The sequence below is a fragment of the Nelumbo lutea genome, chromosome 4 (genome assembly GCF_056320005.1).
Source record: "Nelumbo lutea isolate HS-2025 chromosome 4, American lotus-T2T, whole genome shotgun sequence".
NCBI lineage: Eukaryota > Viridiplantae > Streptophyta > Magnoliopsida > Proteales > Nelumbonaceae > Nelumbo > Nelumbo lutea.
The window spans coordinates 929,882-1,001,674 of record NC_142687.1 but is presented as its reverse complement, the minus strand read 5'-3'; the positions used below and the strand labels follow the sequence as shown (position 1 = coordinate 1,001,674).

Below are 71,793 nucleotides of genomic sequence, written 5' to 3'. Positions count from 1 at the left end.
GACCTCCGAGAACTCCATCTCTTCCTCATCCTTGTAGGTGGCGGGAGCTGAGAGACTTCCGAGAACTATATCTTTTCCTCCTCTTCGTAGGCGGCGGGAGCTGAAGGACCTACGAGAACTGAATCAGAGGTCCCGGGGGTATTTTCCTGGTGGGGGCTCTCCGATGCTTAAGTTAGCACTCTTATTGTAGAGAGTTTTGAAGATAATATGAGAGAGCTAGAGAGCAGGGTTACTTCCCTTTCCTTTTTCTTTTCTTCCCCTTTGGGGGTGAGGTCTTTATATACTGGAGTCCTCGGGGGTCAGGTGGGTGAAAAGCCTCCAAACGGTAAGACTCGTCGCATCTTGTCAGAACCGGGGTACGGTGGTGAACTCCTCGAGGTCGTCAAGTTGGCGCTTGTGTCAGGCGACCAGGTCGGCGCCTGGGCCGGGTTGTCAGAGGGGTGCCTGCGTCAGTCGGCGGGTCAGTGTCTAGGCCAGGTCGTCAGGTCGGCGCCTGTGTCAGTCAGCGGGTCAGTGTCTAGGCCAGGTCATCAGGTCGGCGCCTGTGTTAGTCGGCGAGTCAGTGTCTAGGCCAGGTCGTCAGGTCGGCGCCTGTGTTAGTCGGCGGGTCAGTGTCTAAATCAGGTCGTCAAGCTGGCGCCTGTGTCAGTTGGCGGGTCAGTGTCTAGGCCAAGTTTTTCGGTGTGCGCCTTGGCCGGATCATGCGCTAGGCTGGTCCAGGTCGGCCAGGTCGGCCAGGTCGCGCAGGCCGCGCACTAGGCCGCGCGCAGGTCGCACGCAGGTTGCGCAAGCGCGCGTCAGGCCGCGCGCAGGTCACGCCAGGCCGGCCAGACTGGCGTCCGGGTGGGTCACCAACTTCGTAAGTTTGTTGGCTGGGTGTTTTCCTAGTTGTCACGAGGTGCCATGTGTCACAATTTCACTGGAGGGCCGAATCTACCCTCATCAATAGCCCCCCACTCCCGAGCTGATAGTAACTCAGCGAAGGGAGTAGATTTCTTTTGGCCCGTAAGTCGATGAGCTAGTAAGTGTTGATCCAATTACTAGTGTGCACGTAGGCTTTGGGAGCGACTCATAGTCTACTCTTTTTTTACTTTGCCCGTGCCGGAGAGGCGACCGGGTCTTAAGCAGTAATGTGGCCCGTAGGCTTTTGGGAGCGACTCGTAGTCTACTCTTTTTTTACTTTTGCCCGAGCCGGAGAGGCGACCGGGTCTTAAGTAGTAATGTGGCCCGTAGACTTTTGGGAGTGACTCATAGTTTACTCTTTTTTTACTTTTGCCTGTGCCGGAGAGGCGACTGGGTCTTAAGTAGTAATGTGGCCCGTAGGCTTTTGGGAGTGACTCGTAGTCTACTCTTTTTTACTTTTGCCCATGCCGGAGAGGCGACCGGATCTTAAGTAGTAGTGTGGCCCGTAGGCTTTTGGGAGTGACTCGTAGTCTACTCTTTTTTGACTTTTGCCCGTGCCGGAGAGGCGACCGGGTCTTAAGTAGTGATGTGGCCCGTAGGCTTGGCCTGCATCAGCTTCGTAATGCCGGTCACCTACTCCTACAAGAAGCTACTAGTGGCTCGACCTTCGGGGGCAGCACTACTAACTTTAGGTTGCTAGCTCACACTCGCCTTGGAAGGCTCGACCAATAAGGGCGCCTATGTAGTCAGTTGGCCGCCAACTCCCGCAGAAGCCACGAAGAGCTCATCTTTGTAGGGGGGATCTTGCGGAGAGGACTGATGTGGCATTATTTGAATTGAAAGTATGGTTGGTAGAGCTACTTAGTCCGTTAGCTCCCAGCATAGTCTATGAGTTCATAAAAAATGTAAACTATAAAGCGATAGCTCCAATTTCTAAAAAGTGAGGACTTAGTTTTGGCAAGATGAGAACTTAGATTTGGTAGGATGAGAACTTAGCTTTTGTAGCGTGTTCCCACAAACGACGCCAGTTGATGTAACCGTTTTCGGCCACGTACCAATGTCTTGTGATGTAATTTTTTTTGGCAAAGTACCTCGTTATTCGACCCGGTGGTGGCGTGCCTTAGTGACGAGCTACTTGGTGGCGAACTCCCTGGGGGAGAACTGCTTGGTGACGAACTGCTTGGTGGCGAACTGCCTGGGGGCGAACTGCCTGGTGGCGAACTCCCTGGTGGCGAATTGCCTGGGGGCGAACTGCTTGGTGGTGAACTCCCTGGTGGCGAACAGCCTGGGGGCGAACTGCCTTGGTGGCGAATTGCCTGGGGATGAACTGCTTGGTGGTGAACTGCCTGGGGGCGAACTGCCTGGTGGCGAACTCCCTGGTGGCGAATTGCCTGGGGGCGAACTGCCTGGTGGCGAGCTCCTTGGTGGTGAACTGCCTGGGGGCGAACTGCCTGGTGGCGAACTCCCTAGTGGCGAACTGCCTGGCAAACTCCCAATTAGGCGGCCGATGCCTTAGAGAATGTTGGAGCTCCCTGGTGCGGCGCAATCCAACTGCCCTCAGCATGAGGTGGTCTTCTTTCCTTTGTAGGCTGCGAGAGATAAGGGACCTACGAGAACTTCATCTTTTCCTCCTCTTTGTAGGTGGCGGGAGCTGAGAGACCTGCGAGAACTCCATCTTTTCCTCCTCTTTGTAGGTGGTGGGAGCTAAGGGACCTCCGAGAACTCCATCTTTTCCTCCACCTTATAGGTGGCGGGAGCTGAGGGACCTCTGAGAACTCCATCTTTTCCTCCTCCTTGTAGGTGGCGGGAGCTCTTTTCCTCCTCCTTGTAGGTGGCGGGAGCTGAGGGACCTCCGAGAACTCCATCTCTTCCTCCTCCTTGTAGGTGGCGGGAGCTGAGGAACTTCCGAGAACTGCATCTTTTCCTCCTCTTCGTAGGCGGCGGGAGCTGAAGGACCTGCGAGAACTGAATCAGAGGTCCCGGGGGTATTTTCCCTGTGGGGGCTCTTTGATGCTTAAGTTAGCACTCTTATTGTAGAGAGATTTGAAGATAATATGAGAGAGCTAGAGAGCAGGGTTACTTCCCTTTCCTTTTTCTTTTCTTCCCCTTTGGGGGGTGAGGTCTTTATATACCGGAGTTCTCGCGGGTCAGGTGGGTGAAAAGCCTCCAAACGGTAAGACTCATCGCATCTTGTCAGAACCGGGGTACGGTGGTGAACTCCTCGAGGTCGTCAAGTTGGCGCTTGTGTCAGGCGGCCAGGTCAGTGCTTGGGCCGGGTTGTCAGAGGGGTGCCTGCATCAGTTGGCGGGTCAATGTCTAGGCTAGGTCGTCAGGTCGGCACCTGTGTCAGTCGGCAGGTCAGTGTCTAGATCAGGTCGTCAAGCTGGCGCCTGTGTCAGTCGGCGGGTCAGTGTCTAGGCCAGGTTCGTCGGTGGGCGCCTTGGTCGGATCATGCGCTAGGCTGGTCTAGGTCGGCCAGGTCGCGCAGGCCGTGCCCAGTTCGCGCAGGCCGCGCACTAGGCCATGCGCAGTTCTCGCAGGCCGCACACGCGTGCCGCGCAGGTCGCGCAGGCGCGCGTCAGACCGCGCTAGGCCGGCCAGACTGGCACCCGGATGGGTAACCAACTTCGTAAGTTTGTTGGCTGGGTGTTTTCCTAGTTGTCACGAGGTGCCACATGTCACAATTTCACTGGAGGGTCAAATCTACCCTCATCAGAAGAAGAAAAAGGAGTGGACTGAGCCACAACCGGAAATACTTGATAGTCTCGAATATAACAACCCCGCACCAAAATGATGAGAAGAAATAGCTCCATTGAAGTTAGCCTTAAGTCAACTAATGGGTGGTTTGGACCAAGTGGAAGACTATGATTCTTATAATTAAACAACAAGTACCGTTACTCTTGGAAGGTTGCATGGATAGCATTTATATAGAAGTTTCTATAAAAATGGATAAAAAAGACGATTCTCCATCACCAATTTAGTTAGTGATGATCTCGAATATATATGTCACTTCTTGCTGTTAGTGAGATATCATCACCATTAGCTTTGCGGTTATCCCAAGAGGTCCGGTATGAAAGCCAATTATATGAAAACTCGATTCAACATATATATATATATATATATATATATATATATATATATATATATATATATATATATATTGCACAACCGGGCATTGAAACAAATAGATCGATGCTCGTCAGCTTGCAAGCACTAGTTACCATATGGCGGGGATCGATTTCTCTCTTCATCATCAACTTTGTTTTAACTAACTAGTAGTATACATTGAGACAAATATTTTTAGAGAAATAAGTAGTGGGTCTTAGCTAGGGGGTATAATATTCGAATCAAAGCCTAAAAGGATTTTCAGGTTGACTAGATCTCCAACAAACAGCAATTTGTGATGTGGAAGATTGAGGCCTAAGCAACTCACAAGCTGGGGATATATTGCGTTTGGTTCGCAGGAATAGGGGTTTGGAATCGGAATGATTCGATTCCAAATGTTTGGTTTGGTGGAATCGAAATCCTGTTCCCATGAATGGCTATTCCCGACCCCTGCGCAGGAATGCGATTCCTATTCCGGATATGAATATCTTTTTTTATTCTTTTGACCAAAATGCCCTCCTCATTTTCAATCCAATCGAAGGACCGAGCAGGGAGAACTCCATTGCCGAACAGAGAGTCGAACCAACCTCTGGCGAGGTAAGACAACTATTAAACCATTATCCTCCTCTTCCTCCTTCTTCTTCTTCTTCGAAATCAACGGCGAGCTGAATCAAACTCCATCGCCATCTTCTTCTTCCTCTCCTCCTCTTCCTCATTCTTCCTTCTTTTTTTTCACTAACTGACTGGTTTTATCTTTTGTAGATCTGCTCCTACTCTTTTTTGGGATCTATCTACTTCTTCACTGTTACCATTAGCGGTTTTTCACAGCAGATCTAGGCAATCGGTGAGTATAGTTGGGATCTGCTTCTATTTTTTTTCTACGATTCATTCTTTGGAACCCTTGTTCAATATGCTAAAGCAGATTCTCATTCTTTGGAACCCTTGTTCCCTTCTCATCCCTTTCCTCCTTTTTTTTAATCATCAGTGAATCGCCTTAGCTACTCCATACATTTTATTTATTTCATGAAATGTTAATTTAATCGATCGTCCAGTTTAAGTAATACACTAATACTCATTATCAGTTTGATCCCACCAACGGGGAATATTACCTCTGAGTTCTAAAATTTATCCATAAACAACACTTCTATAACAACCAATTGTGGATCCTCATTGGCCATATAAGAGTGACCAGTACTCTTTTGTTGTTTTATCTTTGATCTTGTATTTCAATTGTTTTCTGTTGCCCAAGGATAAATTCAAGATCTAAAATAAATGGGTAAATGGTGAAAATAAAAGAAAAATATAAAATAAATCAACTCAGTATTATACCTAGAGATTTATGTGATTTGACTTATAGCATACATCCACCGGTGACAGAGGAGAAGAAATCCATAATAGATAAAAAGTAGTTTTCTGTGTATACAGCTTCCATCAAACCTTGGCTCCTAATACATCCAAACTTCTCCTCACAAAAAATAAAATAAAATAATAATAATACACCCAAACACCCTCTCTCGATCTGTTGTAATTATTTCTCTCCTCTGATTTGTTAGTACAATTGTTGGGATTATTTTGGCCAATTCATGGGGTTGAGTAATGATCAAACCAGCTACAACTACTAATTATGTTTTGGTTTCATGGGGATCATTTCTTGTATACAGCTACAACAAAGGGTGCAGACAAGAATTTGGTCCAATTGCAATCCTTTCTAGTATAAGGATCATTTCATTATTTGGATGGGCATACATATTGGTCTTACTTTCAGCATTCGGGTATTATTTCTGAACTAATATCCAATTGTTATTTTCCATATCTAATACAAGATTGCTATTTTCAATCCGGGATCCAAGCTACTTATATGATGTAAACAACGAAACTGTTGGAGCATTTGTACCAGCCCAAATACTTTATGACGCATTTCATGGGAGGTATCATAATGCCGCAGGAGCAATAGTTTTACTCTTTGTTATCTGGGGATCCTTCTTCTTTGGTGGCCTTTCAATTACTACTAGTGCAGCCACAGCCAGAGTGTTAAGTAAATTATCTCTTTACCTTACTAGGTTGTTTATACCTTTGCTTTTGGAACTATTCCTATAAAAAACCATAATAGTCCAAGCCTGAATATTAGATCCTGATATGAAAACCAATTTCTCCATAATTCCCTTCTTATTTTCATTGGCCTTGATGTTGACCTTAAACTTTTGCTGCAAAGTACTTTAGTTTAAGCGGAAAAAATGATGGTCATGGGCTTTTCAATTCAATCAATTGATTGTCTGACATTATTTTCTTTATATGTACTTCTACATCATTTTGAGTATTCTTATTTTAGAGAGATGTAAACTATTTGTCCTATTAGAAGACCATGATGCTTGTGTCATGTCTGAATGACTTTTAATCTAATACTACTTATTGAATGAACTTGTCATCTCACCAACATTTCACAACTGCATGTTTCAGGTATATGCTCTATCAAGAGATCAGGGAGTTCCATTTTCATCCATCCGGAGAAGAGTGCATCCGAAACACAAGGTTCCAGCGAATGCTGTGTGGCTGTGTGCAACCATCTGCATTCTTCTTGGACTACCTATATTGAAAGTTAATGTGGTCACTACAATAACTTCCATATGCACAATAGGATGGGTTGGTGGATATGCTGTTCCAATTTTTGCAAGGATGGTCATGACTGAGAAGAACTTCAAGCCAGGGCCATTTTATCTGGGCAAAGCAAGAAGGCCAATTTGCTTGATAGCCTTCCTGTGGATCTGTTATACCTGTTCAGTCTTCTTATTGCCAACTTTCTATCCCATCACCTGGAATACATTCAACTATGCACCTGTGGCATTGGGTGTAAGTTTGGGTTTAATAATGCTTTGGTGGTTTCTGGATGCAAGGAAATGGTTCAAGGGTCCTGTTAGAAACGTTGATATTCCTAATGGGAAGGTTTAATTTCTTCATAAATTTGCTTCTGTTTGTTAACGTTCCCATCAAATGAATGTTTTCTTGGTTAAGTTAATGAATCGATTACTGATTACTGATAAAAAAGTTCCCACCAAATGGAAAAAGTCATAGGGTCCAATTTTCTGTTATTATAGTTGACAGGTCCTTGTGATTCTTCCAAGGCATTAACAGGGGCAGAATTGGAAACTTTGGCTGATTCCGATTCCAATTTCAACAGCAGCCTGACTGAACCAAACAGATGCCAGGAATGGACCATTCCGATTCCAATTCCAAAAGATTTCAGTTCCGATTTCAGCTGCGAACCAAACGGACCGATAGTGAAATGTCCATGAAGATCAGTCAATTAATTTATCTAGTATATCTGGGTGAGAAGTGAGAAGGGAGAGATATAAGCAATCTCAGCCTCAGGTGGAATTAATGAGCACTTCCTCATCACAAGACACCCAATAATCAGAAACAAGTATGCCAGCACAGATGGAATTAATTTAGGGGAGCTAACGATACACACTACTGTTGTACAAATTAATTGAGGTGTTTGTGTTTACTGGTATTTGTGGCTGGATAAAATAAGAACGTGTTGTCTGTAATGTACAGACAGACTACAGAGAGGGAGGCCAACTTTTCAAAATTTTGGGTGGCATTTATCTATTATTAATTTCTCTGAATAACCACCAATAGCGAATATACAAGCCACTCACTCTACTGTTGGACTTGGGGTCTACATCCCATGTGCATGGAAAATTGATGTATTCGGTATTCACTCACTCGTGATTGGTTACTCCGCCTGCTTCACACACTCAGTAGTAACGCGCGCGTGAGGTAAAGTGCCTTGTAGTTGTATAATATTACTCTAACAAGAAATCCTAATTAATGCTGCTAATGGTAGACTTATTATTATTATTATTATTATTATTGGCTTAAAAATGATAAGGTTACTATTACTTATTAATAACTAATAAGAATTATATTAATCATAAGAACCACCCAATCTAATAATTAATCATCAACTCTTGTGTACATTGAATACTCAACGGTCTTCACATGCAATTCCAATTCGAGGGATTTCTAGTCTCCCTTGCTCAAGTAATGCCAATCTCTCTCTCTCTCTCTATTTCTATATTTTTCTAATGGGAGAAAATTTGGGTGCCTTAGATAATATATTTGATTTTATATACTTAGAACATAGCCGCCTCCTTGACACTGCGAATACTGATGGTGGGAGAATCATATATTTTGTTGGAACTTGAAACTTGAAGAGAGATAGAGAGAGACTCTGGATTGCAACTTGCAACGTTGTTGTTGTGTTCAATACCTCATTTAATTGTTCATAAATTGTTACTGTGATGTGGCATATAGTATAAATATATACCGCGGGGAAGAAGACATAATGCTTGGTTACAGCTTACAGGTTTTTTTCCGGTAATATAACTCACGGTCACGGTAGGTATGAGATTTGGCTTAGCGAAGCCACTACAACTTACAAAAATTGACAGTCCTGGACAAATAGACAATAATGTCCTCTCACTCCTCAGACCCGAGAAATTACTTGGATTCACGTGCTAGTGTTTAGTTTTCCAGGGGCGATGTTTTGATTTTGCATATGTTTTGTTCCGTCAGACGTGTTTTTTTAGATAAACGTTTATTTGAAAATACTATTTTAAATATCTTTTCTTTTTTTTTTATTTAGTTAAATGTTTTATTAGTATTTCAAGTAACATGTTATAAAGTTGTTTTTCAAGAAATGGAAGAAATATGAATTTGACATTTTTTCTAAATGTCGCATGCATATGAACATATAAATCAAAGCGTTTCAGTTTTTTAGTATTTATTTGATAAATGTTAAAATTAAATAGTAGTTTCATATACAATAAACAACAATACCTATAGAGGGTGTTTGGAATTGTGGGCGTTTATTCAATAAATGCCGCCACATAGGCGCCACTTCAGCAGGAGATTGAATGAGCCCCACAACATCTCACACCACATCCCCCACTGTGTATTGGGAACATCTCCCGATAATGACATTATCATTTATGGTATTATCATCTAGAGATGTTCTCAATACACGGCAAGGATGTGTTGTGGGACGTTGCGGGGGGCAGTCTTGTGGGTAGAGGTGTCAATTGGACGAATTTGGTCCAATTCGATCCAGTGCAATGTGAGTCCACTTATAAATGGACAGGACCCAATCCAATCCAAATCCAATATAAACCAAATCCAATCCAATCCATTAAAATGTAAAATGGAAAAGCACTTTTGTAAAAATACTTTGATAAAATTATTTTCATATTATAAAAGCAATTTTGTGAAAGCACTTTTGAGAAGTACTTCCATAGACTTTTACTTTTATAAAAGTACTTTCGTAGAAGTGTTTTTATAAAAGTACTTTCGTAAAAGTGTTTTTTATAAGAGTACTTTCGAAAAGTGCTTTTATAAAAGTACTTCTATAAAAGTGCTTTCATAAAAGTTTTTTGTAAAAGTGATTCATGTAAAATTGCTTTCATAAAAGTACTCTTGTAAAAGTGCTTTTATTAAAGTGATTTTGTAAATGTGCGTTTATAAAACTTCTGTAAAAGTGCTTTTGTAAAAGTACATTTGTAAAAATGCTTCTGTAAAAGTATTTTTACAAAAGTGCTTTCATAAAAATACTTTTCATAAAAGTACTTTTATAAAAATGCTTTTATAAAAATATTTTCGTAAAAGTACTTTCTGATTGTATGTTGTTTTCAGTTTTGATTGATTTCAAATTGGACAAGGGTTTGGCGTTATGATCGGATTATTAGAAATTTGGTTTAGGTTTAATCAAACCAATAAGAATATGGACCAATTTATTTTGGATTGGCCCAATCCAACCAATCCAATAATTATAATGGACCGTTCAAATCCGATTTGATAAAGTTTGGATCGGATTGGATCCAAACCAATACCAGTAGATTGACACCCCTACTTGTGGGGGGCTGATTTGAACTCCTTCAACAGTTTCCCTCTCATGCTCTTCGGTACACATCAAGAATAGCAAAAGGTGACTTCGATTTCTATGCACACCTACCGTTTGGGGAAGTTGTTTTTTAAAGCTTCCCCCAACAGTTAGGCATTTTTTTCACTGTTATATATGTTGATGTGGCACCTAATTGTCATAAATGATTGTAATTATTAACTTTCTCGGTTTTGCAAGCAAATAAAATAGAAATGTTGAATGAAAAAAGTTAAATGGAACCAAACACCTACTATATGGTGCTAATGTGACGGTGATTTTACAATAAAGTCCCATTTTCTTCCCTATTTTTTTTAGGGATAAGTGGACTATAATCCACCTCAGAAATCTGAATTGTAACCCCCTCCTAGTCTACTAATAGCCTCACTTATAAACCGCATCCTACTCATGAATTTGGCATCAATCCATGGGCACGATTCAGTCCAGCCCTAGAAATCCTAGCTCCACCCTAGGGGTGGACTGAACTATATAAACCCTTTTTTTCAAAATTAAATAGAGCAGGGAGATTTGGCCCGCCAAAAGGGTAGAAGAGCTTTTACCAATCATGTCCCCTCCTCTGAATCTACTCAATTGATTCAATATACATGCATCGACATCACACCGATACCGATCAGTACTAAAAGAAATCGCTGCCTCAACGATACATCCATCTATTTGGTAACATTAGACTATTAAGCATGTTTTTCGAACTGCCTTTGACCCAGATAATTGGACCGTTTGGCCCTAGAATCATCTAAGAACTGGTTTCATTTTACCTCAAACCCGTTATTTGGTAAAAAACAATTGAAAAAATCAACAATTTATTAATTCAAACAATCAAACTGTTGACCCATCCACATGTTCAATAGTTTTTGGCTGTTTTTATTTTTATAATTTTTTTTAGAATAAATCATCTATTCCAACCAAACGATTGAATCGTAGACCAAAAAAAACCAATGGCTAAAACAATTTCATTTCCGAATCGTTTTTTAAAACGTTGCTATTAACTATACCCCACAGCCACCATAGCTGCATATGGGGAAGCGAGGAGCATCTCCTCATAAATGGTATAATATGAATTATGACATACTAGCTAGCTAGTATGAAATATGTATGTTCCAAATATGCCAGTGTAAAGGGTTAAGTTACAGATCCTAATGCAGGCATCAAATTCCATGCCTGCATCTGCTGCTTGCCAAATTGGATGGCCAACATAGAGTGTGGATACGGGGACAGTAGCCCCTACGAATTGGAGGAGATATATAGGATTAGCTGAACCCTTTTAGCTTTTTCAGCACGCTATATAACTAATAAAAACACTCCACATCTGTCATGCCATATATAACTCAGTATGGGTCCCAATTCCCATGTATATTTATCACTTGGTGTGGAGTGTTATAATTAATTTCACAGTATTCACATTTATTGCGTTCAGATAATCCATCTCAAATTGGGAAGGGCAAGGGGTTTCAACTTTCAAGTTGGATGGGAGGATCACACACCATCCCCCAAAACCTATAAGCTATAGGGGGTGTCACTTGGGCGGGCCTATTCTGATTTTGAACCGATTTAGTCCAAATTTTTACATACGCTGGATTTGGATGTTTGGTCTTTGGGCTTAAGTAGTTGGTATTTTTTATTTTTTTAGGCTGGGTTTAGTCTTTAGGTAGCTCAAACCTGGTCAACTATACACATTTAAATTTGGGAAAAAGATAAAAATCGAATTAAACCCTTCCCACAAAAAAAAAAAAACTAAATGTAAAAATTGTAAATTCCTATTTAAACCCCTGACAAGCAATAAGGCTGTGTTTGGTTGCAGTGCAAATTTATTTGCACTAATACAAATGCATGGGAGTATAAATGTAAAAAATATAAATTCTTATTTAATTTTGTTTTAGATTTTATTTTATTCTGCTCTTAATTTACTTTATTTGTACTGCAATGAAATAAAATAAGCAAAAATTTAAAATAAAAATATATCAAAATTTACACTCAAATCATTTGCACTGTCATAGTTTTACACCAGTGCAAATTTATTTGCATTGCAACCAAACACAGCCAAATGTTCACTCCCTAATCCTTCCTAATTGTAGCTAATACCTGTTGGGTATTGCGTGATTTGCGTCTCCATCCCAGTCCCACTCAACTCAACTATTTACATCTCTCCTTCGTCATTCCTCCCTCCTCTTCAGTCCTCAGTCCTGAATTCCTGATCGGTGCCCAATCCTCAATCCTCACCCACCAGTAATATACTAAAAGAAAACAAAGAAAACCACCGTCGCCTCCTCTTTTCTCTTTGTTATCTCTATCATCATCCCTACAACAGCATCTATAAATTCCAACAGATTCTCTTCAAAGTCATGGGCATGGCACGTCCTCATATTCCAACTATCAACCATGTTCTTCTTCATCTTCCCATCCCTTTCTAAGTTTCCGTTCTGGTTCATACTCGTAGATATAGTCCGCCATAACTCGTAAGACTTCACATAAACGGATAATCCCCGGCCAACTGCTTACATATCCATTCCATACTTGAACTTTGAAAGACGACCATTCAATTCAAGTTTTTGCTACTACAGCCTACACAGTCCACAAAATCCAAGGTTAAGAATATCTTAAGTAAATGCACACCTGGTTAATATATATATCTATAACATCTGGAATTTCTGGTTTAACATGGCCCAGTCTCATCTACTTACTCACCTACGTCTCTTCTCTTACGCGCCGCCCGCCATTGCTTGCCAGTCTCCACTTCTCTCCTCCAACCTTCTATTCGTCAATCGCTCCTTTTCTTCTCCTGCCTCGGGGAGGAGCTTTTCGTTTTCGATGGCGACGCCGGACGGGGCCAAGAAGCTAAAGACGTCGAACTATCTCCGACATGTTGAATCCTTGGCGGTTCTGCCATCCGGCGCCGGGAAGATCTCGCATTTGAATGCTGTAATCCTCGGCGAAGCGCTTGCTTCGGAGGAGAACGATCTCGTGTTCCCTAGCGAGGAGTTCTCTCGCCAGGCTCTGGTTCCATCGCCAATGAAGGTGAGCGTCAATTGATCGACGCGAGTCGGAGTATTGGATCACTGGAGATCAGTATTTTGGCGCGTTACTTAAATATGGGTGTTCTCACTTTTCATTTCTTTTTTGCACAAAATAGGATTCACCTTATTTTAAAAATAGAAAAAAAAACAACATTTGAGGCGTTCATTGAATATGGATATTCTTAATTTTGAATGTGGGTGTTTTTTAATTTGCATAGAATTCACTTCAATTTTTATTAGAAAATCAAAGTTTTGATGCAATAATTAAATATCGGCGTTCTTAAGTTTCATATAAAATTCCACCTGTTCTTAATACTGGCTTACTCAAATATTGGTGTTCGTAGTACTGGTGTACTCAATAACTCAAATACTTTTTATCTTCTTCTGTTTATTACATGAATTCGATATTTTGACGCGTTGTATTAATTCTCCTAGTTCACCAGGAAATCAACTTTTTTTCCCTGATAACCATCAGAAGGAAATCAATTTATTGATGCATTATTTGGATGTGAGCATTCCTAATTCTTTTATCTTATATATTTTCAGAGAAATTGAAGTTAGAAAAAGCTGTTCTACGATTTAGACATGTTTGATCAGTATTTAAAGATGTATATACATGTATGGTCTCTCTTATTTCTTACATTTTATTCAGAGGCGTTAATATGTTAAGAAAGCTGAAGCAAAATTTCTTAGGATATCTAGAGATGCATTAGAAGTATGGGTCTTCATAATTCTTAATTCTTATATTTTGATTTGGACAAGTTGATTTTCTAAGAAAGTCAATAGTAAGTGTTTTACGATATGGAAATGTTTGATCAGTATTAAGAGATGTGTACAAGGTCAATTGAATATTCTGTTGGATTCTGTATATTTAAATCATGCATAGCATTTCACTATTTTGATGCATCTGTTATTTTATTTTATTTCTTGATCATTACAATGATCAAAGAAATTTTATGGATTACTTAAATATGCCCTTGCCCTACTCATATGAAGGAACCGGTGGGTCCAATAAGTGATTAAATGTGAGAAGTAAACTAAGATGGTTTGGCCACCTGCATAGAAGACCTTTGGCAGCTTCCATAAGAAGATGTGCTTTGTTGCAAGTTGAAGGGGGTAGAAGGGGTAGGGTAGACCAAAAAGGACATGGGTTGAAGCACTAAGATAAGTGCTAATAAGTTAACAATGGATGTGGAATTGAACAGAACAGAATGGAGAAACAGGATTCATGCAGCCAACCCCATATAATTGGGATAAGACTTGGATGATGATGACTGAATATGCCCTACCATTAGAGAACTAATATTAGGAATAGAAGTACAATAAAAAAAAAAGAAAATAACATATAAAAAATTTGACTGGGACCATGGTTGGATACAAAAATTAGGCCTATAGTTGAGTCCCCCACACCAAGCCCTGTCTCCCCACACCACTTCTGAACATGCTGTTCAGAATAAAATAACAGTCATATAGCCTTTGCCTTAGGCAAAATCTGAGGGCCCAGGGACCTACTTCCACACCATTCATCCAATCAATAACCACTTGGTAGTTACCCTTTTTTTGAAAGGATAATATGCTTAATAACCATTGCCTTCTAATTCCATAGACATTGCAAATATATATATATATATATATTTTGACGAAAGTTAACTTTTATTGAAAAGAGATTGAAAAAGGTACATGAAAGGATGTAGAGCAGCTCGAAGAGGCTGAGGCAGGATTACAAAGGCAAACAACTGTCAGTAAACAAACTTTAGTAAAAGTCCCTCCTTTGCTAGGCTCTCAGCAACAGTGTTTAGCTCCCTGGGAATCCAAACCAGCTTCACATTCATTGAGCCCAAGGTATCTCTGGCTTCAGCTAGCAAGTGTGCTAGCCTCCAAGGCCCTCCTTCCTTCTCCCTTAACCATGCTATAGTATTTGCAGAATCATCTTCAATGGTTAATGAGGATAAGCCTAGCCATTTGGCAAAACGAATTCCTGTAAGTGCATCCAAGACCTCAGCCTTTGTAGCGTCTGCCCTCCCAATCGGACCACTAAAAGCCCAGAAGATATTCTCCCCTTCCCCTCGGATTACACCCCCAATTCCTGCTTGACCTGTAGAACCTTGGGCACTACCATCAAACTTTAGTGTCATCACTCCATCCTCTCTAGAATAATGTTAATGATCATATCATTCCTTGGGGAGGAGTGTAGGACTTCTAATATGTTTCTTTGAGGATCATTTAAGGAAAAGCCTTTGAACACTCCAGAATTAACCACCCATAGATTACATAAAAGAACTAATGTAGGAAATTAGGTCTTCAGCATTTCTAGCTTTATTTTCAAATATTCTATTGTTTCTTTCTTCCCAAATGCCCCACAACACCGCATGAGTCACTATACTCCAGTACCCTTTATCATAAGTCCTTTTCAACCTGTGGAATGGGCCAGTTTAAGCCCTTGTAGAAAGGCAAACAGCTGATCTCTCAAGCACTTTCCCACTCCAACAAATCCTGAGAAACTCATAAGCTGGAGTAATCCAGTCCAGATTTTGTCTCTGTTGTGCAAAACACTGTTGTCTGTTCTTAATTCTTATGTTTTTTATTTGGTGGCATTGAATCATTAGGGAAGGGTGGGTGAAATGTTCTTATGATTTGGATATTTTTTTTTTTATCAGTACATGGAGATGTATAGAAGGTCAATTGAGGATCCTGCTGGATTTTGGTCGGAGATTGCATCAGAATTTTACTGGAAACAGAAATGGGGCACAACAGTCTACTCAGAGAACCTGGATGTCAGGAAGGGGCCCATCAAGATTGAAGTATTTCTTTTGTCCTGATCTTGAAGTATTTGAACTGAATCAATCTAAAGTTATCTGCAGAGTAGAGCTGAGGTTATTAACTCTGAATATTTTTGGTCAGTGGTTCAAAGGTGGCATAACAAACATATGCTACAATGCGCTGGATAGGAATATTGAAGCAGGAAATGGTGACAAAATTGCAATTTACTGGGAAGGGAATGATCTGGGTCAAGATGGGAGTTTGACATACAGTAGTCTGCTGGAGAAAGTTTGCCAGGTAATTTTCCCCACCCCTTTCCTTGTTCCTCCTCTAAATTCCCTTGTCTTAAATATGAAGTTGAGCTATCCTTTGTTTAAATATGCAAACAGCTAGCAAATTACTTGAAAGATATTGGTGTTCGAAAGGGAGATGCTGTTGTAATTTATTTACCCATGCTGATGGAATTGCCAATTGCAATGCTGGCCTGTGCTCGCATTGGTGCTATCCACTCGGTAATGTAGAATATTGGTCCTTATGCCCCCATGTTTTCTTGTAGAAGATTGGATGTTTCAATTACTTGTGAATGAGCTGTGACTCATTGTTCCTTTTTTTTTTTTTTCCTTTTAAGGTTGTATTTGCTGGATTCTCAGCAGATTCTCTTGCCCAAAGAATTGTAGATTGCAAACCTAAAGCTGTGATAACTTGCAATGCTGTTCGAAGAGGGCCTAAAGTTATCCATCTTAAAGACATAGTAGATGATGCCCTGGCTGAATCGGCCAAATCTGGGGTCTCTGTAGGTAAGTAAATTGAGGAAGTTGGTTCATGGAATTAGGCGCAAAACCTCTTAATTGTTCTCTGCTTAACTGGATTTTGACCAGAACCTTACACTCTTTCTATAATCTTACATAACACATTTGGCAAAAATAAGATTTTAGCATCCCACAATTTTCTAGATAGGATTTGCATGGTTCTGTTTGCATGTCTTTAGCAAAGTGGAGTTCCCGGTGTGGCAAGTAGGTATGAATGCACATTACTTCATTCGGGTTATCAATCGTGTGTGCATAGAGTGGAGAAAGTTCTTCTTGTAGGAGGGTAGGCAGTTATCCTTGGGTGTGTGGAAGAGTTACACTGGTTTGATCTATTAATTTATACACATTGCCTAAATTCTGTAACAAAATCTCCACGGTATCTCAAAAGAATAACTCTTTGAAATGGAAGCAAACATTGTATCCATTTGTACCAATTTCATGTAAGGGATCTGTAGAAAGGTGGAATGTTCTTAACAAATCATTGTAGGGGAAGAAGAACAGGAAATTAGTGCTTGAATTTACTTGTCATTTGGCATATGGATGGAGGATGATGAAAAAATGGCTCTTCATAGAGCAGAATGGCGGGACAGGTTTGGTGTAGACGACCCTAAGTGGTTAGGGTTAAGGTTGAGTCAAGTTGTGGAGTATCATGTTTGTAAGTTAAACTGGTGAAGGATAATAGTGATTATTAACCCAAATTATGGTATTTTCCCAACAGTTTGTTCTATTCTGAATTGTATTTCCCCCTCCCCAGTATCAGGTCACACCTAATCAGCCACAAAAAGCACTGTAGATAGAGTAGGACTATCACCAATTATACTACAGTCCAGCACAAGGAGGTTAATTTCTCCAGCCTACACAGAGTACTACTGCTGGAAATACATATACAGCATCAAAATTATGTAGAATAATCAGTATTCAAAACAGCCTTTGCCCCACATCACCAAACCTCCCAAAAAAAGGCACACAATCATCACATGATCCGACCTTTTGTTTCACTGCTGTTACAGCAAGTACAGATCATCTCCGACCTACAAACACGCCATAAAGGATCACATGATCCACAAAAAAGGGGTTTGTAGAACTTCTAAACCCTTCACACCATACAGACGAACCTGTTACAGGGGTTTTTCTTAGTACATGACCAAGAGAGAAGGGGGGAAAACTCAGAAAACTTCCTCAGATCACTCTGATGAGTTTTCTCTGACTTCTCCAGGAAAAACACAGCAAAAAAGAATGGAACCCTTGATCGATCTTGTTCTCAGGCCTAATGATCCCACTCTGATACCATATTAACCTGAAAACAATAAGGAGAAAACAGAAAAGAGAAGAGAGTGGAGAAGAGAGAAGAAGAGAGAAAAGAAAGATTGAGAGCCAAAAGGAAAAAGGCTGGCAGTGCCAGCTTCTCTATTTATATTAGGGCAACTCAGAAACAATAAAAAAAATAAGGTAAAAGTACAAAAGTGCCCTTGTGGTGCTGAAGTATGAAACAATGATAGTTTTAACACTCTTTATTGCAAGTTTGGGCAGGATGTTAACCAAGTAAGTGTGATACATAGCTTGAGTTTCCTTTATCTAGTATATCAAATGAAAATTTTCTAATTTTTTTGATCAGCAACACAAATGAAAATTTCATTCATTAATTAGGAAAGGCACAAGGGGGTTGTAAGTACAAACAAAGAGAAAAAATTACATCCTTAGCTGTTCACCCACCTGAAAATAAATTACATCAAAGCCCAAAAAAGTTGCTGTCTATTAATCGCTTGCTTTGCCAAGCTATCAGCCAAGCCATTTGCTGATCTTTGTAGCCATTTAACTTTTATCTGCTTATCCTTTAAGAACCATTTAAACCACCTGCTTTCGTTCCTATAACACCAAACAGTGATTCCCTCCTTAAAAAAGCCAAATGATAACCACTTTAGAGTCATCTTCAATAATCAACCTTACAGCTCCCAACTCCTTAGCTTTCTGTATCGCTAAACTTGCTGTCATCAATTCAGCTGTCACCGATTGCCTTCCCCTATTGTTACCTGAGTACATCGCTAGAATGCTGTCATTTTAATCTGTTATTACTCCAATGCCAGATGGCTCAGGAATAAGTTTCTCTGAATTTCAATTGTAGCATTAATTGCCTGTCAGTGGCATCTCATATTTGATCCAAGTTAACTAAGCTATGATAGTTAGGCCATGCAAAGCAATGCAATTTGGTCTGTTACCTATGATACTCAGCTATGTACATGGGTGCTTTTTTGTGCCAGAAACTTAAAGTTTTAGCATAAATTCTGTGTTTTTGTCCTTGCTATGTCTGGGTATCGTAGTTTTTAGTTTATGTTTTATGAAGTTGCCAGTGGTTTTTTTAATATATAATTATGTTGAAGATTCACATGGTGTTCTCTTTTAGTAAAGATATTTACCATAGTTCTCCCCCCTTTTCTTTGAGCAGATGTATGTTTGACCTATGAAAACCAGTCAGCCATGAACAGGCATGATACAAAATGGCAGAAAGGAAGAGATATATGGTGGCAGGTTAGTAAGTTAGAGTCTCTGCTATATGTAATTTCTCAGAACATATAGACGGTTTGCATGGATGTTCCATTACAGATTCGCTTACCAATCTCTGCATAGTGTGTGCTTAAGGTAGAAAATGATAGGTTCTTTAAGAGGAGTGGTGGCCTTTGCAAATTATAATGAATTAGTGATAAAAACATACTACCAAAGAGATGCAATTTTGCATTGTCAAACTTGAACATTTAATCTTATGGCATACATGTTGAATGGAAGACATGATTTTTATATTACTATATTTTTGGTTTATTTGATGGTTGAGAACAACCTTCCAGGATACTATCCCTGAATATCCTACAACATGTGAAATTGAATGGGTTGATGCAGAAGATCCACTTTTTCTGCTCTATACCAGTGGGAGCACAGGAAAGCCAAAGGTGATCTAACTGAAAGATTCTTAATAATTTTATAAAATGCATTTGTGTTCAAAAACTGAAATGGTTAATGCAGGGTGTTCTGCACACAACCGGGGGATACATGATATACACTGCAACAACATTCAAATATGCATTTGACTACAAGCCACCTGACATATACTGGTATACTGGAAATTTTGATGGATTTTAGTGACTTATAAGCTTCTACCGATGGAATTAGCTATACAATCAAATTATGTCCATTGAGATCTTACAATCTTTTTCCACCTTGACTTCAGGTGTACTGCAGATTGTGGCTGGATTACTGGACACAGCTATGTTACATATGGTCCTTTGCTAAATGGAGCAACTGTCATAGTTTTTGAAGGGGTATCTAATCCAAACTTATAATTGTAGAATGATGTCTAAGGTGTTAAAAGGTTGTGAATCTGTTATGATATATGATATATCAATCTAATGAGATAAAAGAAATATGGAGCAACTGTCATAGTTTTCCATGCATAAATCTGATTTCTCAAGGACTTTTTGATATCCAAATGATATAGAAACTTTGTAGCATGACTTTATTGGAAGTCCTGCTTGCTTCAGAAATTGTAAATTATTTTATTGAAACAGTACTTCCTAAAAGAGTTTTGTCCATCAACAACTTATCTGCCCACTGCACAGCAAAAGCACCTTCAGGTCATGTCATCAAGATACTTTACATGGGCATTACACTCTTAAAACATTTTTAGACTACATATCTTTGTATCTTTGAGGGGCCATTACTTAGTGCAATGGTAAAATCTCGGGCTGACAAATGTGAGAACACAGGTTTGAGTCAGAGAATGGCTACTTTGCATAGTTGTCAAGGTGACACCTAGGCGGGCGCCTAGGTGACGCCTAGGCACAAGGCGCCCTTTGAAGCTCGCCTTACCTAATCGCCAAACAGTTTTCTACTTCCTACTATAAAATATGTTTTTATTCATTCTTTTTTTAGACTATAATTATAAAATAGACATTATTAAACTAAAATAATCATTTTGTGTGTTTATATACTAATTTCTTTTTATTATTTTCTTATTTATTAGGGTTTAATCAACACAAACATTGCTAAATGCTGTATTGAACCCTCAAAAAATTTAAAACCTGAACCAATAAGTAAGGAAGAACTTAAAATTTTATCTAATCCACACATTTTCCTCTTCCATATATTCTTCTTCTTCTTCTACCAATACTTTTTATTTTCTTCTTTTCCTATAACAAAAATAAGGGTTCAGCCCCTATATTTTTTGATTTTATTTTCCTTCTTTCCTTTTCTTCTCATGAATATGTTGATTTTCTATACTTTAATATGAAATTTATACTTTTCTTGTGAAAATCATGAATAATTATTAAAGAAATATGGTTATGGTACCTAGGGAACTAACCTAGGATCTATGCTTTTAACATAAAAAATCCATCACCCAGGCGACTAGGCGACAAGGCGCCCCCCAGTCGCCTAGCCTCGCCTTGGCGCCTTGAAAACTATGCCACTTTATACAAAAGATTCCAAAAGTTAGGTCCTTATCCACTCTACCCTTCCCAAGACCCCAGGTAATTGGTAACTGGGACCACTATTGGGTAATGACCTTTTTTCTATCATTGTATTTTTATGGATTGTTAAAAGCTGTTATTTCTCTAAGTATAGTATCGCAGGGGTACTATTGTAATTTTCCACTTTTATTTTTATTTCTTGTTGCCCTAGTATATATACTAAAAGGCTGGCTCCGCCAGCACCTTTTTTGGCTCTCAAATCTTTATTCTCTCCTCTTCTCTCTCTCTTCTTTCTAGGCGCCCCCCAGTCGCCTAGCCTCGCCTTGGCGCCTTGAAAACTATGCCACTTTATACAAAAGATTCCAAAAGTTAGGTCCTTATCCACTCTACCCTTCCCAAGACCCCAGGTATTTGGTAACTGGGACCACTATTGGGTAATGGCCTTTTTTCTATCATTGTATTTTTATGGATTGTTAAAAGCTGTTATTTCTCTAAGTATAGTATCACAGGGGTATTATTGTAATTTTCCACCTTTATTTTTATTTCCTGTCTCCCTAGTATATATACTAAAAGGCTGGCTCCGCCAGCACCTTTTTTGGCTCTCAAATCTTTCTTCTCTCCTCTTCTCTCTCTCTCTCTCTCTCTTCTTTCTTCCTCTCTTCTTCTCTCTTGCATAACATGGTATCAGAGTGGGACTATCAGATCTGAAAAGGAGAGATCGAGTGAACTGTTCCCTTCGCACCAGACTTCCAGATCTGCCGCCATCATCTACTGTTCGAGTGATTGAAGATCAAGTTTTCTCCTCACGCCTGAAGTAATCTCTCTCATTCCCTCTTTTTTCTGGTTGTGTGCCAGGGCAGAACCTGTACTAGGTCTGCTGGTTGGATGTGAGGTGACCAGCACCTCTGTCTTTCCTTATTTGTGGGGTTGACTGACCCCTGTAAAATCTGTAGGTCGGTGAAGACCTTTTGTGTGCTGTGATAGAAGCTTTTGTGCTGAACCTGAAGGTCAGAGTGATCTGTACTTGCTATAACAGCATCTGTGTTTGATGCATAGGTCAAGAAATGACCTGTACGCCCTGTGATAGCAATTAGTTTGTTTTTGTAGGTCAAGGGATGACCTGTTAGTGCTGTAACAGCACCTGTGTTTATCAAACAAAAGGCCTGTTAGTGCTGTAACAGCACTTGTGTTTATCAAAAAAGGGCCTCTTAGTGCTGTAACAACACCTGTGTTTATCAAAAAAGGGTAATAGCACCTGGTGGTATAAAAAAATGTTGTGTTTCTGAAGAAAAAAAGGGGCTTCCTTTCTCCCTTGGTGTTAGCCTTTTTTTTTAGAAGGTTTTGTGCCCACTTTAAGAAAATTTTCTTGAATCTGCAACCATGAGCGATGAAGATTCTGCTACGTCCGGTGTTTCCTCAATGCAGAATGGAATGAGTGGGGGTGTGGACCTATCCTTTCCCATGGATGTTATTCTTCTCGATGGTTTAAATTATTTAGAATGGTCAAGAGGGATCAAGTTGTACATTACTGCAAGGGAAAAGATGGGTTATATAAATGGGAGAATCAAAGAACCCAATTCTGGGAGTGCTGGATATGACAGATGGAACTAGGAAAACAACATGGTCATGTCCTAGCTTTTAGTGTCTATGCAACCTCAAATAAGAAGGAATTTTATGTGGGCTGAAACAGCAAATGAAATCTGGGAACAAGCAAAATCAACCTATTATGAGCTGCATCACTATGCAAAAATTTACTAGTTACAAGCATAATCGGTCCACTTGTAAACAAGGGGAGAGAGTGCCTTTCTGTGTACTACTCAGACTTAACCTCTGTTTGGAAGGAGTTAGATCATTATCAAAGTGTGGACTGGAAGTGTGATGAAGATGCAAAATTATGCAAAAAACTTGTTTCTCAGCAAAGAGGGTTTGCTTTCTTACATGGCTTGAATCTTGCATATGAATCTATCAGAGTCAAGATCCTAGGTAGCAAGGATCTTCCCTCCGTCCAGGAAGTTTATCCTCTTGTACAATCAAAAGAAAGTAGAAGGAATTTGATGAACAATTCTAGAGAGGATGCAGTTGGGTTGGCAGCGAAAGGGAGTGTGATTACAGGTGGGGGAAATACCTTTAAGAGGGGGGACTCTCAGAAAAAGGCGGATGACAAAGACAAACTTTGGTGTACTCACTGTTAGAAACCCCGACACACCCGAGATACATGCTGGGATCTTCATGGGAAGATAATGGGCTTAAGATTTGAGTGGGGGAAATACCTTTAAGAGGGGGGATTCTCAGAAAAAGGCGGATGACAAAGACAAACTGTGGTGTACTCATTGCCATAAACCCTGACACACCCGAGATACATGCTGGGATCTTCATGGAAAGCCAAAATGGGCTCAAGATTTGAGTAAGAAGCAAGGTTCAGATCTGAATAAAAAGTTAGGACAACAAGGTACAAGAAAGCACACTATGGAAAACATGGCTTCTCAGGAGATTAACCCCCCATTACTACTGTGACTTAGACACTCGCCTATAGATCTGACCCAAGGTAGGGTATTATTAATTCCTTCTGTGACCATTTAGAGATCTATGGTAGAGCAATTCGTTAGATGGATGCTCCTCCCTCAACTTCATTTGTGTCTACATTAGGTAGCTCTACCACAACTTTCCATGTAGCATCTCATACCCTTGACACTCCTTGGATCACTGATTTTGGAGCGTCTAAACACAATTGGTACGCCCTCTTACTTTCAAACCTATCACCTCCTTTCTGGAAGAGACAAGGTGAGACTAGTTGATGAATCATACTCTACCATAGCTGGTCAAGGAACCATTTCTCTTCCCATTGGCCTTACCTTGTCTGATGTTTTACATGTCTCAAAATTTCCCATTAATTTGTTCTCTGTTAGTAGTATTACTAATTCCTTAAACTGCTAAGTGACATTTTTCCCTTCTTACTGTGTGATCCAGGACCTGGCCTCGAGGAAGATGATTGGTAGATGATGTATGGTGGATGGGCTTTACATGTTGGAGAATAAGGTTGGTCTTCAAGTCACAAAGTCTAAGAGTCAGTCTTGTAAGGGTCAAGTCTATTTATGGCATTGTTGTCTTAGTCATTGTTGTAAGGCTTAATTGTTCTTTATAACTGCTGGTACTAGGACAGTTTCAGCTACTGGCCTTTTTTTTTTTCTTTCTTTTCTTATTGTTCTTATCCTAGGATATGTTGCCAGGGGCATACTTGTAATTTCATCTCATTTATAAAGATTAATATAAATAGAAAACCAGCGGCAGCCAGTACTGATTTTCTCCTCTCATCCGTACCTCTTTCTCTCTCTCTCTCTCTCTCTCTCAATCACCACAAGCGACCACATGGTATCAGAGTAGGCTTTCTGGGTTGGAGGAGACCTACGATCCTAGCTTCAACCTTTCTAAAAGTGATTGGGCATGGCTACCTTTACAGAAACCCTAGCGGCGGCTTGTTTTTCAATCCTCTTTGGCGGCTGTATCTGCAGAAACCCTAGTGGATCCTAGCGGCGGTTTTTTGAGAAACCCTATCTGTTTCTGGCCGTAGGGTGGTGCTGGTGCAATGAAACCCTAATCGAAGAAGGGTGTTGATGGTGCAAACTCCTCGGTTATCCAGTGCTGAACAGGTGTGTTTTTGTTTCAGTTTGTCTCAGTACTCTTTATCCAATGGTGCGTAGGGCTCATGCCTTGATTATATGATTACTAGTTTGGACATTGGATGGTTAGAGTGGGGGAACCACATTCAGACTGACAGTAATGTCTGTATTGGTGGTGCTGAACCGATGACCGGACAGTTTACTGTTCTGTTTGGACGTTGTATTGACTGAACCCTTATTCTCAGCAATAGACCCTGTGTTCTCAGCAACTTTCAATAATTTGTTGCTCACCTTCTAGGAGCAAACCCTGAGTTACCATATTCTAGTTGTGGCAGCTGTGCTTTGGGTGGCATTTGGGCTGTTTTTATAGTCTTCAATGGCAAGTCATGAATTAACCGCACTGGGGAATACACCAACCCGCAACACAACAAGTATGGGAGGTGAAAACATGTTTTTTCTCATGCCAATTATCCCCTTGAACGGTTTGAACTGTTAGACAGTCTTGTATGCCCTTAGCTTCAATCGGATTTGATGTATTTTTGTTATTTAGTGGAAATAAATTAAAGTGCATGTTTGATTCATATTGTTTGGTATAATTCTGTGTAAGACCCTAAAACTGGACACTTATAGAAACTTGTGTTAGTTTTAAATGTTCACAGCCATTGGATGTCTGGGGAGATTTATTCTGCCAAGGCTGATACTGGTGTGCCACCAAGTGTTGGGATGGCTTGTTTCGGCCATCAGGGTAAGACCCAAGGCACATGCAGTATGAGATTGCTTGAACCCTTGAACCGGACCAGATTTCCAGTATTGCCCTAGACCTTGGAGACAGATGGGCAAAACTGGAAAGTTACACTTGACCCCTAGACTCGATTATGACACATCACTAGGTGTCGGATCGGGCTGTCTTTGATGTGTCAATCAGTGAGATCCTTAGTGGGGGTCAAAACCTGGACATGTTGGGGCAGTCTGAGAATTTATCTGAGTGAGTGGTTCCAAAGATAGTGAAAGACTTCCAGAGGATGGTGTTCATGCAGTTCCATGTTGAAATACAGATCTTCCAATCCGATAATGCGAAGGAATACTTCCATGGGGAACTAAATGAGTTCTTCGCCTCTCATGGGCCTATTCATAGAAGCTCATGCACTAGAACACCACAACAAAATGGTGTTGCAGAAAGGAAAAACAGACAACTCCTTGAGGTAGCCCGCGGGATGATGTTACACATGAATGTCCCAAAAAGGTTTTGGGTGGATGCTATACTTGCAGCTGCGTATGTCATCAACCGCATGCCCTCCAGAGTATTGAATTACATGGCCCTTCATCAGTTACTGTACCCTCAGTCCCCTTTATTTTCCATCCCCATGAGAGTCTTTGGTTGTCGGGCCTTTGTCCATGATTTGTCTCCCTTTAGAGGTAAGTTAGACCCTCGGTCCATTCCTTGTATCTTTCTGGGATACCCATCATCTCAAAAAGGGTATCGGTGTTTTGACCCGATTAGTTGTAAATTTTTTGTGTCTATGGATGTGTCATTCTTTGAGTCCGAGCTAGTCTTCCCTCCTCCCTAGGGGGAGAGCCGTAGTGTGGAAGAGGAGAAGCAGGTTCAGGTACCTCTTCCTTCTATTCCTGACCTCACTCCCTTCCATGTCTTCCAACGTACTCGTCGGAGAGATCAATAGTGTGATAGAAATGTGGAGCAACCAAACACTGAGCAACTGACATCATTAGAATCCTAGGAGGTAAGTCCAACCCCTAACCCTACTCCCACTGTGGATGACCTAGACATCCCTATTGCCCAACGAAAGGGAGTCAGGTTCTGCACTACCAAACACCCCATTACTCACTTTGTTTCCTATGACCACATTTCTCCCTCATACCGAGCCTTCCTATCGGCAGTTGACTGCATCCCTGTTCCCAAGAATGTTGCAGAAGCCTTAAAATACCCTGAATGGATAGATGCCATGAAGGAGGAGATTGATGCCCTCCACAAAAATCAGACTTGGGAATTGGTGGATCCTCCAGAGGGGAAAGAACACGTGGGGTGCAAATGGGTGTTCACAGTTAAGCACAAGGCAGATGGAACAATTGAAAGGTACAAAGCAAGACTAGTAGCCAAAAGGTACACACAGGTATATGGAGTTGATTATGATGAGACTTTTTCTCCGGTGGCTAAGATGAACTCGATTAGGGTTCTCCTGTCCTTAGCTGCTAACTTTAACTAGGATTTGCATCAACTGGACATAAAGAATGCCTTCCTGAATGGTGACTTAGAAGAAGAGGTATACATGGTTCAACCTCTTGGATTCTGTGCTAAGGGAAGCGAAAACAAGGTGTGCAAGCTACAAAAGTCTCTATGGCTTAAAACAATCTCCCAGAGCATGGTTCAGTAAGTTTCACATGGCAGTTCAAGAGATGGGGTTCTAACAGTGCCAGTATGATCATACACTCTTTGTGAAGAGATGTCAGGAGCAGGTTGCCGTATTGATAGTGTATGTAGACGATATCATCATTACAGGGAGTTGGAGCTCAGAGATACAGAATTTGAAACAATTCCTTGCATCCAAATTTGAAGTGAAAGATCTAGGACTCCTAAAGTATTTCCTTGGGATCGAAGTTGCCCATTCAAAAAGGGGTATCTTTGTCTCTCAAAGGAAATACACCCTTGATCTATTACGGGATATAAGTAGATTAGGTGCAAGGCCGACAGGTACTCCTATGGATGTGGACCACAAACTAGGTGACTGTATTGGTGAACCGCTGAAAGATGTAAAGCAGTCAAAAGTTAGTGGGAAAACTGATCTATCTATCCATGACCTGTCCAGATATTGCCTATTCAGTTGGGTCTGAGCCAGTTTATGCACTTTCCTAAGAAGCCACACATGGAGGCAGTAGAGAGGGTCCTTAGATGCTTGAAGAAACATCCAAGAACATGCCTACTATTCAATTAACACAATCACCTAAAGGTGGAAGTCTTTACAGATGCTGATTGGGCAGGAGCTGTGGATGATAGAAAGTCTACTAGTGGGTATTGCACATATGTGGGAGGGAATCTGGTGACCTGGAAGAGCAAGAAGCAAAGTGTGGTAGCAAGATCAAGTGCAGAAGCTGAGTATAGAGCTATGGCACATGGGGTGGCTGAAGTCCTTTGGCTAAAGATCCTTCTAGGTGAGCTTGGAGTTGCTGTTCATAGTCCTATGACTCTTTATTGTGACAACAAGGCTGCAATAAACATCACCAGCAACCCAGTCCTACATGAGAGGACCAAGCATATTGAGGTGGATAAGCACTTCATAAGGGAGAAATTGGAAAAAAGGGAAATTTGCATCCCTTATGTCAACTCCAAGGAACAACTTGCTGATGTCATTACAAAAGGACTTCCGTGTTTGCGGCACAATGAGTTATGTGACAAGCTGGGCATGATAGACATCTTCAGCCCAACTTGAGGGGGAGCGTTGTAAGGCTTAATTGTTCTTTATAACTGCTGGTAGTAGGACAGTTTCAGCTACTAGCCCTTTTTTTTCTTTCTTTTCTTATTGTTCTTATCCTAGGATATGCCGCCAGGGGCATACTTGTAATTTCATCTCTTTTATAAAAATTAATATAAATAGAAAACTGGCGGCAACCAGTACTAATTTTCTCCTCTCATCCACACCTCTCTTTCTCTCTCTCTCTCTCTCAATCACCACAAGCGACCACAGTCATTTATCTTTTGAGTCTTTAAAAGTGGTGTTTCCAGAGTTGTTTAAGTCGGTGTCAGTTTCAGAATTTACTTGTCAAACTTGTCAATTGAGTAAGTAATGTAGAACTCATTTTTCTTCAAAGAATAATAAATCTGAAATTCCTTTCCACATTGTTCATTCTAATGTTTGGGGCCTTGTTACTTTACTATCTGAGAGTGGCTACAAGTATTTTATTACCATTATTGATGATTACTCCAGATATACATGGGTATATCCCATGCAAACCAGGGATGAAGTACCAAAAGTTATCCAAGATTTTTAGTGGTCACCCAATTTCAAACTGAAATCCATATCTTTCAATTCAGATAATGCCAAAGAATATTTTCATAGTGATCTCACATAATTTTTTGCTTCATGTGGTTCACTTCACTATAGCTCTTGTGCCCAAACACCACAACAAAACAGTGTTGCTAAAAGAAAGAACTGACACCTTCTTGAAGTGGCTTGGGGTTTACTAATTCATACGAATGTCCTGAAACATTTTTGGCTTGAGGCTGTCCTTTGTGCTGCCTATCTCATCAACCGTATTCCCCCCCATATTAGCTTCCTTTTCCCAATGCTCCCCTTCTTTCTATTCCTCCTCGTGTGTTTGGTTGTCGTTGTTTTGTTCAAAATTTGTCACCCACTCGTGGAAAATTAGATCCTCGAGCTATTCCTTGCATCATCTTGGGGTATTTTTTCACTCAGAAGGGATACCAGTGCTTTGATCCTATTTCTCGGAAGTTTTATGTTTCCATGGATGTTTCTTTCTTTGAGAGTGAGCCTTTCTTCCCTGTTTTTTCTCAGGGGGAGTGCAGGAATGAGGAGAAATTGGTTCAACTCCCTCCTCTACTTGATCCTTCTCTTTCGTGTCTTTTTTCATCGTCACAAAGGCCAACCATGTTCAAGAGCTGTGGAGAACCTAGAAGCTGTACCACCAATGCCATCAAACTCTCTGGGGCCGGATCATACCCATTCAGGTATTTTGGTTCCTATCGATGTTCTTGACCCTATTGCTATTGATACTTCTGTTGCTAATGACCTTGACCTTCTTATTGCGCACCGGAAAAGTGTTAGATCTTGCACCACTAAGCACTCCATTTCCCACTTTGTTTCCTATGAAAACATTTCACCCTCTTTTCGGGCCTTTCTCTCTTCCATTGACAATGTTCCTATCTCTAAGAATGTGGTAGAAGCTCTTTCAGTGCCTGAATGGACAGATGCTATGAAGGAAGGAATTAATGCTCTACATAAAAATGGCACATGGGAACTAGTAGATCTTCCTAAGGGAAAGGATCCAATTGGATGCAAATGGGTTTTCACAGTTAAACATAGGGCTGATGGCACGGTGGAGTGCTATAAAGATCGTTTAGTGGCAAAGGGGTTTACAAAAGTGTATGGAGTTGATTATGCAGAAACTTTTGCACCTGTTGCCAAGGTGAACTCCATTAAAGTCATTTTCTCCTTTGCTGCTAATCTTGACTAGGATTTGCATCAGCTCGACATCAAGAATGCCTTTCTGAATGGTGACCTTGAAGAGGAAGTGTACATGGTACAGTCCTATGGTTTTCGGGCTCAAGGTAATGAACAAAAAGTGTGCAGGTTAAAGAAATCTTTATATGGATTGAAACAATTACCGAGAGCTTGGTAGTAGGTTCCATGTAGCGGTTCAATAGAAAGGATACAAGCAGTGTTAATCTGATCACACATTGATTGTGAAAGGAGGGGAAGGAAAAATTGCAGCATTGATAGTATATGTTGATGAAGTTATCCCTGGTGATTGGAAGGATGAAATTCAAAAGTTGAAGATTTTTCTTGCTACCTAGTTTGAAGTAAAGGATCTAGGTCCTCTAAGGTACTTCCTTGGAATTGAAGTGGCTCGCTCGCAAAAGGGTATCTTCATTTCCCAAAGAAAGTATGTCCTAGATCTATTCCAGGATATAGGAAAATTGGGAGTGAAGCCAGTTGACTCCCCTATTGATCCTAACCACAAATTAGGTGACTACTAAGGTGAACCTATCAAGGATGTGAAACAGTTTCAGAGACTTGTAGGAAGATTGTTATATCTTTCTATGACTCATCCCGACATTGCTTATGCAGTGGGTGTTCTTAGCCAGTTCATGCATGCTCCTAAGACCACTCATCTTGAAGCAGTAGAAAGAGTTCTTAGATATCTTAAGAAGTTCCCAGGTGCAGGCTTATTGTTTCAAAAGCCATGAGCGTTTGAAAGTTGAAGTGTACACTGATGCTGATTGGGCAGGATCCCTAAATGACAGAGAGTCAACTAGTAGCTACTGTACCTTTATAGGAGGGAATCTAGTTACCTGGAGAAGCAAAAAGCAGATTGTGGTAGCTAGATCTAGTGCTGAAGCTAAATGTCGGGCAATGGCTCATGGAGTGGCTGAAATTATGTGGCTAAAAAATTTGTTGAGTGAGTTGGGCTTTCCGGTGGACGGACCTATGACCCTATTTTGTGATAACAAAGCAGCCATAAACATTGTTGCTAATCCAGTGCTACATGATAGAACTAAACATATCAAAGTCGATAAACACTTTATTAGAGAAAAGGTCATCACAGGGGAAGTGTGTACTCCTTATGTTAGCTCTGAAGATCAACTTGTAGACATCTTTACAGAAGGGTTACACCACTCACGACATCATGATTTATGTGACAAGTTGGGCATGATTGACATCTATGTCCCAACTTGAGGGGGAGTGTTAAAAGCTGTTATTTCTCCAAGTATAGTACCGCAGGGGTACTATTGTAATTTTCTCTTATTTTTTTATTTCCTATCATCCTAGTATATATACTAAAAGGCTGGCTCCACCAGCACTTTTTTTGGCTCTCAAATCTTTCTTCTCTCTTCTTCTCTCTCTTCTTCTCTCCTGCATAACATGGATTATTTGATAGCAAGCAAAAGATTACATGCTTATAGGGATACGTACCAGAGAGTGGAGGCTTTTTGCCTAATGTGCATGATTTTGTTTTTCAAAACAAAAACAACTGTCACATCAGCAAAATCATTATGATTTTATTGATTTGGCAGTTATTTTTGTTTTGAAAAACACAACCATTCATGTTGCTGAACACTCCCTACGTTGGTACTTGGTAGAGAGATAAGGTAACTAATATTTCATATGACTGAACAGAACAACTTATGCTAAGTTGCGCCTTTTAAATGGTGATGGTGGATAATCTGGACACAGATACTGCCCCCATGCCTGTGCCATCTATTGTTTGATAATTAAAAATAGATGCCTGTGCCATCTATTTTTATATTTCTACACCACTTCAGAGAAATAAATTCATCACTTCATATATATATATATATATATATATAACACTTATTTTATTTACTTTTAACAACATTTTTGTACAATACCTGCAGGTGCCAAGCTATCCAGATTCTGGACGTTGTTGGAACATTGTTGATAAATACAAGGTGACACTCTTCTATACTGCTCCAACATTGGTCCGATCCCTCATGCGGGAAGGAGATGAGGTAAGAAGAATCATCTCAAATGTTGTATCTAATATATGTATCTAGTTGATTTTTTTGGATGATATATCTAGGAAAGAATAACATGTCTATGCAAAATATGGATAAAAAATGAGTTTTCTCTTGTAAAAAGAAATTAACTTTAAAAACTACATTTTAAAGTCATCCAAAATGTAGTTTTCTTTGTTCTTTGACTCTGTTTTTTTCCCCTTGTTTCATTAAGCCTCCTGGGTTGAGTGCTGTACTGAATTTATACCTATTTTTCTGTGTTCTTTTTAATGAAATTACTGTTATTTATCCAAAAAAATTGATAAGTTGGAGTTTTGAAAGCTTTAGAAAATCAGAAGGTTATGGTCAATTTATTGGCATGGACTGCATGGTCTCAGTGATGAGATGATTGAGTCCTAGTCAAATACTCAAATTGTGTGAGATTTGAAACTCTTTTTTCAAACCAATGAAGTTCTATTTTTCTCCTGGCTCAACTCTGAATCCCTCTCTTCTTCTCCACAAACAGAACCTTTGGGCTTAGCCTTTCTTTTCCTACACTAATTAGAATTCGGATTAGCTGAACGCTTTAGCTGTTCAGCAGGCTGTGGAACCAATAATTAGGTTCCACACCAGTATTAAATTCATGGGCCCCAATGTAAAAGATGTGGGCCCCATGTATTTAATACTGGCGTGGAACCTTATTATTGGTTCCACAGCCCACTGAATAGCTAAAGCATTCAGCTAAACCTTGCTCCACTAATTAATCCTTTGGCTCATTTATGAAAACATTTGTCCTATTAATTGGTTGGTTTCTCAATTTTATGAATCAGAGAATACAATCCACCTGGGAGGCTTTTCACTTATCCATGGTTATGCTGCTTTCATTTTCTTATTATGATGCCAATAGAGGTTTTGTATGGATCGTTAAATTGCATGATCAATGAATTCATAAGATCATGACTTAATTATTTCAAGTAATTCTCTTTTTGTAGTATGTGGCTCGCTACTCTCGCAAATCCTTACGTGTTCTTGGAAGTGTAGGGGAGCCCATCAATCCAAGTGCATGGAGGTTTCAAGCTCTCTCTTCTTTGTATACTGTGCATCCCTCATCCTTGAATGTGAAAATATCTTAAAATAGTTGCTTTTGAATAGGTGGTTTTTCAATGTTGTCGGAGATTCAAGATGTCCTATATCGGACACTTGGTGGCAAACTGAGACTGGTGGCTTTTTGGTAACTTCCATTCTTCTGTCTGTGCTACTTTGATTGTACTTACTCCCATTAGAAAATATACCCAATCTTGAATATGTTTTAGTACTACCACAAGTTAATACAGTACATATTTCCTCTTCTAAAGGGTGAAAAATGAACAGAATAGAGTTATTCCTGTTAATGCAGATAACTCCTTTACCAGGTGCTTGGCCACAGAAGCCTGGTTCAGCCACTTTCCCTTTCTTTGGAGTCCAGGTTTGTGTTAGTAAAACTGATATATGACTATTTGTTTTTGATTAGTGTATGCTTACAGAATTGTCATTCCATTATCTATCTTGTCATTTTTTTTTGGGTGAGTATACAGCCAGTCATAGTTGATGAGAAGGGAGCTGAGATTGAAGGTGAGTGCAGTGGTTATCTATGTATAAAGAGTTCATGGCCTGGGGCATTCCGTACCCTTTATGGTGATCATGAAAGATATGAAACCACATATTTCAAGCCATTCCCAGGCTATTATTTCAGTGGTGATGGCTGCAGCAGGTACATTTCTTCACATCATTCAATGTCTGATGCAGGTAGTATTATGCATTTTGCATGGTGGCCAGAGGTTTATAATTTTAAATGGGGCACAAGAGGGTTTTCAGAATGTAAGATTGAAGAACTAGGGCAGAGTTTGTTACTTATTTTTAAGCTATGCATATAAGGTGTTAAGTTTCACAATAAAGGAAGACCAACATTTTTTTAAACAGGAAAGGGAAAGTGGCCGAACCAGGGGAGAACAAAGGAAATGGAGAGGAAGAGCAAGAGAGGCTAAGAGGAGAGGTAATCTGGGAGCAGTAAAACTGATTTGGTTTGTGCTAGTAAAACTGATTTCAAATGAAAATTCTGAGTTGGAAGGTTAGAGGTTTGGGGAGTGCAAGGAAAAGAGCAGTAATAAAGGAGGCCATTAGGAAAGAAAACCCTGACATAGTAATAATACAGGAATCTAAACTGGCAGAATTTGATAATAAATGGGCTAGAAGTCTGTGGAGATCTAGAGGTCTGAGCTAGGCTTTGTCACCCTCTTGGGGAGCTTCAGGAGGAATTATAATTTTGTGGAGAAATGAGGTAGTACAAGGAAAAGAAGAATTGATAGGTAGATTCACAATCTCAATTAAATTCTGACAAGTGGAGGATGACTTTGAACAGGTCTTGACAAATGTCTATGGACCAAATGGCTATAGGGAAAGAAGTGAGATGTGGGAAGAATTAGGTGGCATAAGAGGTTTATGGGAAGGGCCTTGGTGTATTGGAGGAGATTATAATGTTATAAGATTCGCAAAGGAAACAAATAACTAGAGACAGAGAATCAATACTAGCATGAGAAAGTTTAACTAGCTTATCAATACCTTTGAGCTTAAGGAAATTCCTCTAGCACACCATAACTTCACCGGGTCCAACATGCAACTAAACCCAATATGTTCTAAACTAGATAGATTCCTATTTACATTGGATTTGGAAGAGCATTGGGGAGGATTAGTGTCCCGAGCATTACCTAGAGTCACCTCTAACCATTGGCTGATTACCATCTGCAAGGAAGGAAGCTTCAGCATAGGACCTGCACCCTTAAGGTTTGAGAACATGTGGCTGTCCCATCCTAGGTTCCTAAAAACAGTGGAGTGGTGGAAAGAAAGCAGACCTAGAGCCAATTGGAAAGGAATGAGAGTCCATAGGAAGTGATTGATAGAAAGAGCTAGATGAGAAGGAAACTCAAGGCACTTTGGAGGAGAAAGATAGAGGACAGAGATGGGAGCTAAAAAAGTAGTTGGAAGACATTTTGTACAATGAGGAAGTCTGTTGGAGACAAAAATCCCAACACAAATGGATTAGAGAAGGGGATGGGAGCACAATTTTTTTTCATGCCTTAGCTAATGGGAGAAAAAGCAAGAATTGATGAGAACAAAAAAAAAGCTGAAAAATGCAAGAAGTCAAGAACAAAAGAAGGGGGCGAAGCCCCTGTTCTAGACCCAGAAAAGTTGGTGAAAAAAAAAAAACTAAAATAAAAGAAGAATATGGTGAATAAAAGATGGGATGGAGCCCCTGTTTCAGACACCAATAATGAGGGAAAAAAACTGAAAACATGCAAGAAATTTAAGAACAAAAAAAAGGGGGGGGGGCCTGTTTTAATCCAATAATATGATTCAAACAAGGAAAGAAGAATGGCTTTAGTCCAACAAAAAGGAAGAGGAGAAAAATGGGGCGTAACCACTGTTTTAAACCAATGGAAGAAGAGAACAAAACGAAGGAGGAAACTGATTAACTCACCTGGACTTAGAGGACTGTGTCAGAACAATGGAGGGCTGTTGTTCTCTTCTCTTCCTCAGTTCGGTTCTTTTGTCAAAGTGAAGCCCTTGAGATTATTTTGTTTTTACTTTCAACAAAAACATGATAACATGCAACATGTCCTATTATGAAAACTAAAACCAACCAATAAAATATTATATATTATATATTTATTTTTTATTTAATAATATTTTATATTATATATGTGTTTCAGGCCACTAAGCATGTGCCTAATACAATTTTTCTTGGCATTTGGGCAAGGCGCTCTTTGAAAAGTGCCTAGTCGCCTAGGCGTCGCCTTGACAACTATGCTTGCCATGTAAGCAATGAGGGTAATTCAGCCCTTCTGCCCTTCTTGTAATCCTTTTACAATTAAGACATTATGAATATAAATTTAAAGAGGGGCTCGGCTGTTTATACAACACCAACCACTCTCTTTTCTCAAACCTCTCTGCGAGTTCTCCCTCTCCATCTCTCTTCTTCTCCTCTCTTCTCTTTTCCTTTTCTTTTATTTTTGCTGTTCAAAACCCAAGGCTATTTGTAGTCTTGTATGAGTACTTGGTATCAGAGCAAGATCTAGGCTTCTAATGCAAGTCTGATCCATCCGACTACATGAGAATTGCATAGGGCTGGAAGAATAGAAAGATCTTTCTTCGGTTGATTATTGGAGGTTATCTGATATTACACCAATTGTCCAAAGATTGGATCGTGCCCTTGATAACCAGGAAGAATCAGAGAAAGATAAGAGGTTCAAGATAAGTTTTTTGATCAAGATTGGAGGTGGCGATCAGAATTTCAGAGGATTTCTGGATCAAGATCAGTTTTTTGATCAAGAATGAAAGAGGCGATCAGAATTTCAGAGGATTTCTGGATCAAGATCAGTGTTTTCAGATTTTTCAGGGTAAGATTTTATTCTTTCTTGAGATTAGAAGCAAGAATAGTTTAATCTAAGAGGTGCAGTTATAAAAGTATCTCCTTTCTACATTCTTTTTGGGTTTTAAGAGAAAAACCCCCAGATCCAGGACTGTTATTGTTTCAGGGAGGTGATAAGACTTGCCTCCCTCAATTTAAGGTTTATTTTTGCTCTCTGGAAGACCCAGTAGAGCTGTTTCAGCAGGACTGTTACTGCTGAATCTGAAATCTGTTACTACTGCTATCAGTTTCAAGACCCCGTAGGCCGACTGTCACAGATTAGAAGGTTTCTTTTAAATTACTGAATCTGAATTCTGCTTCTAGACCCACTGTTACTAGTTACAGACCCAGTAGGCCGACTGTTACAGTAATTAGGAGGTGTTTTTTTGATCAACTCCTAATCAAGAATGGAGTTTAAGAGCCAAGGGGAGGGTGTTTTTGGGACTGGTTTGGGTAACACGACTGAGAACACTTACCAGATTACAACTGTTAAGTTTGATAGATCAAATTACTTAGAATGGGCCAATCAGCCATGATGGCCATTGGGGGTAGATGAAAACTGAATTATTTGTTGGGAGATATGAAGGAACTAACTAAGGAGGATCCCACTTATGCTAAGTGGATTCAAGAGAATTATTTGGTGGTGACATGGCTGTGCAACTCCATGTAGCCACACATCATCCAAAACTACTTATGGGCAAAAACAGCTAAGGAAATATGAGATGTTGTGAAAGAAACCTATTCTCAGCCCCCTTAATGTTGCTAAGGCTTATGAGCTGAAATATGATGTTAAAAATCTCAAGCAAGGAGAGAAATAGGTCTCTGTTTATTTTTCAACCTTGAAATCTCTATGGCATGAAATTGACCACCTTAAAACAATTGAATGGGATAGTAAAAAAGGTGCACAAACTTACAGAAAGCAAGTTGAAACTAATAGAGTGTTAGAGTTCCTGGCTGGTCTAAATTCTGAGAACAATATTGTGAGACATTGTTGACAACAGAAAGTGTAACTCTATCTCAATCCTATTCCCTAATGCCCAATGAAGAGATTAGGAGAAAAGTTATGTTACAACAGCAACATTTCGAATCAGCCCTGGTAGCAGTTAAATCCAAGTTTGGGGGTGATAAGGAAAGGGATATGAAGAAGGAAGCTAAGAAGGACCTAGTATGTGAAAATTGCAAGCAACCGAAACACACTAAAGACACTTGTTGGAAGTTGCATCCACATCTAGTTCCAGCAAAACTCAGAAACAAAAAAGGAAATGCCAATATGGCTGTTAACACTGATAGTACAGCTTCATCGGCCTCAAGAGGCACTCCTCTAGACACCCTAGCTGCTGTTCGAGCTACTCTGACACAATTGGAAAGTGAAGTTAGTAATTCAGTGCCATCTCCCTAGCCATCATCAGCTCCTCCAACCTCATCCTTTGTTCATTCAGGTAATCGGGCCTCAGCATATCATGCTTCAGCTCTAGGTAATCCAGAACATTTTTTGGTAATAGACTCAGGAGCATTTGACCATATGATTGGCTTGCCATCACTGTTTATTACCTATCATTTATCTTCCATCAGAGACAAAGTATCTATTGTTGATGGCTCCCTTGTTCCTATTTCTGGCAAGGGAGACATCAAGTTGTCTAATGCCATTTCCTTATCTTCGGTTTTGCATGTTCCTAAACTTAGTACTAACTTGCTTTCAGTTAGTAGCATTACAAAAAACCAGAATTGTTCAGTAACCTTTTTCCCTGACCAATGTGTTTTTCAGGATCTGGAGACAAGGAAAGTGATTGGGACTGGCTGTAAAACGAATTGAATCTATCTGCTAGGAGGGAGTTCTCATTGGGAAGGTAGTGAAACTAAGAGGTCTTTTGTTTCTTAGTCTGTTGATCAAGCAATGCTTTGGCATAATAGGATGGGTCACTTATCCTTTTGGGCTTTGAAGAGTTTGTTCCTAGTTTATTTGAGTCTATCCAGGTGTCTAGTTTGAAATATGAAAGTTGTGAACTTGCAAAACACTGTAGAACAACCTATTCATTGAGTAATAGCAGAAGCAATATTCCCTTTGAAATTGTGCATACTAATGTTTGGGGACCTTATCATATCACTGCCATGGGGGGGTACAGATATTTCTTGCTGTTTGTTGATGATTATACTCGTTTTTCTTGGGTCTACCTTATGCATTCTCGAGATGAGGTTCCAAAATAGACTCAAATCTTTCATTAGATGATTTTAACCTAATTTGGGGTCAAAACCAAAATTTTTAGATCTGATAATGTGAAAGAATATTTTGCAAACCCATTAGCCTCTTATTTGCTTGACCATGGGATTATCCATCAGAGTACTTGCCCTCATACACCACAACAAAATGGGGTTGTTGAAAGAAAGAATAGACACATATTAGAGGTGGCCAAAAGCATTATGTTTACCTCCAATGTGCCTATACGTTTCTAGGGGGATGCGATTCTTACAATAGTATATCTTATCAATCGAATTCCTTTACGGGTTCTTGACATGAAACCTCCATTTACCCTTTTATATCCTGATAAAGAGTTGTTTACCGTTCTCCTTAAAACCTTTGGCTGTACTTGCTTTGTTTAGATTCTTGGTCCTCATTGTTCCAAATTTGATCCTAAGGCCTAAAAATGTATTTTCCTCGGTTATGCACAAACTCAAAAGGGATATTACTACTATGAACCCACTTTTGGGAGGAGATTTGTCTCTATGGATGTCATTTTCTTTGAGGATGTACCCTATTATCCAAGGATTTCTCCTCAGGGGGAAAGTAGTGAGGTTGACTCATCAGAAGTTCCTTCACCTGTCCCATTAAGTGAAGAAGGGTGTAATGGGGAGGGTTTCAGAGGTGGCGGGATGTGAGAGTATCACAGACAGTGGAAGCAGGTTGATTTTGGTCATCAGCATCAGTAGTCCAGGCCAGCCCCAGCTTCTTCTGCGGGTCCAGATCCAGGTACCACAGATCCTACTGATTTAGATCCAGGTACCACAATCCATTTGACAGAAATTACAGATGGGATACCTTCCACTGATGAACCTTCACCTTTAGTAGATGACCTTGATTTCCCCATTGCAGTCCGTAAAGGAAAACGCCGTTGCACCACATCCATAGCCTACTGCATTTTCCAGTACTTGTCCTATGATCATCTATCCCCTTCTTATAAGTCCTTTCTTACATCCATTGCTAATATTCCCATTCCCAGAACAATACAGGAAGCCTTGTCAGTTCTTGAGTGGAAGGATCTAATAAAAGTAGAAATGGATGCCCTTATAAGAAACAATACCTAGGAGATAGTTGATCAGCCTAAAGGGAAGAAATCAGTTGGATGTAAATGGGTGTTCTATGTGAAATATAATGTTGATGGTTCCATTGAAAGGTATAAGGCCCGATTAGTTGCAAAGGGATTTACTCAGACATATGGTATTGGACTAGGAGACTTTTGCACTAGTAGCAAAGATGACTATTATCAGAGACCTGCAAGAAGAAGTTTACATGCAGTTGCCTTCGGGATTTTATGGTGAAGAGACAGGAAAGAAGGTTTGCAAGCTAAATAAAGCCTTGCATGGACTAAAATAATCCTCCAGAGCTTGGTTTGATAGATTCAAACGAGCCCTTGAAAAGTTCGGTTATGTACAGGCATAGTCAGACCACACCCTGTTTATTAAGAAAGTTGGTTCTTCCTTAACCTTGCTTGCTGTCTATGTGGATGATATTGTAGTGACAGGGAGTGATAACAGTGAAATTAGGTCCCTCAAGCAACTCCTTCATAAAGAGTTTGAGGTAAAAGATCTGGGAAAGCTACGATACTTCTTGGTTATTGAGGTAGCCAGGTCCAAGCACGAGATTTTTGCCTAAAAGAGAGTATGTTCTTGACTTATTGGAAAAAACTGGGAAATTGGGTGTTAAGCTTGCTGACACACCTATTGAACAAAACCACAAGATCAATGCAGAGGGTGGAGAGCCTCTCAAAGATAAAGCTATGTTCCAACGGTTAGTTGGAAAACTTCTCTATCTTTGTCTCACACGACCGGACATCAGTTATGCAATCAGTGTTGTTAGTCAGTATATGAACTCTCCTAGAACTACTCACCTACTTGCAATTGAGAGGATATTGGCATATTTGAAGGGGTGTCCAGGCAGAGGAATACTATTCAAGAACAATGATCACATGAAGATAGAAGTTTACACTAATGCTGATTAGGCTGGGTGTGTTGATGATAGAAGATCTACCTCTGGATATTGTGCTTTTGTAGGAAGTAATATGGTCTCTTGGAGGAGTAAGAAGTAAAATATTGTTTCTTGTTCCAGTGCTGAAGCCAAATATAGGTCCATGGCAAATGGTGTGAGTGAAATTCTATGGTTGAGGTCACTATTTGAGGAGTTGGGTATTGCTTATGGGAAGCCCTTAATGTTGTACTGTGATAATCAGGCTGCCATTAATATAGCCCATAATCCGGTACAACACGACAAAACTAAGCATATTGAAGTGGACTGACATTTTATCAGAGAAATGAGCACATCTCAAGAAGTATGTCCTCTATACATCACCTCCAACATGCAGCTTGCAAATCTTCTCACCAAGGTCTGAAACAGGGGCGGAGCCCCTTTTTTTCTTCAACATATTTTTTCTTTTCTTTTAATATTTTTTCACCAGATTTTTTGGGTCCAGAACAGGGGCTCCGCCCCTTTTCTTCTTCATTTTTTTATTTTATTTTAGTAATTGTTCTCATTAAGAAACACAAGCACAAAAATAAGTGTTGAATACATAAAACGAAAAAAACTAGTTCAGAAGGGGTAGAGAAATCTATCGATTTCTTATTTTTAAATTTCACTGCCTAGGTGCCTGGGCGTCCCATGGTTGCCTAGCCTCGCGTTGGCGCCTTGAAAACTATGATGGCAAAGAAAATAACAAAATAAGATAAGATAAGATAAATCTAAAATTAGCTAAAAGTAATAATTAATTGCTAACTAATTGTTATCATACGAACATAGTGTGGACCACACCAGTGGGGTCCACATTAGTGTTCTCTATTACTTGTTTCATTGAGTGAAGAGGGATGTATGGGGTGGGTTGTTAGAGGTGCTAGAATTTGAGTGTCTATCACAGACAATGGAGGTAGGTTGATTTTGGTCATCAGTAGTCCAGGCCAGTCCTAGTTCCTTCTACGGATCCAGATCCAGGTACCACAGTTCCTTTATCAGATATTACAGATGAGATACCTTCCACTGTTGAACCCTCACCTTCATTGGATGACCTTGACCTTCTCATTGCAATCCGTAAAGGCAAACGCAGTTGCAACACATCCACAACTCACTGCATTTCCCAGTTCTTGTCCTATGATCATCTGTCCCCCTCTTACAATTCCTTTCTTGCATCCATTGTTGATATTCTCATACTCAGAATAGTGCAAGAAGCCTTGTTAGTTTTTGAGTGGAAAGATGCAATAATGGTAGAAATGGATGCCCTTATCAGAAACCATACCTGGGAGATAATTGATCAGCCCAAAGGGAAGAAACCGGTTGGATGTAGATGGGTGTTTACTATGAAACATAATGCTGATGGTTCCATTGAAAGGTATAAGGCCTGATTAGTTGCCAAGGGATTTACTCAGATATATGGTATTGACTACTTGGATTCATTTGCACCGGTAGCAAAGATGACAACTATCAGAGTCTTATTATCTCTTGTAGCCAGTTACTCTTGGCCTTTGTTTTAGATGGATGTTAAAAATGCCTTCCTTAATGGGGACTTGCAGGAAGAGGTTTACATGTAGATACCTCTTGGATTTTATGGTGCAAAAACAGGGAAGAAGGTTTGCTGGTTGAACAAAGCCTTGTATGGACTAAAATAGTCCCCCAGAGCTTAGTTTGATAGATTCAGACAAGCCCTTGAAAAGTTAGTTTATGTGCAAGCCCAGTCAAACCACACATTGTTTATCAAGAAAGTGGATTCTTCCTTAACCTTGCTTGCTGTTTATGTGGATGACATTGTAGTAACAGGGAATGATAACAGTGCAATTGAGACCCTTAAGCAACTCCTTCATCAAGAGTTTGAGGTCAAAGATCTGGGAGAGCTACGGTACTTCTTGGGTATTGAAGTAGCTAGGTCCAAGCATGGAATTTTTGTTTCTCAAAGAAAGTATTTTCTTGACTTGTTGGAAGAATCTGGAAAGTTGGGTGTTAAGCCTGTTGACACACTTATTGAACAAAACCACAAGATCAGTGCAGAAGGTGGAGAGCCTCTTGAAGATAAATCTATGTTCCAACGGCTGGTTGGAAAACTTCTCTATCTTTGTCTCACACGACCAGACATAAGTTATGTAGTTAGTGTTGTTAGTCAGTATATGCACTCTCCATGAACTACCCACCTACTTGCAGTTGAAAGGATATTGGCATATTTGAAAAGGTGCCTTGGCAGAGGTGTTTTGTTTAAGAATAATGATCATATAAAAATAGAAGTTTACACAGATGCTGATTGGGTAGAGTGTGTCGATGATAGAAGATCGACCTTTGGATATTGTGCCCTTGTAGGAGGTAATCTTGTCTCCTAGAGGAGTAAGACACAAAATATTGTTTCTCGTTCCAGTGCTGAAGCCGAGTATAGGTCCATGGCTAATGGTATGGCCGAAATCCTATGGTTGAGATCCCTATTTGAGGAGTTGGGTATTGCTTATGAGAAGCCCTTAATGTTGTACTGTGATAATCAGGCTGCTATTTAATATAGCTCATAATCCAGTACAACACGGCAGAACTAAGCATATTGAAGTGGACAAACATTTTATCAGAGAAAGGATTGCATCTCAAGAAGTATGTCTTCTGTATATCACTTCCGACATGCAGCTTGTAGATCTTCTCACCAAGGCTGCTTCAAGGAAGAAGTTAGAGGCAGACCTATGCAAGTTGGGAATGAAAAATATCTATTCCCAACTTGAGGGGGAGTGTAGAGAACACTGATGTGGTCCCCATTGTGTCCGTACAGTTAGCAGTTATGTTAGTTATTTCAGTTTGTTAGTTATTTTAGAGTAATATTATTAATTTGTTTTTATTTTTGCCATGTAAGCAATAAGAGTAATTCAGCCCTTTTACATTTATTTGGATATGAATATAAATACAAGTAGAGGGGCAGCAATTGCTAGCTTTCTCACTTTCTTTTCTGAACCCAACCTTCGACTACTGACACCTTCCTCTTCGGGTCTGTTCTCCTGTAACTCTTTCTTCAAAGTTTTAACCCAACCTCCCCTTAGTCCCCTTCAATCATTTCCTGTCAAGGAGGTATGGTGCAAGCCTATCCCACCTAGGATTGTGGCTTTTTGTTGGGAAGTTGTTCACGGAAGAATAAATACTTTTGACTGGCTACAGAGGAAGAGAAAAAAGTGGTGCCTTTCCCCACATTGGTGTGTTCTTTGCAAGGCTAACAGTGAGACTTGCTTTCATTTGTTTATCACTTGTCCTTTCATTGCTGGCATTTGGGAATGGCTTTTTTCCTTATTTGAGTGCAAGTGGACACCTCTGGCTGACATAAAAAGTCTCCTTGATCCAACTTCTTGTCCATGGCCGAGGAAGATAGGTAACATCATGTGGAAGAGTGCTAGGGCGGCAATAATTTGGGCAGTGTGGGAAGAAAGAAATGCAAGAATTTTTAGAGAAAAGGAAAGAAGAGGCCTTGATTGAATCAATATTGATTAGAGTGGCTCACTGGCTGAAATCCTTAGAAAGCTTCTCACATATATCCATTGATGACTGTAGAGAAGATGGGCCAAATGGCCCATAAACTGTTTTCTTATTTGTTTTTTTTTTTTTTTTTTATTCTTTGCTGTAATGGGCCTCAACTTGGGGCCTTTCTTATGTTATGTCTTTTTTAATTATTCGCCCAATTAAGGGCCTCTTTGTAAATTACTGAAATTAAGTTAATGAAAAGGGATTAGGGGTATAAGAGGAGATTAGATTCGAAAATCTCTCTTTGAACCCTTATTGCCACCACCTTCTTCTTCCTCTTCTCTCTTCTCTCTTCTTGATTTATGTTATTTTCAATCACTATTCTGCATTTTTTTAAACAGTCCGTTCATTTCAGAAGGTTGTTTGTCTTCTTGGTATTAGAGCGGGCTCTTCTTTTCTCTCTTTTCTACTCTTTCTTCCCATACACAGTGTGTATGGAGAATTGAATCGAATGAATAGTTAAAGAAAAAATTTCCAGCCCTGTTGTTATTGGTTTTTGGACAGGAGGCTATCTTTGTCGTCACCTTGACAATATCAAGTGTGTTGCCCGAAACCCTAATTAATTGAAAGACTTCTTATTCTTCATCTTGAAGATTGATTCAAGTTGCTCGGTGTTTTGTGAAGTCTACAAGGTGCGGCTGGGTTTTTTCTGTTTGTCCCGAGTTTTGGGTGTGACGCAGTTAACAGGTACGACTGCGTAGAGGTTGATTCACAACACAATTTTTTTCCTGTCTTATTTGATTGTTATTTGGAGTTATTAGAAGTTATTTTTGGAGTGTTTTAAGAAGATGGACCCTTCGAAAGTTGAAAACAAGCATGTTGCTGAATTTGGACACATTGATGATAGAAGATCAACTTTCGGGTACTTTATTTTGGTGGTAGTAATATTGTTTCTTGGAGAAGCAAGAAACAATTGGTTGTTGCCAGATTTTCAGCTGAAGCTGAACACAGAGCCATGGCTCATGGAGTTTCTGAGCTACTATGGCTTCTATCCTTGATGGAGGAACTGGGTATTGAGCATGATAAGCCATTAATGTTATATTCTGATAATCAGGCTACCATCAACATTGCTCACACTCCGGTGCAACATGACAGTGTGAACTGAATTCAGATCTAGAAGAAAAAGATCTAGGGGTCAAGAATGGTCAACCCCCACCCAAAGAGCCTCTTTTATATTAAAGAGATAAAAAGTATGTACAGTTACAAGAATGCCCTTATAGGGCTGAAAGATAAAAACAACAAATAAGATAATAAGAACTATGATACTGCACACAAGGACTATAATAATGTACATCAAGATATATCTTCACACTCCCCTTCAAACTAATGTGTAGACATCGGCATCAGTTTGCCCACAAGAATGAGATGCCAACTCTTAGTCATGGCCTTGGTGAAAATGTTGGCAATCTGCATGTGAGAGGCAATATGAGGAAGAGATATAGAGCCTGCAACAAGGTCTCTAATAAAGTGACAATCCACCTCGATATGTTTAGTCCTCTCATGAAAGACTGGATTAGATGCTATCTTGATAGTGCCGGTGTTGTCAGCATATAAAGGGATAGGAGTAGGAAGAGAAATCCCAAGATCAATGAAAAGTGGCTTCATCCAAACAATCTCGCTACATGCAGAAGACATAGCTCTATACTCGACTTCAATGGAAGACTTAGAAACAGTTTGCTCTTTCTTGCACTTCTAGGAGATGAGCCATGAAGACGCACCGCCCAGTAGTGGATCGACGAGTGTCAGGGCAACCAACCCAATCAGCATCAACATAAACCCTCAACTGTATGGATGATAAGGAAGAGAAAAACAGTCCCTGAGAGGTTGTGTCTCGAACATAACGAATGATGCGGCGAACTGTAGTCATATGAGGTCTCGGGGCAGAGTCAAATTGACTGATGACCGACCTGAACAACATGTGAATTGTGAAATATCAGGCTTGGTCATAGTAAGATAGATCAAAGAGCCAACAAGCTAATGGTACATGGTGGCATCAGGAAGGATGAGGCCTTCAGATTTAGATAGCTTGACATTCAGCTCCAGGGGGGTATCAACATGTTTCTCATTAGTGATTCCAGCTAGTTTGACGAGATCAGAGGTGTATTTTTGTTGACAAATAAAATACTCTCGACTGTTACGATGAACCTCCAAGCCTAAGAAGTAAGTGAGAGGACCCAAGTCCTTCATGTGAAATGAGGTATGAAGGACTTCAGCTCACAAATGCCGTCATGGTCATCCGCCGTTAGGAGCATGTCATCAACATATAATAGAAGAATAGTAATACCCCAGGGTCTTCTCTTAACAAGGAGGGAGTAGTCAGAAGCGCTCAAACCAAGCCCTAGGTGCTTGCTTCAGCCCATATAAAGACTTCTTTAGGCGACAGACACGTGAAGGATCATTGCAATATCTAGGCGGAGGTTTTATGTAGACTGTCTCCTTTAATTCGTCATGAACGCATTCTTCACATCTAATTGGTAAATAGTCCAGGAATAAACAACAGGAATAGCCATAAGAGTCCAAACTGTGGTGATCTTAGCGATCGGGGCAAATGTTTCTTTATAATCAATCCCATATTCCCGACTGCATCCTTGGGCAACTAACTGGGCTTTATATCGATCAAGAGAGTCATCTGATTTCAGTTTGATCGTATAGACCCAACGACTTCCAACAATAGAAGCATCTGGAGGGGTTGGCACAAGATCCCAAGTGTTATTCTCATGGAGGGCTTGAATTTCGGCATCCATAGCTTCTTTCCACTGAGAACTTCTAATGGCTTGCTGATAAGATCTAGGGATATCTGTGGAAGAAAGTATAGTAGAAAAGGAACTATGGTTTGAAGGAAAACAATAGTGGTCAGGAGGTCGAAAAATACGGGTAGAACGACGAAGTGGAATAACTGAACTACTATCTGAAATAGGAGAATCTTGGGTCAAGGTATCACTTATAGAGGATATTTGAGATGAATGCTCTAGACCGAGTGGAAGGGGGGGTGTAGGCGTAGGAGCGGGACATGTAGCCGCTTGCGGGTGAAGACAAGAAGATCTCTCTCGGTTGAGCAAGTAGTAGTGTCATTTGAATCGAAGTCCTGCAAAACAGAAATGGAAGGAGCAGACAATCTAGCAACCCCAGCAGAAAAGGAGATATGTTCAAGAAACACAACATTTCGAGAAATCCGAATACGACAAATAGCAGGATCATAACACAAAAATCCTTTGTGGTCAGGACTATATCCCACAAAGGCATACATAGCAGACTGAGCAGTTAATTTAGATCGTTCACGAACGGGGAGATGAACAAAACAAAGACACCCAAAAACATGAAGGCTAGAGAAATCTGGGGGATAACTAAAAAGTTTTTGAAAGGGAGAGGTGTTGCCTAGAACAGAGGATGGAAGAAAATTGATCAGCTACATGGCTGTACTAACTACTTCTACCCAAAACGAAGTTGGAGTATGAGACTCCTGTAGTAATGTTCGTACAACACTGAGAATGTGTCTGTTCTTCCATTCAGCTACACCATTCTATTGTGGAGTTTCTGGGCAGCTGTGTTGAGACTGAATTCCATGACTCCTCAAGTATGCCAAGAAGTCTCCATCTCTATATTCTCCCCTTGAATCTGAGCGGAGGATAGTCACACTGCACTTGAATCGATTTTGCACCATAGTATGAAACAATTTAAATGCACCAAAGACTTCTGATTTGTGTCGTAGAAAATAAATCCAAGTATATCTGGTACAATCATCTATAAATAATACGAAATATCTGTACTCCAATCGAGAAGTAATAGTAGCAGACCAAACATCACTATGTATTATCTCAAAAGGTTTAGTGGCATGTTCAGATTTATGAAGAAATGGTAAAACATGACTTTTACTCAAACACGTAGTGCAAGAAACATCAAAAGTATCAATAGGGGGAATTTTATTCTTAATCAAACTAGAGTCAAATAAAAAAAATTAATTTTTGGAGATATGGATGACCCAATCGTTTATGCCATAAATCCCAAACATTATTTCTATAACTCAACATAGAATTAGACAAAGAAGAACTAAGTAAAGCTAAGGATGCCCCCGGTTGAGACCCTATGCCCCTTCCCTTTCACCTTCCCAGTGTACTGGTCCTGTATCAAGCAACCACCATGAGAAAAGGTGAGAACATTTCCCTCATCAACAAGTTGACCAACAGAAATTAGATTAGTAGTAAGGTTGGGTACTAAGCGGGTTTTGGAGAGAGGAAAGGATCTGGTTGGTGACAGTTGAAGGGACAAATCATTACTACCAATGATGTCTAACTTTTCACCATTAGCAGTAATAATATGTTTATGGTGAGTTTTAGTAGAAGGGATTGGGTGGTTGAAGTAGGCTCCTGTAATATGGTTGGTGGCACCTAAATCTATATTCCAAGCATGTGAAGGGGAAGAACAATATGTAGAGAACTTACCAGACAAGCCAATAGTAGAGAAGCAAAGGAAATAGCAGAAGATACCAATTGCTGAACCCTTTCTTCATCCATGACGCCTATTGATTCACCTTTCACTGAAGACTCACCCTTGGTAGATGCAGTGTTTGTTGTTGGTCCATCTGTTGCCTGATAGGCCCGGGCTAAGTCTTTTTTTGAGAGCCCTTAACTGGTCGGACTGGACAGTCTAGAATGATGTGACCATGTTGCTTGCAATAGGTACAAGCATTCTTCTTCTTACAGTGAGATGCAATATGTCCGAAACCCTTACACTCATAGCACTGGGTTTTGGAGAGGTTCTTGGAGGTTGACTTCTTACCCCCATGAGCAACAAAGGCTGTTTTAGCCCCAACTTCAGCCATCTTCCCATCAAACCCGGCTGCAGTGAGAAGTCTAGTCTCTTCTCTCAGAAGTTCCCCTAAAACAGAATCCATATATGAAAGTGTTCCCCTACTTAGAATGTTGGACCTGATTATCTCATATTCAGGTCTAAGTCTCATCAAGAACTGAGTCACCTTTCTCTTCTCAAAGTGCTTCTGAAGATATTTTACACACTCCACTGGATCCGAGGGTTCAATGTGAACAATCTCATATTCAACCCATAAATCAAGAAAACCAGAATAATACTCCTGTATTCTCCTATATCCTTGGCTGTAAGAGAATATTTTTGATTCTATCTGATATTGCTTAGATACGTTGGACTGTTGATAAACTTTTTGTAGATACATGTACATCTCATATGCTGTTTTCATTCTCCTCATGGGTACAAGTATATGATAGTCAATAGAACTCAGAATCCAAGAAACAAGTTTACCATTGTCCAACTTCCATTGTTGTAAAGCTTTGGCCTTGGTCTCAGATGGTTTGGTGACCATTCCATTCAGATATCCTTCTAAACTCTTTCCTTCAACATAAAAGTCGAAGTGGAACTTCCACATCCCATAGTTCTGTCCATTCATCTTTACAGGGATGATATCACCTTTGTCTGAAGCCATTACAGCAAGAAAATAGCACAAATAGGGTTCGGCTGAAGTTTAAAGAAACTAATCTGAAGTAAGACTTGATCCAAAGACAAGTGAAATGGGTTGTAATCAATCCAAGAGAGTCAAAAAATTGAGATAAAAACCGCTTACTTTCACCGAAGATTGTTCAAGATCCAAAACAAAGAAAAGCTGAACACACGGTCCAGAAAAGGAAAGTCTGGGCGCAGCCGCCAAGAAGAAGAGTTTAGATCTCTCTCAAAACTTCACGGATCTCCGTAAAAATTTCAGAATATGTTGAGAAGGGCTAGGTGACAACTCCTTTCAATTCTTGCTACAAACGGAGGTCAAACGAGAGATATCCAATAAAATCTCTCTTTGGGTGCGCAGAAAACAAAAGAGGAGTTCTTAGGTAGATCAAAACAGTCTAGGACCACTTGGCAGAGCTGTAGGTTTTCAATAGATCACGAAGGCAAGATGAATCAGAGAGAAGGAAGATCAAAGAGCAACCTGCTCTGATACCATGTGAACTGAATTCAGATCTAGAAGAAAACAGATCTAGGGGTGTCAAGAATGGTCGACCCCCACTCCAAAGAGCCTCTTTTATGTTAAAGAGATAAAAAGTATGTATAGTTACAAGAATGCTCTTATAGGGCTGAAAGATAGAAAGAACAAATAAGACAATAAGAACTATGATACTGTACAACAAGGACTACTCTAATAATGTACATCAAGATATATCTTCACAGACAGAACCAAACATATTAAAGTTGACAGACATTTTATTTGAGAAAGAGTGGCTTTTGGAGAAGTTTGTCTACCTTTTATCTCTTCTGAAGGACAATTAGCTGATTTCCTTATCAAAGGCTTCCCCAAGGCTAAACTTCAGCATGATACTGGCAAGCTTGGCATGATTGACATCTATGCTCAGCTTGAGGGGGAGTGTAGAGAAGATGGGCCAAATGGCCCATAGACTATTTTCTTATTTGTTTTCTTTATGTTCTTTGCTGTAATGGGCCTCAACTTGGACCTTTCTTATGTTATGTCTTTTTTAATTATTCACCCAGTTAAGGGCCTCTCTGTAAATTACTAAAATTAAGTTAATGAAAGGGATTAGGGGTGTAAGAGGAGATTAGATTCGAAAATCTCTCTCTGAACCCTTATTGCCACCACCTTCTTCTTCCTCTTCTCTCTTCTCTCTTGATTTCTGCTGTTCTCAATCACTTTTCTGCATCTTTTTAAACAGTCTGTTCATTTCAGAAGGCTGTTTTTCTTCTATGACATCATTGGAAATTGGAAGGAAGTGGCGGACTCAAATGTCAATAAGCAGCCTGTTATTCCTACCTGATCCCCTCCTGAAAGAGGATTTATAAAGCTTAACTTTGATGGGAGTAGCATGGGAGACCCAGGTATGTCAGGAATTGGAGGTGTATTCAGGGATGAGGAAGGTAAAGTGTGTGCAATATTCTCAGGCCCAGTAGGTGAGGGAAACTCACTAAGAGAGGAAGTAAGGGCAGTTATGGAAAGGGTGCAAAGGGCTAGAACCATGAATGTTAGAAAGCTAATCATTGAAGGGGTTCCAAACTGGTAGTGGCTTGGTTACTGGATGAGGAAAGTAGGTTGTGGAATACAACAATGAGAAGAAAAAATTCAGTTGGATCACAAAGGGCATGGAACTGAGAATACGGTGGGTGAAAAGAATAGCTAATTTGATGGCTGATGCACTAACCAAGCAAGGGGTTGGGAGAAATCTAACATTCTGGGTACAAATGTAATTTTTTAATTAAAAAGGGGAGAGATAAGAGGGCTTGTCTCTCTCCCACTTTCTCTTGTACACTTTCTTTTAAATTCAATGAAGTTAACAGTTATTAATAAAAAAAAAAAGTATTAGTGATGGAGAAAGTTGTGATTTGCTGATGTGGAAATTATCTAGAGACATAGGACTTCTAAATAATAGAAAGGAAAGGGGTATATGAAGTAGATTTGAAGAAATTTTCTGCTGAAGACTCTATTCTAAGTCTAACTAACCTTAGAATTTTTTAAGTTCGTATCTTCTGCTAGACCTGTTTGTTATTTGTAATTTTGCTGTATCTTGGGCATTATCATACTCTAATAGCTCAATGGAAGAAATTTTCAAAGATTTCGAATCCACTGCATTTGAGCATTTATTGATTGGCATGGATAAATATCATTGAAATTTAAACTAGGCTCTAACATAATGTCCAAAGGCCTTGAACCCAGTGTTTTTACCTAATCCTGATCTTCACTTTCTTATAATGGTGTCCTAGCCTCCTTTCCCAATTGTTTATATGAACATCTTTGTTTAATATATTTGTCTTCTTCTTCTTTTCTTGTCTTTGTTATTCATGAACTAGATGCATGCATCTTTTCCCTATAAAATCTAAATGCCCTTATCCATGTTGGTCTGTTTTTCACTCTAGTAATTTTTAATGCTTAGGGACAAGGATGGATACCATTGGCTTACTGGTAGAGTTGATGATGTTATCAATGTCAGGTATCTGGTTGGCTTTCAACAACTTCTGTGGAACTTACCAATATTAGATGAGAACACATGAGAACATATAATACATATACAAATGGAATATGGGTAGTTTCAAATGTGTTTGAGCTTGATGTTGATTGTATGTGTAATGTCCTGCATTTTTGTTTTATATATACATAATATATACAGTGGACACCGTATTGGCACAGCAGAAGTGGAATCTGCTTTAGTCTCACATCCCCAATGTGCTGAAGCTGCTGTGGTTGGTGTTGAGCATGAGGTCTCTCTCTCTCTCTCTCTCATGAGTACAAATACACACAAACACATAGAAGAAGACAAAAAGTTTTCTTATTTATTTAAAACAATATATCACAGACTACCTGTAGTATATACTTCGATTATGGAATCTCTCCTAACCTATCTTGTAATCATATTTTATGCTCTTCTTGCTCCCAGGTCAAAGGACAGGGGATTTATGCCTTTGTTACTCTGGTGGATGGTGTTCCTTATAGTGAAGAACTCCGGAAAAGCCTTACACTTGCTGTAAGAAAGCAGGTATTCATCCATTTAAATTGTTTATCTAACATGATACTAAACTTTTTGAAGCATGATATGTTGACACCAACAGAAGTAGTACAAAAATTAATAGGCCACTATGTATCCCAATTAGTATCTGAAGCACATGGTTGTAGTCTATCTAAAAAATACTTCTGGAAGTATGTGGTGGTTTTTTCACAACGTTTTAGGTTATGCCTATGCTCTTCTGTAGTCCTATTTGAGTACAATGCCATGTGCTTATTCTCTGCCATTCGTTCTGGTGACATAAGAAAAGTATTTTACCCAAGAATTTGAATTTGAATTCCACTTATTTGTCAAAAAAAGAATTTGAGTTCTACTTTTTTCATTTTTTTTATTACATGCATTAGAGCTATTTCTATTCCATGTAGTGGTAACCATGCGTGTATAGCACAAACACCATATGAAAGTGCACTTACATATTCCTCACTAAGATCTCTTCTAGGTTAAGAAACATGCAAACTCATGTATTGTTCTTTGATGAAGTGCTATCCATACTCAAAATTCATAAAAAGAAAAAACAACCAACCATTTGTTGACAGATTATCCAACTGATATGTATCCAATGACGATATTTGTGTTATTTGTGCAGCACTGTATTTGGCATAAAACAGGGTGCCTAAAAGATAGGATTCCACAAGAACAGAAATTACAAAATGCAGTCAAAGGATGTTGTTGACAGATGTTCTTGTATGTACTGTACATAGATTTAGTGCCCACAAGGGTATTTTTGTAATTTCTATACCACTTGTGTTGTACGGCTAGTATAGTATAAATACAAATGCTTCACTCGCATGAAGCAAGTTCTTTTTGAGGCATTAAGTCCGCCAGCCTCTTCTCTCTTCTTCCTTCTTCTCTTCCTCTTGCTCAACATGGTATCAGAGCGGAACTGTCCAGGCCTGGAAAACAACCAGCTGAGGTCACTATATTCCTGATGTTCGAAGGCAAGGAAGAGAAATCATTCTCCAGTGCTGCGGTTAGTCTCCAATGCTGAGTAGAATCAGCTTGACTGTTCAACTTCCTAGTGTAGAAAAGGGTTCTGCTACGAAATTTTTTTTTTCATCCTCCAGCCCAGGTGCTGGTATCTATAGTTGCTCGGCTGAGAAGACTATAGAAAACTATCACCTGATGTACGAAGAAGGGTTCTGTCTTGCAGAGAAGATGGTGTCCAAGAGTGTACTGCCTATGGTGACCTGATACTCAACTGAAGTTTTTTTTTATTGTTCTCTTCTTGCTCTCTTCGATGGACTGTTAATGCCCTAAAATCTGAGTAGGGTGACTGTTCGGCTACATTTTTTTTTCTCTTCTCTTGTGTGTTATTGCTATTCAGCTACTCTAAGTAACTGTTGATGCCTTAAACACTCAGTGACTGTTCGGCTGCCCTGAAATTGGTATCAGCCGATTAGGTGTGTGGTGAACTACCACTTTGTATTTCTGTTCCTACTGAGAAGTTGCATGAAAGTTGTAAAACTGTAGGTCTGTCAGACCTGGTTACACTGCAAGTGCAGTGTTCGTATGTTGTTCTGTGGACTCCTACAAACTGTAGGTCATACAAACTAGTATGTAGCTGCAGTGTTTGTTCTTGGTTCTCTATGAAACCGAAAATCATCAAGTGCCTAGTTGTAGACTCTAGCAGCTCTGTAAGGCAGTGTGTCTTGGGTTTTGTGTACTCCTAAACCTAGAATCATGAATAGTGAAGATTCAGTCACATCTGGAATCTCCACAATGCTGAATGGAATGAGTGGGGGCTGTGACCTATCCTTCCCTATGGCTATTGTTCCTCTTGATGCGTTAAATTACCTAGAGTGGTCAAGAGGGATCAAGTTATACATAACTGCAAGGGGAAAAATAGGCTATATAAATGGAAGAATCAAAGAACCACCTTCTGGAAATGCTGAACATGATAGATGGGATCAGGAGAATAGTATGGTTATATCGTGGCTCTTGATCTCCATGCAACCACAAATAAGGAAGAACTTCATGTGGGCTGAAACTACAAATGAGATCTGGGAACAGGCAAAATCCACATATTCTGAACTACGACACTATGCCAAGATCTATCAACTGCAAGCAACATCATCTACTTGTCAACAGGGGGAGAGAAGTTTATCAGTTTATTACTCTGATTTGACCTCTGTTTGGAAGGAGTTGGACCATTACCAGAATATTGATTGGAAGTGTGATGAAGATGCCAAATTGTATAAGAAACTCGTCTCACAACAAAGAGTGTTTGCCTTCTTGCATGGTCTCAATCCTATCTATGAATCCATCAGAGTACAAATTCTCAGTTCTAAGGATCTCCCATCAATTCAGGAGGTCTATGCTCTTGTCCAGTCTGAAGAGAGCATGAGAAACTTGATGAACAACACCGGAGGGGATGCAATTGTGTTGGCGGCAAAAGGGTTGGCCTCTACTAGTGGTGGATCTTCTTCCAGGAAAGGGGATCTCCAGAAGAAAACAGAAGATAAGGAGAAATTGTGGTGCACTAACTGTCAGAAGCCCCGACACACCAAAGATACTTGTTGGGATCTTCATGGGAAACCAAAATGGGCTCAAGACCTGCCTAAGAAGCAAGATTCAGATGTAATTAAAAGGCCCGGGCAACAAGTTACCAAGAAACACCACATGGCCAACATGGTTACTCGGGAGAATCAACCCTCCATTTCTACTGCGACTCAACCACCACATGGCCAACATAGCTACTCTGGATTTGACCCAAGGGAGGATATTGTGAACTCCTTCCGTGACCATCTGGAGCTTTATGGTAGAACAATTCGCCAGATGGATGCTCCTCCCACAACCTCATTTGCATTCACGTCAGGTAATCCTGCCACAACTTTCCATGTTGCTTCTCACAACCTTGACTCTCCATGGATCATTGATTCTGGAGCGTCAAAACACATGACTGGTATGTACTCTTACTTTCAAATTATCACCCTCTTTTCGGAAGAGATAAAGTGAGACTAGCTGATGGATCATACACTTCCATAGCTGATATGTCCTCCCTATTGCTAATGATCTTGACCTTCCTATTGCCCACAGGAAAGGTGTTAGGTAGGTTGTACACCAAGAATGTGGCAGAAGCTCTCTTAGTACCAGAATGGACAAATGCCAGGAAGGAAGAAATTGATGCTCTTCATAAGAATGGCACGTGGGAACTTGTTGATCTCCCTAAGGGAAAGGATCCAATTGGATGTAAATGGGTGTTCACTGTTAAGCATGGGGCTGATGGATCCGTGGAGAGGTATAAAGCTCGTTTAGTGGGAAAGGGGTTTACTCAAGTATATGGAGTTGATTATGCAGAAACCTTTGCCTCAAGTATAAAGATCGTTTAGTTCCAACTTTGTTGTACCTCTCTATGACCCGTCCAGACATAGCATATGCTGTTGGTGTCCTCAGCCAGTTCATGCACACACCTAGGACCACTCATCTTGAAGCAACATAGAGGATACTGCGGTATCTTAATAAGTTCCCTGGTGCTGTGGTGGCTAGATCCAGTGCTGAAGTTGAGTACCGTGCAATGGCACACGGAGTATTCGAAGGTATGTGGATAAAGAGTCTGTTGGGTGAGTTGGGTTTTCCAGTGGACAAACCCATGACTCTACTCTGTGATAACAAGGCAGCTATAAGTATTGCTGCTAACCCGGTACTACATGATAAAACAAAGCACATTGAAGCTGACAAGCACTTTAAAGCTGACAAGCACTTTATCAGAGAGAAAGTCATCATAGGCGAAATATGCACTCCATATATCAGCTTTGAAGACCAACTAGTAGACATCTTTACAAAAGGGCTAAACCATTCCAGACATCAAGATCTCTGTGACAAGTTGGGCATGATTGATATCTATGCTCCAACTTGAGGGGGAGTGTTGACAGATGTTATTGTATGTACTGTACACAAATTTAGTGCCCGTAGGGGTGTTTTTGTAATTTCTATACCACTTGTGTTGTACGGCCAGTATAGTATAAATACAAATGCTTCACTCGCGTGAAGCAAGTTCTTTTTGAGGCATTAAGTCTGCCAGCCTCTTCTCTCTTCTTCCTTCTCTTCCTCTTCTTTCTCTTGCTCAACAGATGTTATCAGGTTTGCTTAAGGTTGATCTAAAATATGAAATCTTGGAAAATTCTGGATTAATTGTTTCTCACTAATCATGCAGTTTAAGTTAGCTCTTATTGCTGGTCAGGAAAAAAGGCCTTATATTAGGGTTTTAGGTTCTAGAAGCAAATGATGTTCAATATTGGGGGTTTAATTACAAAGGTTGGTAGGAATGGATATTATTGGATCACTTGATGAATGGGTTGATAGATGAGCTCAAGATTCAGTCTTTATTACAAGGCTACTGTAATCTTAGTTTAAACATGAAAAAGAAGTGAAAAGGGATTAAACAGAATCTTAAAAACTCTTCATCATCTTGCAAACAATGTTATACCGACAACATATTCAATCTGTGTAGTTTTGTGACTTCTAAGAAAAAAATACCTGATACTAAGCAGTTCCTTAGATGATATCCTAATTAAAGTAAATTAGAAACTTAAATCCTGTGATATACTAATCAACCGTCAATCAATTGGTTATAGCCCTCCAACATTTCATTTGGTTTACAATGTAGATAAACTCAATTCAAAATGTTAACAGAACTGCACAATAAGGACAAGTTTTGACTTAACAAATAAGGCCACAGAAGTTAAACTTTTGACTATAGCTCCTGACAAACTTAACAATTCTAACTTTCTTCAAACATTCTAAAGAAGTCACACAAACTCAATTCAAAGTAGAGCCTCTAATTAGATCTAGTTGGATCTATGTTTTGGCACAGTTTTGTTCAGCTCATACATTAATTGATATCTATACTTTTGCAACTGCTACAAAAATATGATGGATATGAATTCTTATGAGAGATGAATTTGCGAAGGTCCTGTGGCCCAATAGGCTTCTTCTAAGTTCTAACTTTTCCTTTGGCTCATCGGATCCCTGGCTTGGTGTAATGACCTTCATACCCTTTAATTAGAAAGAAACCCCAACTCATTTATTGGTGATGGATTCCAACAAGCTTTAGGGGCTTGGGCATAATTTAAGGGATAAGAGTTTTATCCAATGTTTACGGGCCATTGCTTGGTATATGGTATAATCTTGTGCTGATTAGTGTGAGAATGTGACTGAGTCTGAGACTACCACTTTGTGTAAAAAAATGCCAAAGGTTGGGGCCTCTCGATTGTTTCCATTTAGGGGTAGTCTTGTAGAACTTGTATTGCAAAGCCTGTAGTTTATAATTGTCTATGGCCAAAGTTTTTACATCATTGCTCATTAAAACTCATCATCTTGTTCAAATCTTTAAAAGTGCTGCTTTGAAGCTGGGCGTTAAGTTGTATCCTTATTCTGGGTAAAATTTCAATTTTATGAAGCTTTATATGTACACTTTAGTTGATGAAGTACATTCTCTGAAACTAAAAGTTTCATTGTCAGATTGGACCATTTGCGGCCCCAGATAAAATCCATTGGGCACCAGGCCTTCCAAAGACAAGGAGTGGGAAGATAATGAGAAGGATTCTAAGGAAAATTGCTTCTAGGCAATTGGATGAGCTTGGGGATACAAGTACACTTGCAGATCCAAATGTCGTGGACCAGCTTATTGCACTTAGTGATTGCTAAAGGGCTGAAATGAAAGTACCCTCAACCCTTCAAGATGACTACTCCCAGTTCTGGTTCAGCGAATTATAAACTTGTAGAGTATCTGAATGATTTCACTAGTATTTTCACTAATATCATCATCTTTATCATTATCATTATTGTTTTCTATCAAGTTCCTGTTTTTGTATTTATTGAACTGGTCTGCAAAATAGTAATTGAAGGCTTCAATTTTGAGCTATCATTCAAAGTTGTGTTACTGGTATTTTTGGTTGTCATTTATTGGGGAAATATTGAGCCGAGAGTTTCTAAAATAAGAAAAATGGAGTTGAAAGAAAGCTTTTTCTTCTTTTTGGGAAAAGGATGTGTTTATTAAGAGGAGCTGAAATACTCGTACAAATTACGGGGGATCCAAATACCGATAGTCAGCTCCTGGCTCCTGTGAAGACTTGAAGACATTGTGGAGTCCGCGTTCTGTGCACCCATGGGTGCACTGGACGAATGAACACTCTGTCCAGGGGAAGCGAGCATAACGTTAACGGTCAAAGGCCCGTTAACATGGGTTTGGCGGTTCAACTGGACACAAACCGACCACAAAATGACAAAAGGTAGATGAAAAGGAAGCCCTCCCGCCGGTGGTTGTCCAAGTAGGTGGTGGTTGTCCAGGTGGGTGGTTTCTGTTGACACGAGAAGCCCTTTGTAAGAAGTAAAAGATGGGCTCGAGCTAGAGTTTGGTTCGGCTCGAATTCTCTTTGAGAAAAAATATTATAAAAATAAAAAATTATATATAAAAATATTTTTCATTTGGTATTTAAAAAATTAAGAATTATATTATTTTTATTATATATTCGAACTCAACTCGCAAATCTCACAAGCCAAGTTTTATTAGGCTTGAGCTCGACTTGTTTATTAATCGAGTCTGTAAATTGGACTCGAGCTTGCCTCGAAGCTTAATTGAAATCAAGCCGAACCATAAAGACCTCAGCTCGTTGCCACCCCTACTGATCACCTATTTATCTCTTATGTATGGTAGTCTTGGTAGAGGCTAGAGGACTGGCCCAACCTAAGTTGGGCTTGGGTTGAGGCCTTGCATAGCCTAAGCCCAACCTGTGCCTCGCAATGCAACCCTAGACCGTTCAAATAAATACATACCCAATATCTATACCCATCCACTAGTATGTATATGTGTGCGAAAGAGGGGGGATAATGCACACCAATGGGTATGGTATCTAACTGTCCATTACCAAACCCACATACTTTTAGGCAATTGACATTATGCCCTCACTAACTTTAACCAATCGAAAATCCATGTGAATTTAAATGAATACCAGTTGATTCGTTAGCAATTGATGACATGGCACCAGTTGATTGGTTCAGTTTTTGAGAACCATACCATAGTCAAACCATAGTCCACAGGAATAGATTTTCATTACGTCTCTCTCTCTCTCCCCCCTTAACTTTCTTTGATATTTTCGGTTTCTTGCAGCGAAAACTACTACTTATCCGGTGCCTGTAATTTGCTCAAGGGTCCCACCTTAACCAGAAGGTCCAAAACTACTACTTCAAAAAAACAATAGAGGAGAAATTAGGTGAGGTTTGTATTCGTAACCTAGAAGAGAAATAGCATGCTTTATAAGAACGATGCACAAAATAAAAAGGAGAAACTAGGTGACCCTTCCACTTTCATTTAAAAACAACTAAATTGAGACCTTAGCTACCAAAACCGGGTGGTGAGAAAGCAGGAAAAAGATCATAGAGAGGAAAGTTTGTAAATAATAAATATATGTACAATGTAGAAATTATTCAGCCCAAACGCAATTCATACTAAAATTTAATGTATTGGGGTTGGAAAGGGGAAAAAAAATACCAGCCTGTGTAAAATTACAAGCTGTTGGTTCAGGCTCAGGGGCCCGCCCAAGTTGCCACCCCTACTGAACTTCCATTGATGCTTACCCAACAAATACATTGAACTGCTGACTTTCATGGCTTCGGATAACGGGTATTTGTTATGATTTTGGTTTTGTTGGCACTGGTTTTGGAACCTCTGGTCAGCATTTCGGAGACATTTCAAGGAAAATGAAAGATATATAGTGCAAAATGCTCGAATAATGTGTGGTCTTGCACTAAAATTACTGGTATATATTCTTTCTATAAAAATATGCCAGTTTAGCTGAATTCTCAGCTCTATACAAAAACTCGCAAAAAGTGTAAGATGAGGGGGGCACTAGGGAGGCCAGCCCTCAGGGAAAAGCGATAAAGAGGTAAAAGAAAGATTGCAGGATTAGTAAGGAGAAAACATGCCATTGCCTCCACGTGTAGAAAAACTGGAACCCAGATTCTTTTCCCTCCCCATCAAAAAAAAAAAAAATTGGGAGGCATTTTTTTTCCCGAAGTTATGGCGATGCTATATATATAAAGGAGAGAGAGAGAGAGAGAGAGAGAGAGAGAGAGAGAGCGAGCAAAATAAGCACTTGTTGACCACATCATGATCCGATTCCAATAAGCCTCAACTGTTGAAAAGGTAAATTAGCCACCGTCAGAATGACAGTATGTAACGAGTGCTTGGAAAGTTTTAATTGCAAATCAGTTTTGTAACCCTAGAAAAAACGAGAATTTCCAAAAGAAAAGAAAGAAAAAAAACTCACGATGTTGTTTTCAGGCTTTTTCCAGTAGAATCCCTGAAGGAGAACTGGCAGGATGTTGCAAGCTGCAAGAATATAAATCATCAAAGCATGCATCCCCATCCACTCCAGTATCATAGTTGGGCGCCTATAGCCATAGACATCAACCTATACAAATAAAATGAAAAGATTCAAAGCACAGCCATCAAGTTTATCGAAATAAAATGTAAACAATTTCTCTTTAAGGCGGATGGGAGTTGAAAAAGCTTACCAGCACGTAAGTTCCAGTAAAGAGAATGCCAGCTGCACCGGCTGTAACACAAGTGTAACTAAATGTGTACAGGGCTTTATTCAGATGCATTCCTGAAACAAAGAGACATAAATGTTCAATAAAACAAACTTATTGTTGTAAAAATTTAAAGAGAGACAACAATTTCTACTCGTACCAAAAAAATCCAAGACAAAGCCTGTAACTACAAGACCCGAGGCAGGGATCATCCATTGAAAGATTCTTTCCTTGTGATCCTACACGTAGTTGAATAGTTAACAAAGCTAGTAAACAAGGGGAAAAGAAAGCAGTTTCTTTCATGAAAATTTTGTGTGAGTTGATAATACCTTAAAATGCACAATAATATGCCCATAATGCAACCCGATCAAGCAAGTAACAATGGCCATCACTGAACTGCAATGGACATCCATGAAGGTTTGTGGAATGTTTCAGATTAAGTTCCACAAAATTGAATGAATTCAAGAAACATAGCATGAAAACAATATTTGATTACAGACCTCAACAGTCCTTCGGGATCAAATGGGGCTTGGCACCATGAGGGAGCATCAGGAGGAAGTGGGCCATAATCTGGCGAGTTGATGCTGCATTGCTGTGAGATGAAAATACAAAGATAAATATTAGTTGAAGAAGGATTTATATCAAAGAGAAATTCAACAGTAAGTAGGTTTCAATTTCTTAAAAACCTTTGTTCGTGCATAGATTGGTCTCTTGTATAGATGCTGAAGACCCAGTATTTTACGGTCAATCATTCCGACAGCATTACAAGCAGGTCCTGTGTCACCTCGCACTCCACATTTCACCTTCATACGCAAATTGATATCAGAACATTTGCTACTAGTTTTAAAACCGAAGTCCTGGTCAACTAGCCAATCTATATTAATTAATTAAAGAACTTACTGAAAATATCTTCGGTGCAGCAGATGAACTTCCATTGAAAATTTGATACTCCCAGTCGGGAATATATAATCCATATAACAAGGTAAGGTATGTCGTAGTAAGGACAAAAGCCACCATCCTGGGGAAAGAAACAGGGTAGAAAACAATTATCATGTCAATCATACAAGCCTGTAGTGAAATCAGTGAAGAATTCATATGCACTGGCCATTTCATGTAAGCTTACTGAGAAACACAATGAATTCAGAATTTCAGACTTGAACCCATATCAGCCCAAGATTTTACCATTACACCAAGCCATGGTGCCTTGGAACTATTAAAATAATTACAAATAGTGACTGTTAATAAAAACAAGGGTACATTGCAAACTATGATTCCCTTCAATAACAAATACTCACCCCATGTTTCTCGTATTAATATTTATGATTACTGTACCCGTCTAGTCAACTCAAAAGGAGACATTCTTGACGACAATTGCACAATAACATGATTATCCCTAGCATTTCGCATATATATGCTAAATTCCTATTATGAAATACCAATTATACCCCAATACTGCCCCTACTCTTTCATCTTTAATATATGATGGACAAAAACCAAAAGAACTCTATCATCTTCCATTTAGTTGGTTTCAATGACATTTCACTTGAGCTGTACGTCCTATAGACAGAAAAATAAAGATGTGACTATTGATCTTTTTAAATATTTTTGATAAAATGTGTTACTATTAATCAAGTGTCCAAACAATGTATCGAAGCAAAGCCTTCAGACAAGAGGGCTTCTCAACCTTCAAAACGTGGCTAGCCTCTCCAATTAAAACAATTCAACGCCTTATATTGCTATGGATTCCATTCTTTTATATAAAATGGCTTGTTATTTACAATAAACCTGATTTTGGGGTCAAGTAAATCTAGCTTCTGAATCCACTCGTACGGAAAAATCATATGCATGCAGCAAGTAATTAACAGGTTGGACAGAAATAAATAAATTTAACATATACCACCTGGACAACACTCTAAAGAATGGCACGTCACAAATCACTATTACTCACTACCCACACTTTCAGTGAAAATTGCAAACCTTAATAGTGGTTACAAATACATAAGCAAATAGAGTATAACCTACCACTGATACCGATATTTCTTCAAAAAGGATAATCCAGAATCAACATTATCGTCTCCCTTGATCCAAATCTCACACAGCGCAGATAACAGATATGCTATTGCAATTCTCTGCAGGGAGACAAATGTATGAGATCAAATTTCCAGGCACTAACTATAAATCCAACTCAAGATAAATAGAATGACAATGATCCTAGTTTACGCACCTGGAGGACACCCATCCATCTAATTTGATTTATATCAACTCCATAAGTCAGATTGTTTAGACCATGAAAATAACCTCCTGGTAGATGAAAAATAAAGAAAAGGTTATAGACAGCACTAAATCCAAATACCCTGTTTTTTTTTTCAAAAGTATCATGGCTTACCAGTTACTACTCTCTTTTGGCAATAGGAAATAACAAAGTAAATCCGCTAGCCATATGAAATAAAGATTAGAGTACCTTGGAGCACAAGACCAACAGCGAATAGCTTCAGTGCACGGAGTACAGCCTTCTTGGTTGCATCAATTCTGCATGGCAATTTCTGTATGCAATAGTTATTATGAGCTGCTCAAAATATGATAATATTTATTAATTTTATACAGAACTACAAAAGAGGAAATTCCACTCCCTTTTTTCTTCGGTTCTCAATCTTCCTCTTTCCATTTAAATTATCTTAGTTGGTAAAAACCTGCATTGCTTGAGTTGTTTTCATGGACTCTTTCACATGGGTTTGCTAGTTGAACCGTTTAGAGAATTTAAACGACTCTAGTGGAAGAGTTCATTAAACCGTTTAAAGAATTTAAATGACTCTAGTTGAACCGTTTAGGTCAGATCCCAACCCTTTATTTTTTTATCAGCAATATGAGTTCAATAATCAATCATTTCTCTCCCAACCCTCTACTTTTTATATCAGCAAAAGAGCTCATTAATAAATCATCTCTCCCAACCTTCTATTCATGGAGAGATTCATCCAAAAATCACTTGCCATGTGTTCAAATAAAGCACTAGTGCCTACACCATGCCCTACACCTCGATACCCCACCTTGTATTGGGCTGTTTTCCCATGTAATGCCATATCTTGATGCAAACCCATTATGATCTGAAGTTTCAAAACCGTCAGTAACCAGAAAAAGAAGAGAACAAAAAGTCACTTTCCATATGGCAATGATGCACCAAACAAGTAGAGCATTTTAGGCCATTATCTAAGTATTGTCGGGCAACTGAAACTGCATTGAGTTCAGAGAATGTTTCTCAAATAGGTTCTTAAGCCCTCAAAGATATGGGTAGAGATGAAGACAGTCTAAGTATATACCTTATACGCAAGTGCAAGTGATAGTCCAACAATGAACAAGAAAAATGGCATGACAAAATCTGCAAGCGTTACGCCATCCCACGGTGAATGATTGATTGATGGAAATATTCCACCAGCATCATCGACAAGAATCATTAGCTGCAATAATAACAACAGAAGTAGAGGATTATAAGAAAAAAGTACATTGTCATAGGTTGTTTGATATGTTGACATGGTTAGCTGCATAAGATCTCGAGATACTGAAAGAAACAATGAAGTATACGTTATGAATCTTATGACATCTCTCATGTATGATACTCTGGATTGGGTCATAATATATTACGTTTAGGGCCTCATAATATGCTTATTTTCTTTCCCAAAATTAATTCATTAAATCATATTTTATCCCATTTGATGGCGGATTTAGAAAAAAACAACTGCTTATAGGGAAAAAAATGCAGGAGACTTGCAAAGCTGCCCCTGAAAAATCAGGACTAAATAATTGCTCTGGATACAAAAATGTTAGGAGGTCAATGATGCTTTTTTTTTTCCTTGAAAGCCAAAGATGGACTTTGAAGATCCATAGGTGAGTACCTTGTATCTGTATGCAAGCCTGTATAGGTTTTAACCCGGAGGCATTTGAGGAAAGAGAAATAAGACAGTGGAAGAGTGGATATATGAGCTGGAATTTAGAAGCAGGAATGAAGAATGTCAAACAAAATGAATGATAATAGCGAGGCTCATATAGGAGGAACATAATAATTAACTGCATTCTGGAATAGAGCCAAAGTAAAGGTATCTCATAATGAAAGCGAAGCGAATACTATATTTGTAGATGAGTCATATGCAGAGAAGGAACAAGCTGGAATAGGTTTTGTGACATTGAATCCTAATGGCAACTTTATTGCAGTAGTAGGCCAAAGATGCAGAGCACAAGGAGCAGAATACGGGGACGGATGAACATCGCTACGTGCGTTTAAGTAGGCTATAGCTTTTGGAATGTGAAAAATCCAAATGTTAGATTCTGCGAATTTGGTAGCTTAATTAAACAAGATATTGAAGTGTGTTCGTTGGATGGAGCAAACACTGACCGAGGAAATTATGCGAATATCTAAGTTTTTGCATCATGTAAATCAAGTAGGAAAAGATATGGAAACATGGAATACATTGAAAGTAACCACCACAGTGGCAATGGCATCACTTTTTTGGCCCAAGTACAGTGTTGGGGCACAGTATAAATTATGTCATCCAAGGTGAATTACGGAAGACTATAAGGTCTAATCAAAATCAAGAGTTCAGAGAAGAAAGATGTTATAATCCACGCACCGAACACTGAACAATTACTCGTACAGTTGTGGTCACACTCACCTCCCTAAAATTGTCATCTCATAGAACAGGAAATTGCCTTAGAAGCAAATCTTGCCTACCTTTAAATTATAAACTTGATCAACGCAACCCAGTCACCAGTCACTTGACTTCCACGCGTATCTTCACTATCTGTTTTTGTTCAACAATTCGAAAGTGACACTTCCTACTCGGTGGTTTTCTGACTAGGTGAATAAGTGGGATATTTTTACCCCTATTCCCAGTGGCTCTCCTTTCCTATTCACAATCCAATAGGAACCCAGTTTGCATTTTTTTTTTCTTTGGCACTTTTCGCTGTCTGCTAATAAATGGACAAAATGTGCCGCATGTTACAACCCTCCATGTGGAACTGAGTGGAGCATCCAATAGCCTACTGTGGTACGGGCTGAAGGTAAGATAAGAGAAAAAGCCTTCTAGCAATTCCATAGGGTCCTCTCACATGAAGGGCACACTTCTCCAACTCAAGGCGGACATGGGCATCAGTTAGAATCCAATGCAGGGAGGACCCTCTTCTGTATCGAACACCTTTTGCAAAACAAGTTGCATGATAGAAAAAATGGGAACAGTATATCATCATCAAAGCTTCTTGATATCTGACTTAAAGATGGTTTTTCTTACGATAGAATGTAGACACCTGGACCACATCTTCTAGGGCCCTGACTAAAAGGGCCAAAATACTCGATTCTAGCTATCCGTGGTCTTGCGAAGGGCGGACAGGAAAGTGGCCTCTCTCAAATTGTAAAATAATTTTAACTAAAATATATATAGGAAAAATAAATAATAAAGCATGGGACAGGATTTCGTGATTTTTTTTTTCATAAAAGCAAAGAGAGAGGAAGGGGGAATATTGGATGAAAAGAATAAGAAGCAACCGCAATTCATGATTTTTTTTCATAAAAGGAAACAGGGAGGAAGTGGGGATTTCGGATGGAAAGAATAAGCAGCAGCAGATATTCAATTCATAGCTTACAAGGACCGCACCAACACCGACGCAAGTCGATTGTTAGTTTTGGAGCTGGACAACCAAGGATCCATAATTAATACAAGACAGATGAATTGGTCACCGGGGGCCCGGGCACCAACATGTACTAAATATTTAAAATGCCTTTCTCAAAACAACAAGGTAAAAAAATTGTATTTTAGATAAACAAAAGAAGAGATAGGACGACTGTGTCTGGACCCAGGAACCAAGCACGCGATGATATGATGAAAGATAGGTTACATACATCTCATGCCACAGATACTCTGTACTAGTCATCAGTGGCCAATTGTACAGGGTACTGGGCCAGACTGAGAAATCACGTCTTTCCTTCCAATTCAGTTCAAGTCACTAAACGCTAACGCAAAATGCAGCAGCACCTACTTGGCGTGTGATGAAACCTATAAGAGAGATTGATAAGAAGGGTTGCCTTGTACTCCTCCCCTCTCGAACGAGGAACCATCTCCCAACTGACGGGTCAGAGTCAGACCCACCAAGCAATTAATGACAGAAAACTTTCCACCCTAAAATCTGCCAAATTAACTACACTAGAAAATAATAACTGATATTCCATCTAAGGTTTCTTCTCCTTGTTATTCGATTTGTTTTTATGGATTCCTGTATTATTTGTTTTGACCATCCAAATATTTTCTCAACGAAAAGCAAACTAACCAATAATAATGGGGATTTTTATTTTTTTGCATAAAATTCCCCTAAAAATAATCACCGTCATCCATCGAGCAAATGAATGAAGACAAACCAGGTCTTTACTCTTGCTGTTTTTTATTTCACGGCTGGAAGACACTACACACTTCCCTATGATGACAACATGACCTTTTAACAACAAACAGAGTATCGACATGAATGTATTGTACGAACCAGCTATTACTATTACTTTATTATTATTGTCCCTAAAAAAAAAAAGGGATAAGTGAACTGCAAATCTGCAATCGACCTCAGAAATCTAAAATTCCGAACTTTTCTAATAGCCCCTATAAACCGCATCCTGCCCGTAAGTTTGACATCAATCTACGGGCAAGATTCAAGAAGACGCGGTTTGAATCCTTGGAGGATTTAAGAAGACGCGGTTTGAGCTTTGAAGATTGAAGAGGCGTTGGATGTTGTTGGAAGTTTGAAGTGGTGGGGGTGGGTAACCTTTGCCTTCTTGACCAATAGTCGGCAAACCTAAAAGAAAAACTACCAAGAGTCAGGGATGGGTATCAGAAGACTTTGTCAAACGTGAAGTAGTCTTCCTACTACACACACTTACAGCACTCTTTGCCTTCTTGACCCTGCGGTAAGTAACTGGTGTGTTTGTATGCTAGTGTGACACTGACTCAACAACAAATCTCATGCGCAGCTTCTACAAAACCACGTGTATTATCGTATTATATATACACTTGGAAAGTACACGTAAGGGCATATCACATTATATTGTGATGGCCGATGGGCGACTACCAAATCAAGGCCAATATTCCAATCCATCCGCTCTGATGAGTCTTAAACTCTGAACTCTGAAGGGGCACTTCCAAGTAAAAACTAATATTATATTTTACATGTAAGATGCCGTACGTGTGAGGGAGAAAGAATAACCTACGTATGGTATGTATGGTCCCCGGTGCCGATAATGGCGAAAAGATAGATTCCGGCATCCTTCTCCTCTCCTTTTATCAGCTCGTACATCGTCATCCCAATCACGATGTCTCTCGGGCCCAAACCAACCAATCAGACGTTGAAGAAAGAAAGATCGATCCAAATCCAAGAGAGAAAAAGAAAACCAGGATTCAGAGGAAGGAGAAGCAAAGGCGGATTTTTGCAAGATCCCAGAAATCGAGAAATGCAAGAGAGATAGATAGCCGTCTAGATCAGAAACAATAGAGAAATCGAGGGAACTCCCCTGGCATTATTGAGGCAGGGGGAAGAGAGAAGGAGATATATAACCAAACCGATTATTGTTTGTTCCTTTTTTTCTCCCTCTACCAGGATCTACAAAGGACTTTGACACCCTTTGAAGAATCTGGGAGAGGTTTTCGGTTGGAAGAGAGAGAGCGTTCAAGCGCCTCTCTTCTCTCCGTCTCTTCCCTTCTCTCTTGTTGTTCTTTAACCTCTTCTGCTCTCTCTCTCTCTCCGTTTTATATACTGCCTTGTAGCCGTGAAACCCGCAAGAAGCAGATTTATCACAAGTATGAGATCTATGGCTCTTCTCTCTCACACCCTCTCTCTCTCTCTCTCTCCCCGTCTCCAACCCCTACTCCGAAACCCATATTTATATATTACTATAATTAGTAATAAAATATCGAAATCATGGGACATCTGTGGACAAATTATAATATAATTGCCAAGGAAAGGATAAATTAAGTAATTACACAAGTATCCTAATCATTCTCATTACAAAATACCCGTGCCCGTGCCCGAAACCGAATCCGAACCCTCAGCATACACGTGCCAGTCGTTAATTTATTTAGTTTTTAAGTTTGCTTATAATCATTTTATTACCCTATTTATTTTTACTGAGCAACAATAACAACATATATATAGCCTTGGACCTTGGGCCTTGGCCTTGTCACCATGTGTTTGTGTGCATATGATATATTGACGCATGACCGAACTCAAGATGGGGGCCCACTGGATGTTGAGAGACTGGCATCGTGGCACGAGTACTTGCCAATAATAATATGCCATGAAACGGAAGACAGTGCAAGTGGAGAATCTGAAAGAGTCTGATGATAACTGTTGACTCCAACATGACTGATTCAACCCAAACCTGTAGACAGTGCAACTGTGCAAGAGGGAGAGTCTGATCTGATAACTGTTGACTGCTTGGATTGGATGACTGAATCAACAACCTCAGCCTAATTGCTGATCCATGATATTATAGCAACTGTGCAAAAGGTTTCTTTTTTTTTCTCTTTTTTCCTTTTTTATTTTTTGTTGTATATTATCATAACAAAAGGTTTCTATAATTACTGATCCATAATATATGCAAAGTGGTCAAATTTAATTTTATATATTGTGTCCTTCCTTTAATAGCAAATCAAATCCAATTATAATTTCTAAATTTAAACTAATTAAAGACCCATTAGAAAACAAATTGAAGTTAATCTTCTAAATCAACTAAACAACTTCAGCCTAATTGCCTAACACTCGTGTACTCAAACAAAATATAATAAAAATACATGGAAACAGCGGCTACCGTAATGTCTTTGCAATAGCTTATCTGGATTTTGGACCACGCAAACTGAAATCCGATTCTTTGTTTCTTCAGCCAACAAAATACAGAGGCACCTATTCATCCACCACTCAAAACCCGTTTTTTTGTGGCTTAAAGGGAGGGAAAAAAATAAAAATCCTCAGACGTTTGATAGTTGCGGCCACGGATACTTTACCTTCCGGAAAGAAAAAGCCAGAGAGATGGGCGTGCATACTGCATACGCAGGCCGGTGGCCGGTGGGTTGACATTTTTTTTCTTTTTTTTGGATTTGTATAGTTCAGTCCCACCACTAGGGTGGAGCTAAGATTTCTAGGCCGTAATCCGTAGAGACGTAGGGTATCTGTTGTCTTACTTAACATAACACATGGTTCAACAGACAACAATCAGCATTAATTCATTCCTCCTCCAATGGAACCGCACTCTTTCTGTATTTCATGTGATTCAAGGTGTTATAATGCATTGAGAAAAAGAAAAGATTAGATTTGATGGCACCCTCTAATTCGTATTTCCAGAATAAAGAGTCTTTATATGGTCATGGAATCTTTCTTTCCTTTTTGGGAGCCTGGATTATGGATAGAGATGGCCGAGGTCTTGATATCATTTCTGTGGTGCAAGTATTTTTACTAGTTACTTTTAAATTGCTTGAAAGGGCAAAACGGGATGAACGCTTAAAAAATAAAGGACACAAAAAGACAGAAACGGTGGGTGCGACGCGCAGACAATGGAAAAAGGTCAAAAGCAGGAAAATATCTTAAATTTTTATTTGATAAATAAAAGTGTTAATAAATTTATTAATAAAGGCTTCCTGCTTCCACATGAATTGACTGAAATCACCAAGTGTCAACTTATATAGATACCAGCCGAAAAGTAGGGATGGCATTTCAAGGTCCACTTGACCCACTTTAGTTTTAGAATTTTGTGAACTTAACCATTCTAACTATTCCATAAACCGTATTTAGTGCTTTTGTTGGTTGTTGATACCCAAACTGAAACAAATAGAATAAAGGGTAGGGGAATAAATACACATCCTTACATGGTAAATATAGACCATGGGATGGTATACTTTATACCACACAAGACTCTTGCTTGTGAGTTGTGGCAATCCAAGTATTCTCGTCAAAACCCTTTTATTCCTCGAGCAAATGTGATTTTAAGAGCCAAAGGTGGTGGGTTAGGGACAATAAATTAACCAAATAAATTATAGCTTATCCTTCATATGCGACAATAAAAATTTAGAAGCCAAATTATCTAGGAATGGCGATCTAGTTGCTTTCTACTGGATCTGATTTGGCTTTCAGTCAGATAGCGGATGAGGTGGATCTGTAAGGAGATGATAAAAGTACGCAGGGTGGTTAGTCCGACTAGGTTTCTCCGATGCTTAAGTTAGTATACTTGTTGAGAGCTGAAATAGCTTGAGAATATAGAAAGCTAGAGAGCAAAGAAATCATGCATACCTTGTGTCCTCAGGGTTGGAGCCTTTAAATAGTGAAGTCCTCGCGGGTTTCGTGGAGCAGTTCTGGGATCCTCGTTACGGCGAGGTCCATTTCCGCATTAATTGGGGGAGAACGTTGCCAACTGATAAGGCTTATCTATTCTACCCGAACCGGGCAGGGAGGAGGATAAGGCTTGCCGTTACGAGGCGTGATCCCGTGAGCTTCGGGATCTGATGGCAAGGTTTCCGGGGCCGTCAAGTAGTGGTCTGAGTCAGTATCCCCGAACTGATGTTCTTCAATCCTGAACTAGAGTGAACCCCGAAGTGCCTTGGGACCGAGGTGGTCCTGATGTGACCTTGTACCGAGGTGACCTCGTCCTGAGGTGACCCCGTCTCGAGGTGACCCATGCCGAGGTGGTTTGATTATCCGAGTTCGATCTATTGCAGTCTTGGTATGTCGGGCTGAG

The 71,793-nt window shown here is 39.7% G+C and overlaps 3 protein-coding genes across 5 annotated transcripts; 2 read left to right on the top strand and 1 right to left on the bottom strand.

Moving 5' to 3' along the window:
- Window positions 1-3,906: 3,906 nt before the first annotated feature.
- Window positions 3,907-6,954, top strand: LOC148853292 (amino-acid permease BAT1 homolog). The gene is made up of 3 exons (XM_088983179.1): window positions 3,907-3,971; window positions 4,771-4,852; window positions 6,466-6,954. Exons 1-3 carry the CDS (start codon window positions 3,907-3,909, stop codon window positions 6,952-6,954), a joined length of 636 nt encoding a protein of 211 aa, XP_088839305.1.
- Window positions 6,955-12,006: 5,052 nt separating this feature from the next.
- On the top strand, window positions 12,007-58,383 carry LOC148853291 (acetyl-coenzyme A synthetase, chloroplastic/glyoxysomal-like). The gene is made up of 18 exons (XM_088984634.1): window positions 12,007-12,973; window positions 15,630-15,773; window positions 15,874-16,029; window positions 16,122-16,244; window positions 16,361-16,529; window positions 18,985-19,067; window positions 19,382-19,483; window positions 19,557-19,645; window positions 19,762-19,852; window positions 31,724-31,837; window positions 32,815-32,891; window positions 32,975-33,053; window positions 33,219-33,287; window positions 33,397-33,572; window positions 51,891-51,947; window positions 52,125-52,215; window positions 52,392-52,490; window positions 57,978-58,383. Exons 1-18 carry the CDS (start codon window positions 12,617-12,619, stop codon window positions 58,161-58,163), a joined length of 2,262 nt encoding a protein of 753 aa, XP_088840760.1. The 5' UTR covers window positions 12,007-12,616; the 3' UTR covers window positions 58,164-58,383.
- Window positions 58,384-60,257: 1,874 nt separating this feature from the next.
- Window positions 60,258-67,956, bottom strand: LOC148853290 (heparan-alpha-glucosaminide N-acetyltransferase-like protein (DUF1624)). Of its 3 annotated transcripts, none has more exons than XM_088986066.1 (13): window positions 65,767-67,956; window positions 64,361-64,498; window positions 63,508-63,589; window positions 63,271-63,347; window positions 63,069-63,175; window positions 61,947-62,064; window positions 61,733-61,849; window positions 61,547-61,638; window positions 61,376-61,442; window positions 61,207-61,285; window positions 61,032-61,123; window positions 60,785-60,928; window positions 60,258-60,649 (listed from the first exon to the last, which is right to left on the bottom strand). In XM_088986066.1, the coding sequence occupies exons 2-13, from the start codon at window positions 64,493-64,495 to the stop codon at window positions 60,623-60,625; spliced, it is 1,137 nt and encodes a 378-aa protein (XP_088842192.1). In that variant the 5' UTR covers window positions 64,496-64,498; window positions 65,767-67,956; the 3' UTR covers window positions 60,258-60,622. The 3 variants fall into 3 exon arrangements, with proteins under 3 accessions (XP_088842192.1, XP_088842191.1, XP_088842190.1); XM_088986065.1 differs by lacking the exon at window positions 65,767-67,956 and adding an exon at window positions 64,934-65,367; XM_088986064.1 differs by lacking the exon at window positions 65,767-67,956 and having other exon boundaries at window positions 64,361-64,653.
- Window positions 67,957-71,793: the final 3,837 nt, after the last annotated feature.

Excerpts from the sequence above, each read along its gene's own strand:
- LOC148853290 (XM_088986064.1), bottom strand. The coding sequence starts at position 64,648 with ATGAGAGATGTCATAAGATTCATAACGTATACTTCATTGTTTCTTTCA. Across the intron at positions 62,065-63,068 it reads AAGAAATATCGGTATCAGTG|GATGGTGGCTTTTGTCCTTA; the intron begins GTAGGTTATACT and ends TTCTTTCCCCAG. Across the intron at positions 60,650-60,784 it reads AAAAGCCTGAAAACAACATC|TTGAGGCTTATTGGAATCGG; the intron begins GTGAGTTTTTTT and ends CCTTTTCAACAG.
- LOC148853292 (XM_088983179.1), top strand. The coding sequence starts at position 3,907 with ATGTCACTTCTTGCTGTTAGTGAGATATCATCACCATTAGCTTTGCGG. Across the intron at positions 3,972-4,770 it reads CGGTTATCCCAAGAGGTCCG|ATCTGCTCCTACTCTTTTTT; the intron begins GTATGAAAGCCA and ends TATCTTTTGTAG. Across the intron at positions 4,853-6,465 it reads ACAGCAGATCTAGGCAATCG|GTATATGCTCTATCAAGAGA; the intron begins GTGAGTATAGTT and ends TGCATGTTTCAG.
- LOC148853291 (XM_088984634.1), top strand. The coding sequence starts at position 12,617 with ATGGCCCAGTCTCATCTACTTACTCACCTACGTCTCTTCTCTTACGCG. Across the intron at positions 31,838-32,814 it reads TCATGCGGGAAGGAGATGAG|TATGTGGCTCGCTACTCTCG; the intron begins GTAAGAAGAATC and ends CTCTTTTTGTAG. Across the intron at positions 33,288-33,396 it reads TCCCTTTCTTTGGAGTCCAG|CCAGTCATAGTTGATGAGAA; the intron begins GTTTGTGTTAGT and ends GTGAGTATACAG.